This window comes from Cupressus sempervirens, chromosome 7 (assembly GCF_028749045.1).
Source record: "Cupressus sempervirens isolate cs-2001-9-10 chromosome 7, ASM2874904v1, whole genome shotgun sequence".
Lineage (NCBI taxonomy): Eukaryota > Viridiplantae > Streptophyta > Pinopsida > Cupressales > Cupressaceae > Cupressus > Cupressus sempervirens.
Window position 1 is genome coordinate 256,444,616 of NC_143124.1, and position 72,089 is coordinate 256,516,704.

Genomic DNA, 72,089 nt, shown 5'->3' on the forward strand with positions numbered 1-72,089 from the left:
ATCAAATAAAGGATAAGAAATTGATTCCTTACAAACAAATGGTCGATGACCTATAGTAGTATTTCACACACATCACCTTCTAGAAAATTCCTAGAGTAGATAATAAAGTAGCTAATGCTATGGCTACTTTGGCTTCCTTGCTATAGATGCCTAAAAATGATCTCCAAAATGAGTTATTGGTGGAAGCATTACACTACCTAGCCTAAAACACCCCTGATTCTAGGATGATCTATTCTATTGTAGGACAAGACTCATCCTACTACCATCACATCTATTCCTACCTCCATAACCAAACCATTCCAGAAGGTTTGACCCAGAATGAGAAATGTTATCTAATCTACAATGTTTCATGGTATGTCATTATTGCTAATGATCTATTTAGGAGAGGTCTTGAATGAACACTTCTTAGGTGTTTAGAACCTGAAAAGTTCAAACACGTATTAATTGACATTCACGAGAGCATTTTTGGATCCCACTCAAATGGCTTGACACTAGCTCATAAACTCATTAGAACTGGTTACTATTGGCCTAAAATGGAGCAAGAAGCTATCAAGTATGCTAAATCTTGCAAGTAGTGCCAGCTCCATGGGAAGCTGATCCAAACGCTATCCAGGGAGATAATTCCATTTAGTATAATGTGGCCATATCAGCAATGGGCCTTCAACTTGGTGGGTCGGATTCACCCAACCTCTTCTAATGGACATAAGCTCATTATCATAGCTATAGACTACTTCACAAAGTGGGTAGAGGCAATACATCTTGCAATAGAAAATGGAAAAATTGTAGCTCTTTTTATCACAAACTACATCATTTGTAGGTATGGTGTACCATCCTCAATCATTACTGACAATGGAGGATAGTTCAAAAACAAAGATGTCAAGGAACTATGCAAGAGATTCAAAATCACACAACATTGGTTTTTTATTTATTACCCCCATGGTAATGGCCAAGCTGTGGCATCCAATAAGGTGATCCTCAAGATCCTTTATCACACAGTTAGAAAATCTAGGAGAGACTGGCAGCTCTAAATTAATCCAGCCTTGTGGGCATATAGGACAAGCATTAGGACTCCAATGGGTATCACACCCTTTGCTTCAGTTTATGGAGTGGATGTTGTGCTTCCAATAGAGGTTGAGATTCCTACCTTGATAATCTCTATGAAAGGCCTCATTACTAATGAAGATTATAGGATAGCCTAGCTTCAAGAGCTAGTGCTACTAGATGAATGCCTACAAGTGGCATGTGATCATCTGTGAGTTTATCAATAGCAAATTTCAAGAAGCTACGATCGAAAAGTCAGGCCACATGACTTCCAACTGGGTGATCTCATCATGAGAGAGAACCCTAAGAATCAACAACAATGAGTCTAGAAAGGAAAGTTTGAACCAAACTGGCTTGGTCCCTACATCATTACTATAGTGTACGGATCTGGTGCTTAACAACTTTCCACAGCCAAGGGAGAAGTGCTCAAGGAACTTGTCAACACTCTCCACCTGAGGTAGTTTTATAGTTGATTTGATCTCTCCAGCTCTTTGTACATATCTAAATATCCTAAAAAAATCTATAAATTGCAAAAAGTCCTAAAAAAATCTATTATCTTTGTGAAAACCTAGCAATAGGCCCCTTGGTAATAAACTTTTTTTTGGAAAAATAAAAAAAAATAAAAAAATAAAAAAAGGAAAAATACAAAAAAATTGAAAACCAAAAAAGAACCATTGGTGAAAACCTAGAAATAGGCATCATGGTAGCAAAATAAGAAGCTCTACCAAGAAGGTGAAAACCTAGTAAACAGGCACCTCTTGTTACCAATGCTCCATCTTGCAGTGCATCTACTAGCTATCTATATAGTTTCTTTATTGCTTTTCCTACTTTCCACTCATGTATCCATGGATTGATCTTGTCACAATTCAAAGGCATTCCTTTTTAGTGTCATATAATCTCTTTTGTGATAGTCATAGTCATTCTAGCTATGTCTACCTACTATCGCCAGTGTCACTTTTTTCAAGATTCTTCTCATAGAATCTCTTTTTTGATAGTCACCAGTTGTTCTGGCTATGTCTGCCTACTTTCGCTAGTGTCACTCTTTTCAATATTTTCCTCATAAAATCTCTTTTATGACAGTCACCAGTCATTTTGGCTATGTTTTCCTGATATCTCTAATGTCACTATTTTTGAGATTCTCCTTATAAAATATCTTTCACAATAGTCACCAATTGTTCTAGTTGTGTTTGCCTACTATTGCTTGGGTCATGGTTTGAGACTCTTTTATGGAAGATCTCACTTGCATCAGTCACTAGCCATTATGGATGAGTCTGTCTACTGTTGCTCAGTCCTCTCTAGGTTCTTCACCTCTAAGATTCCTCCATGACCTTAATCACTAGTCATTTTGACTATGTTTGCCTACTGTTGTCACCCTACTAAAGAGATTTCTTTCAAACATGTTCTAAACATTGGAACTTGACATCAATCCTATAACACAAAAAATGAACTCAAAACAATGAATTTTTTTGGGATCTGTTGATCTTTTCTTTGTTTATTTTTCTTTTTCTTTATCATGTCTCTTTGAGAAACTTGATGATGTCACTTTTGACTAGACAAGTGAGGAGTGGGGGCATGATCTTTTCTTTTCTTTCTATTTGTGGTTTAGTTCCAATTATCTAAAGCATCTACATAAAAGGGGTGTCCACTATAAGAGTGTCTATCTCATATTGGGTGGCCATGTGTACCTCAACTCCTTATACACACACACACACACACACACACACACACACACACACACAAACACATATCAGTGAAGTTGGTTCTTCTCCTTGTCTATTGGAGTGAACTCTTCATTTTATAGTACATATTGATACTCATCCTACTAAATAAACGTATGGGTCACTACGAGTATATCTAGCACACTTTTGTCTCAGGTTATGAATACAAGCATCATTGTAGACAAAATAAATACTAAGTACTTAGCATAAGACAAATCTCTTGTGTGTTTGGTGTGTCTACCATGCAAGCAACATTCTAGTCATCCTGACATTTATGTTTTGATGCTTCTATTAACTTGCTACAATAAAAGGGACAAATGTTCTGGTCATTCTGGCTTCTTGTTCCTCGAATGCTTACATTTAATCCCAAAAAAATATCACATATATCATATTCATATTTCCATGACTGCAAGGTTAGTGCGAATTGTAGGACATATAGGATTTTTTTCTATGCTCAGTGATGGTAAATTGTCGAGGCTTGGTAACTAGACCTAGGGTTGCATTTAACCTAGTCTTGCATTGCATACTTCACTTGCATAAGCATGTGATTTGATTGCAACTCTATTTCCATCCTTCATGATGGGGGATTGTGGATCTCTTCAAACATATCAAGATTCTCCATAGCTACACAAGCATTTAGTTCTTTGGTTCATATTCATGTGCTCCTCGAGGGGATACCTATCACTGTCAAGAGAAAACATACACTACTTCATGAGATGTCAGTTCATTTCCATATGCATTACATCCATACACTAAGGTCATTTGCATTACATAATTGAATAATGTCACATCAAACATGCATCCATTACATCACATTTTGCATCTCATAATCATCATATAAACATCTCATGTACATCAAAGGAAAAGACAGACAACGAAAATGACATGAACACAATGCTACTTAGCTCAAAATCTCATATTTATCTTGAAGAATGTGTTAGTGCAAAAAATGAGTGCTACTCAAGTACTATCGATAAAAAATGATACAAAATATTGCTAGCACACCAATCACACAATATCATGACTAACTTTGTCTAGTGCCATCACCTCCTAGAGGAGGAGGAGGGGGCGACATGTCTGGTCTAGCCGATGGGCGTGCACCTCTGGAATCTCTCACATATTGTGAAAAGTGAGGCACCTACTAAGCCTCATCAAGCACCACTATAGAGTATGTTGCAAAGTAATAGGCCAATTGGGCCATCTATAGTCTCACCTCATCCTATAGCATCTTTGCCCTCTACTTGGTGGCTTACACTCATTCTCGTAATCTTTGGATCTCCTGATCTCACTCTGCAATCTATGCATCTTTCACTGCCACCTATATCTATAGCTCTCCCAACTATTGGGAGGCCTACCTAATTCTCTCCCTCACCCACTATAGTGCATCTTATGGCCCAGTAGTAGGCTGCTCCTATATCTCCTCATCCAACATCTCAGGTGCCTGCTCCTCCATCCCTTAGTCTTTGTCGTCGACTTTACTCCCCATCGCTACCACATGCACCTGGATCTGACCCCATTTGACATGGGGGAATTTGCACCTATCTGACCCCTAGGGTGTTTTCTATTGGGGTACTTGTTACTGAGGTGCTTACTGCTATAGTACCTATTGCAGTGCCTATGCTACCATCTCCAAAGGATCTGTGAAACATGGGACAGGGTGGCTAATGAAATATGCCTAATATGCCATCGTCACCCCTACATATGGCACCTCAAGGAGGTAATCCCACTATGCGACAACTAGGTTGCACACATCAATCATGGATCACCCAGTATCTAATCTTGTTGGCCATCTCTGTGTTAGGTCTCAGGCTACTGTCGCATAGGCACAATACTCTTATGATATATCCTACTATTGGGTGTACTGTCTCCACACCCCCATGATAGGAAACCTCTCAATAATCTATGTGGTCCTACCCACCAGTGGTGCTGAAGAGAACATCCAACTCAACTCCCTAGAAGTGTCATCCCAATCCTCAGTCTCTCTCTAGGGCCACCATATGACGGAGACTAGGTCATCAATATGGGTCCTCTAATGATCCATCTTACCCAGGCCTACCTAGGTAATCTACCCCCTATATCTACATATTTATGGTTCCATAGGCTTGTGGGCATCCTAAAAAATGGGCCTCATCATGGGTAGATGCTCCCATGGCCAAATCTATAAAACATATACTCTAGCGGCCATGCTCTTCCACTCATGATAAAAAGTCTAATGCATCTTGTAAAACATATGAGCGAGCATGCATAGGCCCCATCCAAATCACTCAAGTGCATTGAGCATCCATTGTAGGATGATCCCTCATCCACACTCTAGCTTGTGCTATCATCTACCTAGCATTAGGAAGCAACTAATGAATATGGCTAACACTAAAGCCAACCTATGCATCTGGCCATATGTATGGACTAGCTCATACCAAGTGATGGCTCGTCCTATTTCCAATTCTCTCTGAAATATGGCTCTTAGTGCCTTTGTCCCTGCTCAGGGCACTGTATCATAAACTACCCTCAGTGCATGGAAGGGTATGCACAGGATCTTGTATATGTCGTCTGGAGTGATTGCCTTCTCTCCTTGGGGCAAGTGGAATGTGTTCATATTTTAATGGAAATTATCCACCAAAGCTATCAGTAAGCTATGATTCACCAGCACTACTAGGATCCAACATAGAGAGGTGAGACCCAATTTGTTAATGTGGCCATGTTTGCATCATCGAGGCTCTGCAACAAAGCTCCATATGATAGATAATGAGACCTAAATGTGACATCATCGAAGACCTCCTACACACACAAATAATAACAATGCACAAATAGTTAGTACTCACTCAGAAAGTCAAAATAATGATGAAATGAAAGCAAATTAAAAGCTAAAATATCAAAAAATGCAAGTTTTAATTCACATGTTGTACCTACTTTTTGTGCGAGACTACATTTCCTCACATGAGAATTCATTTCTTCACATGAGATAGTGCATCTTTGCACAAGAAATCAAGTCTTCACATGAGGAAACATGATCTCACATGAGAGGCGACAATAATATGAGTGAAGTTTGCCCAATTTCTCGTGCATCTCACATGAAAAGTTGGTATCTCTTATGTGAGACAAGATTGGGTTTGCATGAGAAAGGATAGTCTCATATGAAAACCAATTGATGACCTCCTAAAACATGCTAAAACGTGCTAAAAACTACCTCAAAATGCATGAAAAATTAAATGCAAAGCTAGGTTATCGAGCACTCACTAGAGGCCCGGAGTCCTTTGGCCAGCTGTGTCATCGAGACTGCTCAAAATGATGAAATTGCATGAAGACTACCATCTTCCTCTTAGAACTCGTATTTAATAAAGATTAAAGGTACAAATGATTTAAAAAGGACACCTTGGGTCCTTATATAGGTTTTGACCAAAATTTTCAAAATGTAGACGATTTGCGTAAAAACCACCCCCTGGCTAATTTGACCATTCTAAATCCATTTTTGAGATTGAATTCAAAATTTGACACACTTAAGTGGCTCAAAAATGCATTTTTAAATTTTAGAATCGACGTGATCGAACGCTTGTGCAGTTCACATTTTTCTGATACTTTGTGATTCTTGGAATCTTTTGAACTCAAAATTCTTCATGTTTTCAAAATTTGTTTTGGAAAGGTCAACACAAGTCACCTATGCTCAATTTTGGTCAACTTTTGGTCAAACTTGGTCTTTTGGACCTCAAAATCATGCTGAATTGACTCCAAATTTTTTGTTGATTGTTCTGATCTCTTCTAAGTTATGCTAAATCTTGGATTTCTTCTGTATCACTTTATATACCACTTTACAACATATTTCTTGTGTGTCATATTTTGATTTTTCTCCTAAGGGGGCAAGATGATTACATCATTGAATTGGAATTTCAAATCAATATCAATCCTTATTGCTTGGGGCATCTTGTTCCCATCCTATGTCCTCATCACTCGGGGCATCTTATTCTCCTCTTTTTTGGCATCTTTTTCATCTATTGCATCTTATAAAGAGTCCTATGGATAGGCATCGGGACAATCTAAACCTTGACTCCTGAGGCTCAAGCCTCATTCTGGGGACAATTCTATGACTCGTAATTTGATCTTTCTATCTTTTATCGATTTAGGCATCTAGATGTTTTATTTGGATCCTTAAAGGTTAAGCTCCGTTCTAGAGACATTCTTTTAAAATGCTATCAATTTCATGTATCTAGATGTTTTATCTGGATCCTTAAAGGTTAAGCTCTATTCTAGAGACAATCTTTTAAAATCATATCAATTTCAAGTATCTAGATGTTCTATATGGATCCTTAAAGGTTAAGCTCCATTTTGGAGACAATCTTTTAAATTCTATCAATTTTAGGTATCTAGATGTTTTATTTAGATCCTTAAAGATTAAGCTCTGTTATGGAGATAGTCTTTTAAATGCTTATCAAATCTTGGGTATCTAGATGTTATGTGTAGATCCTAAAAGGTTAAACTTCATTTTCAAGAAAACCTTTAAAATTCTTATCAATTTAGATATATAGGCATTCTACTTTGATTCCTTAGGATTAAGCTCCATTTTGGAAATAATCTTTAAAAGCTTATCAATTGGTCTCTATATCATCAATTTCAGAACCAATCTCATTTCTTGATCCTCACATCATGTTTTCTGATTTTCTTTTAATCGAACATGCTACTCACACATTCATTCAAAGTGGGGAAAAATGTAATACCCCAAAATTGGCTCATTGCCATGATCACTAATTCTGATCTATTTCAATCAAACCTAAGTCCTATGTCAATAGGTAATTCTAGTTCTGATTCTCACTACTTGACCTAAGTGTCAAATGTAAAAAACCCTAAATCTACATTAATTAGATTATTTATTTAATTCCTAAAGTATTTACTCATATTAGTCACATTAAACCTATTGATCAAGGTTTAATTTAATTTGGAGTATTTATAATTAAATTAAATTAAATTCTCACCTAAGGCTAATACACTAAGGGATTAAATTTATTTAATTTAATAACTATGCTTACTTTAATTAATTGAATATAATTATTCAATTAAATAGAAATGGCATTTATGAGGTCATATCTCATTTTATTAAAGGGTCAGTGCAAGAAGTTGGGTCTCACTTTTGGCCAAAAAGTGGAAGTGTTTTTCTTGTTTTTGAAATTTTTTGTCAATTGATGTAAAAATTTGAGGTATTTAGATATTGAATATTAAAAAAAAAAATTATGACAATATCAGAAATTGTCAATTAAATGCCTTAGAAAAAAAAAAGGAGTACAAAGGCATGGCTTGGTGGGACCAAGCCTATGCCATGCCTTTCCCCAAGCCAAAACCCCATGCAAAAGTCGGGAGCCATGCCAAATTCTCGCTCATGTCTCACGAATCAGGCACCCGATTTGTAATTCAAAAATTGGGTTCCTAATTTCTTTAAACCATTATACCAACTTTTTAAAAATTGGGCACCTGATTTTTTAAAAATTGGGTACCCGATTTGTAAACGGGTACCCGAGTTTTAAAAAATTAGGTGCCCAATTTTTAAGAAATCAGGTACCCATTTTTGATGTACCTGTTGGGTCACAAAAGGTGTCCCACCAACCCAATTTCAATGATTGAAATGATTGAACAACAGTTTCGACCTGCAACATCAAATTTTGTCATGCTTATTCGATTTTCTTGTCCTCTTATACAATTTGCAGGCTACTGATTCAAATTCAAAACTGGTGCAAACATGGGATCAAAACAATGAAGAAAGAAGAAAGCAAGAGTTTTGACAGATGAGGAGATTGCAGCAAATAAAGAGAATGAAGCACAATGTCAATGAGAGAGAAGATAGAGAATTAGAGACTTGAACAATGTTTCAAAGGAGAAAGACATTGAAGATACCACGATAGATGAAGAAGTCAAAGAAGAGAACCCAATACAAAAAAATTTAGGTGCACATTCTAATTATGCGTTCAACATAGGTGTGTCTCCAAACCCTCAAATTTTCTCTCATGATGAAATTGGTGATTTTTTAGAAGTAGGTTATGATTTAAATGATTTAGATTTTCTTCATAAGAAGCAATTGTCAAACGATCATGCACAAAACACTCCAATTGAAATGCCTGCCCCAAAAGAAATGCCAAGAAAATTTGAAAATGATATTCAAATCCCAAATAACAGTGAAAATACTAAAGTGTTTGAAAATAAAAATTGCATGAATGTAGACATAGAAACACCAACTACTGAACAAACATGTCAGAATGATAGTAAAGTGTCTGAACATAATTTTCATACTCCTAATGATGTGTTAGATAATCTTGAGGGATTGGTTTCATGGAGACAAATCAGGACACATGCTAATAGATTGTATAGGCATTTTTTTTATAATAAAAAATTTGGGTTTCAATGTCAGCTAATGTTGCAACTAATTAAAATGTCTAAAATACGAAAAGTAATGAGAAGGTTGGGAATGTATGCAAAAACCAAGAATAGAAATGAGTCTTTAAAACAATTTGTATGCACTGTTGCTAGTGTCTTTGATGTTATCGGAAAGAGAAGTCGGTCTAAAGATAAGAATGCAACATGATGAGCAATAACAACAGCTTTAGTTAACAAATCAACATCTGACAAAAGATTGATTACCAACATAAGTGGATATCTTAATGTGAATCGTAAGACTTTAGAAAGAGCTGTAAAGAGAAGGGTTAACTTTGAATGTGATCCAACAAATATTTTATGGACTTCTAGTGGTAGACTCCCGAGATGTGATATGAAACTTACTAGTGAAATCAAAAGTTTGATTGAAAATTTTGGCATGATAATACAAGAGTATCACCTAATTCAAGAGATGTTCTTAAATTGAGAATTGGGTCAAAAATATGTGATCCACATCCTAAACACCTTTTGGACATGACTCAAACTGAATTGTTTAAAAAATTTGTAGATGGTAAGGTATTAAATATTACCATTAGTCAAAGATCTTTTGAAAAGTGTAAACTATGGTATGTAAGGATTAACAAGGAAAGAATCACATGTTGTTGTAAAACTCATATTCAATTTCGTTACCATTATGATGTATTTCAATCTATATGTCATACCATGCATACTAAAGAAATGTTGCAAGAATGTGGTATAAAAATACCACCTCAAACTATAAAAGATTTCATATCAAGTTTGTTTTGTAAGCCACCTAACGATCAATACTTTCTTTTCAATGCATGTCTTTCTAGTACATGTGATATGTGCGGCAATCTTTCTTTTTTAGAGGAATGTTTGCATGAAAATGCTTTGACTACTTTTGGACAAAAGTTAGTTGAGGTAAAAAGATTCAAAACTATTGAATATCCATTGAAGGATGGAAAATTTGGAAGAAGGTGTGATCTAGTTACAGATAAAGTTAGTTGTCATGCATTTATGGATGAGTTTAAGAGTGTGATCATACAAAAATATGTTAAACACTCTCAATATTCTAGATGGCTTGATGGACAATTTTGCATATGTAAGAATACATTTCCAATTGGTACTATACTTTCGGTTGTTGACTTTGCAGAGAACTACACGCTTGCACCGCAAGAAGAGGTACAACCACAATATTACAATTCAGTGCAAGTAACAATTTATGTTCATATAGTTTATAGGCATGAACTTGATAGTACAGAGGAGGATCGAAAAATATTGAGAGAGTACCATTTTTATTTAAGTGATAATAAACTCCAGTCATCTGAGTTTGTCCAATATTTTTTCAAGGTCTTTTATGATAATTTAAAAGAGAGACAAATTCAAATGACACAACATTGGATATGGTTAGATAATTGTATAGGACAATTCAAGAATGCTAGAATGTTCTATTGGTTGAGTAGGACACATAATCAAACTAGCATCCAACGTGTGTGGAGTTTTTTTGAGGCTGGACATGGTAAAGGAGAACATGATGGTGCTGGTGCATGTGTGAAGAGAGCCCTTAGTAAAGAGCAATTAAAATTTGAGGAAAGAGCTAAATTTAGAAATGCACATGAGATTGTCGAATGGTGTAACAAATATTTATACACGGGATCAAGTCAAAACTCTACAATCAAACGTTTCTTCTACCTAGTTGAAGAAAATAATATCCCTTTAAGATATGATTGTGATACAATTAGTGGTTCAGCTAATGGCATTCATTTAGGAGTTCAGATTCTAACACTTGGACTATATAGATTAGGGAGCTTGCTTGTTTTTGTCAATTTTGTCTTGCAGGTGAATGGGAAGAATGTGAGAATACAGAATGGGTTGAAGATTGGCAACAAAGATCATTAGCACCTACTGACACGCATTTTGAAGATGATATAGTAAATGAAGGCTAGAATGTTTCTTTTCCATCAGAAGACTATGATCGTATTTCATACCTCATAGAACCTAGTATGCAAAATTTGATTAGGTTTTTTTGCGATCTCATGCTTCAATTTATATAATTTGCATATGTACACGAGTGATTAAAGTGTTTCTATACTTTATCTTATGTTGTAGGACATGGTTATGCTATTATTGCACCTAGTGATAATGATGAATAGACTGAGTATTGGCTAGCTAGATGTGTGGAACCTAAGAAAAAAATGACATGTCATCAAGTAGACGATGATGGTTTTGAGTATCCAATCGGGTCTGTTGTTGTAGCTGGCACCTGGCTACGTAGATACCTAACAAGAAGAAATGGCTTGCCAGCATTTGAAGACTACCAAACTGAAAAGAAGATTTTACACTATTCTCATTTGGTTGTGGCAACAAATATCAAATTAGAAAGGTACAAAGGGAGACCCGCCAATAAGGTATTATGGACAATTTCAATGGACAAGCACGAGACTATCATAGATGCATTGCAAAAGAGAGAGGATGCAGATGGTACAATGGGATGACTACATTTAAATCAAACACATGTAAGTTTTTTCATTATTGTATTATTTTTATATATATGTACTTATATAATTTAATTACATGTATTTTTGTGTTGTCAATACCAATTTAGAGAACTTATGTACCTCTTATTCAGGTCTCAATTACAATTTATGCAAATTTAAGTGTTAAAGTGGATCGAACATCAACATCTTGTGAAATTTCACATAGTAAGTACATACAAATTACACATATATATTTACATAGTTCAGATACCTTGAATATTAATTTATGTGTTTATTAACATGTGTGTTTTTGTTTTAAATTTTTATTTTACAGGACCTCATTTGAAGAGATGTGTTCAACCAATTTTATGTTTCAAATGAGTTTAGTGAACTATAAATATATCATTGACATTGTCTTACATATATTGTGAAATATGTTGTACAAACTAATTCAAAAATGAGAGTTTACTTCTATTTGAAAGTTAAAGGTATGTGCACTTGATAAATTATTATAAATTAATTGTCAATTTAAGTAATGACCTCCTATTTTTTTCTATTACTTTTACATTCAAGCATGTTTAAATTAATGTTTGTTTGAAGTTTCAAATTACTATTGATTGTAATATTAAAAAAAAAAGTGACTTGCACATGATAATTTAAAGATCATTACTCATTGTATTCATTGTATTGATTATATCTTTCATTAACAAACAACACATTAAGATCACTTACATGATGTACATTGTTAGGTACGTTATCCATACATGTGTGTCTTAAGGGGACATGGGAGTCCTAATAAGTCATTATGTCTATTATACATTATGATAGGTATTCATATGTTCACTACCACATAATAGGTCTTATTAGGTGATAATGAGTCTTACATTACCAAACAACACATTAAGATCACTTATGATACATTGTTAGCTACGTTATCAATACATTTTTTTAATCGAGTAGGTCAATTTTATTTGCATGAATTATCTCAATGCATAAATTTGATGTGATATTTATCCAATAATGCTCTATAGATAGTTAAAATTATTGTTCATCTTGCATATATACTTACAAGATGTGTCATATGTTCATGAATAAAATATGTTAGAATAAAGAAAATGGTTTGAATATACTTAAAACATGGTGAAACATAGTAATATATGTACTACATACACAAGCATGATAAAAATTCGTAAAAAAATAGTACATGGTCTAACATACATCATAACATGATCTATGAAGTGAAAAAATACATGGTCTAACATACAGTTTTAACTATCCTAACACAAAGTGTACATACATCATAAAAACACAATCTATAGGTGCCAACAAGACCTAATCTATCTGATCAAATGTCCTCTTTGCTCCATACAAAGAGGATTTAAATGGATCATCATGTGTAATATGAGTTGTCTCATCATGTCAGACACCCTGTGAGGTAGATGTATCACCCTGTGTAACAAGAGGCACGTCTCATCATGTACTTACTTAATTGAAATGGGTCTCAAAATATAGTTTTCAAATAAATTAAATATTCACTACATAATAAAATAAATTATACCACATGAGATGGGTGTCCCTCAGTAACGGGAGGAGGCGCAGTGTCAAAACTACCAAATGTAGCAGTGGTGAGGTCCTGTAATTTACAATACATACATTTTTTTAATTAAATTTTAGAGCATAATGAACTATACATTATGTACATAAATCAAAATACTAACCTCAAATGACAATGTAGGTACCTCCATCTGGCTAAGTCCTATGCTCTCAGCAACACTCATGGTGACATACTCCTAAAATTATGGATACATAAACGTTTAGTCAAAATTAAATATACATGAATATAATTACAAAGTACATAATTTGTACACTACATTTTTTATACACTATAAATTAAACATGTATATATAATGTATATATCATACCTGAGTGGTAGCCAATGTCACAGATGTGTCTACAGGTATGCTAGCATGATAATCATAAGATGGAGTCGAAAATAAACTATACCGAGGCCTGTATGGATGAGTATGATATCCATGCTCCTGTTCGTAAAATCAAAACACATAAAATATATATACACGTGAGTCAAAATTGTTCAGATTAAAAATTAACAATAATGTACATACATAAAAATAATACAAATTATTTGTCTTCAGTCAAAAGTTCTTACCGCATGTATTTGAGGCTGTGCCTCAGTGGTAACTGGAGTAGGACTTGTACTAACATCAGTATGTGTAGATGCAAACAATCCCTACAAAATCAAATAAAAAGAACATATGAGCACATGTTATTAAATTCAAATTTGAATGTACATTTTTACAGTGTAATTCAAAGTGCATACCGTATAAGGGACACCAACATCTGTAGGTTTTAGAAAAAAACTATACTGCCTCCTAGGAGGAATAGTGTCATCCATCCTCTGTTATTTGAAAAGTACAAATTAATATAGTTAATACAATTACACATATATGTAGAAAGTAAATAATTATGTGCACTTTATATTTATATTGAAATTAAAATTTTACCTGCTGCTCTTGACTCTCTCCAGGCTCTCCCTGCTGCATGAGGTCAACAAATGATGACACGTCTATCTTGTCACTACCATCACCATAAGCAGCATATACATCATCATCAAAATTTGCACCCTCAGCATAATGGCCATCATGTTCTACACCAAGATCGCTCTGGGGGCTTGTGCATATGCCTCCACAATTAGTACAAACATGTCCAAGTGGAGGAGCATGTACCGCCTGCGTCCACTACTATACTAAATTTCCCGAAAGGGCACTCAAATGGGTAAAAGGAGATGCAATCACATGATGATGGTGAGGAGTAGGCACAAGAAGCATAGGAAGAGGTACAAGGGGCTCAGCTCACCTGTGGTTTCTCGTTCTGTCACTCAGCTTTGCCCCAGGCCTATCCTGAGGCATCCCTTTACAAACCCCCTGAAATGCTTTCATATCAAAATAGTTGGGCTTCAAACCCAACTCAAACTCAACTCATAAATTCCTAAGGATGTACATGGGCACCTCATGATTAGTGTGTGGTGGATGGTCAAATACCATCCACCACCACTCCCAAAAATGTGCTACTATGCACAGATGTGTACACCACCTAATGGAAATGCAAGGCTTCTTCTCACTAATTGGTTCACCTATCTTAGGGTTTACAAAATAATGTTGAAAAATTCCTTTACCTATATGTAGGTTATAAACCTCTTTATATGATAAACCATCAGAGTAGAAGGCACACATGCTTTGCCTCCATGATCTAAATGAATCGATGTCTAAATCAAAATGATGAATGGAGTCAACCACACCTTGCATGCTATCTAAAAGATGTAGTAGGTGAGGCAGGGGTACCTCTCACATCAGATAGTCTCTATATCATTCATGAGGTCATTGAGGTTACGCCTCATGGTCTCACGGAGCTCCTCCGCGGTGGGTGGTGGAGGTGTGGGTGGGGGTGGAGGTGGAGGTGGAGGTGGAGATGGAGATGGCAGAGGTGGGGGTATGGGAGGGGGAGGGGGTGGCGGTGGGTCCATCAAATATAATCTGCATATATATTTAAACAACATAAAACATAAAACACATCAAAAATACATCACAACATAATACATGTATGACAAAATTACTATTTAATAAAATTTAAATCTAAATTTTATCAACTAGATCTATATAAATTTCCATATCTTTATTAAAATTATATCAATTAAATTATAAATAAAGTTAAACACTTAAGTCAAATTAAACATTAAATACTAAATTTTTAAGTATGAACTCATTATGGATTATACATGTTCATGTCTCAAGATGAAACAAAGTTAAGATTATGACAAGGTTATGGTTTACAATTTTGTTATGTTAACAGTGTTCATGATGGCTAAGCTTAAGATTATTATAATGATTGTGATCCTTTAATGTTAGGGAACTTACCTAGAATTATGGTTTTAGTTACAATTATATTTACCTGTATTGGATATTTATTATGGTCCTAAGACAAGAGTTAAGGTTACAATTATCTAATGAAAGCTTAGAGATAGAATTATGAATTGATTAAAAAATATTTATGCTTGTAGTTTGAATCCTAACTATTATTCGCTTTTTAACATAAGTAGTTTTCTATCAACAATGACACATCCAACATGAGAAAACATTAAATACCAAGGACAAAGGCAAAGAAAATTATTCTATATATATAGAAAGGATAGAACAAACTTCACAATTCTTCAAAGAATCTAAAATCTATCACATGACATTATTGTTGTAAAGTAGGTCATATGAAATTCTACAAAAAGTAGTTGGCTGATCAAAAATTGTTCTTGGAAAGGTGTCAAAAATGCTCAAGTACAAATCTCAACACTTAAAATAGGCATCCCCATTAAGTAAGTCACCTAGGGATGAGGGGAATTTTGGGGCTTTTGGGAATGAGGGGACAATTCTACTATATAGAAAGGATATGAAAAGCTTCATGATTCTTCAAAGAATCAAAATCTAAAACTTAACTCATGCATTATTGTTGTAAACCTGGTCATATGAAGTTCTACAAAAAGTAGTTGGCTAATAAAAAATATTCTCTAGAAAGGTGTCGAAAACACTCATGTCATACAACACATGCTAACAATTTCTCCATTGTTGATCAGATGATAGAATTATCAGCAGAAGTTTAGATTACATTGCACACAAACAAGATGTTACAAGAAAACTGGGACAAGACAATGGCACTAATTCTAAAGGTATGTTTTGACTTCTTGTCACATTTTGGAATAATCATGTAAAATTCACCTTTGGCATTTACATTAGAAAGAGGGAAAAGATGTAAAGGTGAAAATATAAGAAGTTGAATATAATGTGTAAAGTATATTGAGTATATATGTATGGGGAAGCACCATCATATTATGTACATATACAGGTATTGAGATAAACATCTCTTACAAAAGCAATTTCAGAAGATCTAAAAAATAGAGTATGTCACCAAGTTGAAAACCTTCTTGCAAACTATAAGTGTAGATCATGTTAGGTAATGAACTAATTTACATTTGAACCCTATCCCTAACCATGTATAATAATCCTAATTCTAATCATAATCCATAATTAATTACCTTATGAAGCTTTGGAAAAGAGTTCTAGTTGTTGAGTTTTCCAAAGATTTTCTTGTTGATATAAAGACACATTTCATTTATATGTTAGGGTTTACTATAGATGGAATCCCTAGGTACCTAACCACTTAATTATGAAATCTCCATCCAATACCATATTTACTACACAAGGTAGGGGACTCAATATTTAGCCCCAATAAGATAGATGTAGAGACATAAATCTTACTACCAGATACAAAGAAAAGAGGTCCAATTTGATCATTAAATGACTTGTGTTGCACTCTTCTAGCTTAAAAAGAATACAAATATATTATCAATAGACTATGTACATTAGATACTTATTAATTATTTTGTGAGTAGATCCTCTAACTTTTAGAGACAACTAGTTATCTCTAAGGAGATAATGTAATGAGTCAATGTTCAACAATAAAAAATAAAGAGGATGCAAGAGGAAACCCTTTCATAATTGATCTAGAGAGTCCTAAAAATTATGATCTTACCCCATTAATTTCTTTACTAAAACCTTGACACCAATACTAAGAGAGGACACCATTTGACATTTAATATTGGATGGAGGTCTTGCAACATGATCATAGTGAAACTCCATTCCACCCTTTTGTAAACATTTTCATAATCAATAACTTGGGCATGCCTACACTCTATCCTAGAAATGTTTCTCAATCCGTAGTCTTCCAATAGGTTATCAAGTTCTCCAATATGCATAAATATCCTTAACAAAAAACTTTTGTGTAGGGTTAATGATCTTGGGTAGGATATCTTCTAGTCTAGAGGCTAAGACCTTGGCGATAATTATTTTGTATGATACACATTTAGGAGTGTCCTGTCTCTAATTTTTAATGAGATTCTTATCTCCCCTTGGGGATTAATTGATTACTTGACCTAGGGATTTTATGAGCCCTCTGCTAATCACTTGATCAATTTTATGAGCCTTCCATTGATTACTTGACGTAGGGATTTCTCATTACTAATTTTTTGGATGGAGGAGTTGATTTATGATAGAAATGGGTTTATCACTTGGAATAATGCATCTTCATTCTAGGAATGATGGTTCTCATTTTATCCCTATCTTCTAAATCATTTTGAACTATCATCATCTTCTAACCAAAAAAATTGATAGTAAAATTAGGAAAAAGATATTACTATATATATCACTAGGGGGTGGGTATTTCTTTTTATAGAATAAGGAAATATTTTGTTATGTGACATTCCATTCTACAAAGGTAATAAACATTTAGGCTACCCATCTAAGGGTCTAGTCCAAGCTCGTACTCGCACTGATGTGGACACCTCCACCTCTTGATGGTTAGGGAGGGTTAATTAGATGTTTGATTCGTTCAAGTCTCTTCTAATTTTTTTATGATGTATCATTTTGAGACCTTGATATCAATGTTTAATTAGTTTTAGGATTAGGGTTCAATTTGGTTTGTAATGTTTGATTAGGTTTACATGCTTAGGTTTCAATTAGGACAAGAGTTAATAAATTGAATTAAGTTTTAAACTGCTAAATTTGGTTTTAGATATAGAATTATAGTTAGAGCTTTTAGATTAAAAACAAAAATTAATTCCAAAAAGTTAGGTTTGAATTTTATTTTAAAGTGTTCAATATATTATTGAGTTCTAGTTTAGGGTGATTTGGTTTAGTCTTAAGGTCAACGTTTAACTTGGTTCAATCTTCTAGGGTAATGGTTCGATTTGGTTAATGGTTGGGGAAAGGATTTTTAAGGTTAAATTCAAGGTTTCTACTCTTAAGTTGGGATATATAATTAGGTTTATGATCATGATTTAATTCAATTTGGTTTATAAGTATAATATTAATTAGTTAAGGGCCAGGGTTACCTTTCAATCTTAGGGTTTGACATTTATAAAATTAGTACTCAAGGTAATATATAAATAATTAAATAACTTTCCTATCTTAGAGTTAAATTCAATACAAATTGACATTATAGAACTAATCCTAAATGATGCCTAGCCAAGGCATCCAAAGAACTAATCAAAAGTTTTACCAAGCAAGCAATAACATACACACAATAATTTACATTTATAAAAAAGATAAGATATTGCATTCTTTAATGAGCACATTTACATTTCATTTTTAAATAATTATAAACTACTAAAAGTAAAATAAATAACGTGTCCACTTGAAAGTTCATATTAACTACTTCTATTCAATCCATTTAAATAATTTATATACATTTGTTCCAAATGCCACTTGGCAAATTAATTCTAAATGCAGAATCATCCACTGTACATGTCACAGGGTATGAAAGGCTAAAAGAATATACATTTATAAAATAGTTTACATCATCCATTTTTTATCTATGAAACAAAGTACAATACAATTTAAGTAAAATCATTTTAAATACTATAAGTTTTTTGTTTGGATCCCTTGGCCAACTGTTATGTGATTAAGTATTTTATAATATGTTTAGGGTTTTATTTATATGGTTAGGTCAAGATTATAGTTTAAACAATAAATTTAGGTCGAGGTTATATGGTTTTAGGTCAAGGTTAAATAGTTAAAACAAGGTCGAGGTTATAGCTAAAACAAGATAAAGGTTATATGGTTTTAGGTCGAGGTTATATTTATTTGTAAAATTACATGTTTAAAAAATAAATTTACATCTAATATAATCATTCAACATTGTAATAAATACATAAATTAAATACATTTCAAAACATCTAAAACAATAATTTTTTAAATAAACATTTACGAAACTATATTTTAATTAACAAATATAAAAAATTAAACATTTAAGTTCATTAACAATGTAAATTTACAATTTTACATAGATATGAAAAGTGAAAAAACAATAAATTAACATACATATTAAATTGAAAATTAAAAAAAAAAGAGTAAAATAGTATAAAACATATTAAAATACCTGTGTATCAAAAACTAGCAATAAGGGGGTAGTTGGTAGGGCTAAGAAACGGTATCCCATATGTGTCTCTAATCAGGATCCCATTTTTGAGGTCATGAAAATGACCTCTAAAATGCCACAAAAATGCTATATAAAAGTTTTACAAATCGAGTACCCAATTTTTAAGAGATCGAGTACCCGATTCTTAAAAAGGTGGGTGCCCGATTCTTAAAAAGGCAGGTGCTCAATAGTTAAGCGGCTCGGGCACCCAATTCTTTTTAAATATCGAGTACCCAATTTTTAAAATTTGGGTCGAGTGCTCGAAGAGTAATTTTAGAAACAAGTACCCGTTTCTGAGAAGTACAATTCTGCGGATCTGACTTCTGCGGAATTGCAACCCAACTTGTTGCGGTCACCCTAAATATAATATCTTTCTCAAATTCTATTTCTCAGTTCAGAATGGAAATTCTTAGTTAACTACTCATTGAATTAGAAATGATTTAATTCACTTACTCTCACACTAAAGTGAATCTAAGCTAATTATTTCTTGCACTTAGGATTTGAGTTAGTTAACTACACCTGTATTGGGAATCTTTCACATTGATTAAATCTTGGCTCTAATCCTAACCATCGATCTAAGTTGATCTCAACCCTTGATGGATTCCAAGAATTCTATTTAAGAGGCTCCTAATTCATCATTACAGAGGTCAAATTGAATTTGTATCGAATCTCTATTGAATTGTGCACTCATTAGCTCATTATTATCATAAGCTTTTCATTATTTAGATTTAAAGATCATATAGATTTTATATGCATATATATAGTCTAGTTTATTTTATATGCTATTATATTAAGTGCATATGTCATCTAGATTACCTACATCTCATATAGACTTAATTGCATTTAAACCCTTTGTTCTAGAATGGTTTGGTTGCCTGCATCTCAACTCTGAGAGCATAAAAAGGAAAAATCATTCTAGATAGAAGGCAATGGGTCACACTATTAGACCTCTTGGATGAACTATCCCATGTTCATTCAAGGATGAATCCATAGGTAAGGACCACGTTGAAGTGTGCGTGAGGTTTAGAGGCCCACAAATTCATGCATACAACTATTGCACCACAAGACTAATTTGTCAATGCTCAATACAACCCCTCAACTTATAGTACATAGGAGGTAGTTAAGCCCTTGTCATGAATCTTGAGGGGAGAATTGAATAAATTTCTAACAATCTCCCCCTCAGTGTTACCTAAGGGTATGAGGATTCAAACCTGTGACCAAGATTTGATACAACTTGTTAGAATGGGGTTGTCATTACACCAAAAGACTGATCTATCAATGCCTAATACAACCACTCAACTTATAGTACATAGGAAATTAAGCCCTTTTCATGAATCTTGAGTGGAGCACTAAACAAATTTCTAAAAAAACCACCAGAAAAATGTCACCATTTTTTCACTCTTTTGAAGTGAGCTTTGTTATGAACCAACCATGTTAAAGGTAATTACAATACAAAGTATTAAATGTGACCTAGTTAGAGGGTTTAATATCCCTACTAGGAGTGGCCTTGTTAGAAGTTTTTGATCATTGTATTTAGAATGTCACATTGCCAAAGGATTTAAATATATTGTTAAGTCTTTTAATGACTATTAGGTCAACCTTTGGTTAAAAGTATTTCAATACAATTTTTTCACAATTATTAGAAAGAAAACAATAGGCTTTGATTTGTATGGTTGCAACTCACTTTTATAATTTTAGACAATTTTTTGGCTCATGTGTTGATTCACTAATAAGTTTCCCTTTGTCACATTTGTTCTTGATTGGCTTGGAAACCCTTCAAGCATCTAGTCTTCTATTTCAAACAAACTTAAGCCTTCTACTCAAATTTACTCATCAACTTTAGCAACATCTACAAAATAATCTTTTTTCTCTTTCATCATTTTCATACACTTTTGAATTCACCCTGTGCAACTATGTTCCTCCTTTCTCTAAAAAATTTGGCTCTTATACCTCCTTCAATAGGTAATTTTTCCTTTGACATTTTACATAATCACCATAGATATTAGGGCTTACAGTCTGGTTCATTAGGTTCATTCTATCTATTCATCTACCCTCTTTTCTAGAAACTTTTCATCCATCAAATACACTCATTAGATATTATACCTAATCCTCTCCTAAAATTAAATCATCCAACTTATCAATATTATCTTCAACACAATTTCCATATCCCAATAAATCAATTGAGTTAGCTAGAAACCATGATTCCTCAAATGCATTCAAAATAGTGTCTCTAAGAAATCACTATGTTCTGACACTCAGTCATCACTCAATTTCTCAATTATTGTATAACTCTTGGCTTGGTCGATACTAATGCTTGGTTAATACTATATTTTATTGTCTTTCACTAGAACTTAGTTAACACTAGCATCACTTACCATTCCTTAATCTTTTACTCTATTCTTGGTTAAGCTTTACATCATTGATATATCTTGATTTATACTTGTAAAGACTTGAGCATCAATGTGATATAAACAATCACTTTGTCTTATCAAAGTCTAACTAATCAAATGTCCATTGTAGCTTCCTTATAATAACACAACCTTTCCTCTTAGGTGCTATTTTTATGAGTAAATTCTCAAATCCTCATCATCAATCAAATAGATATGACATTAAGATTAGATTGAAATGTGACTGATTAGTAGATTTGACATCAATCACAAAAAAAAAATTGTTCCAATTGTACCTCAATATATCTAACAATATAGGAATACAATCTCTCTCTGAGGTTTATCTCTCTTCTTTGGTAATTCTCCCTCACTCATGTATTCTCTCTTCTTCTTCGATGATTCATTCTTCCTTAATTCTTTTCTCTTCTTCTAAAGAATATCTCTCCCTCTTTGACAACAATACCAAAACCACTTAGCATTATTGGTTTCAATTACTTGATGAATCTAGATTATGTGCATATTTGCATGTTTGGCTGAAATTATTTCATTTTTTTATGAGTGATCTATTATGCTTGATTGGATTTTCTACGTTAGGCATCGCCCAAAGTAGAACTGGCTTGCATCATTGTGTAAGATATTCTGATTAGCACATTTGATGCAACACACCTTATCTCCTTAAGTTTCCTTTCCTAGGGGAATCACCCCTAATTTACCTCTAAGATATTCATGAGAATATTTAGGTAAGGCTTTAGTTACTATGCCAACAATTTGTTCTTTGGTGTGCACATATTCTAACTTCACTTCTTCATCTTGAACTAGTTCTCTCAAATAATGATACTTGATAGAAATGTATTTTTTTTAGTGTGGATCATTGGATTCTTTCAAATGTTAATAGCATTTGTGTTATCATAATAGATAACCACTGGATCTATAATCTCTTCTTTCATTCCTTTCAACAATGGCTTGATTCACATAATGTTTGAATACTTTAATGCAACTACTACATACTCGACTTTGACTATTGATTGGGAAATAAAATTTTGTTTCTTTCTTTTCCATGACACCAATCTCTTTCCTAGAAAGAATGTACCTCCACTAGTCCTTTTTCTATCATCAATATTTCCTTCCCAATTAGTGTCAATGAATACCTTCAATTCAAATCTATCACTTCTCTTGTAATAAAATCCATATTCTTTTGTACCTTTTAGGTATCTCAATATCCTTTTCACTCCCATCATGTGATTCTTCTTAAGAATTTTTGAAAATCTAGTAACTATCCTAACTTCTAGTGCAATATCAAGTCTACTATGAACAACGTAATGTAATTTCCAATAATTGTTCTATATATTGTCTAGTTCATATTAGTAGATTCATCATTTTTAGATAACTTATTTCCTATAGATAAAGGTGTTCTCATTAGTCTTGATTCTTCCATTCCAAAATTCATTATTATTTCCTTGATGTATTTGGACTAAGTAATGAAAATACCAAAATTCATTTTACATACTTGCAATCCCATTAATAATTTAATTTCACCAAACATAGACATTTCAAAATCCTTCTTTATTTGACCAACAAATGATTTACAAAGTTCTTCAATTCCTCTAAATATAATGTCATAAACAAAAATTTTAGATACTAGTACTTCATTGTTCCTACAAGTCTTCAAATATAGGTTATTGTTATCATTTTTTCTTTCAAAACCAATCTTCACCAAATAATTATCTAGTCTTTCATACCATGATCTTGGGGCTTGTTTCAATCCATAAAAAAAAATTTCCAATTTACATACCATATTCTTCTTGTTTGGATCCACAAATCCTCCAGGTTGTTCAATGTACACTTCTTCCTCAAGTATACCATTCAAAAAGACAAATTTGACATCCATATGATAAACTTTGAATTCTTCTAAGTTGAATATGCAAGTAGAGTTTTGAGTCCTCCTATTCTTTCCATAAGAGAAAAGATTTATCTATACTTAATTCCTTCTTCTTGAGGATATCCTTTACATACTAGTCTTAACTTTTTCCTTGTTACTTCACCATTTTCATTTAGCTTATTCCTGCAAACCCATTTTGTCCCAATAACATTTTTATCATTTGGTCTTGGTACTAAGGTTCAAGTATTCTTCTTCTTAATATATTCACTTTCTCCATTCATTGCGTAAATCAAATCTTCATTCTCTTAAGTATCCTTCACTAATTTAGGCTCAAATTCATAAAGTAAGCATATATCATCTTTGAGTCTTTTTCTTGTCATAACACTTGATTCAAAATCACCAATTATTTTTTCAAGTTTTTGATGTCTTCTTACAAACTTAGCTAGCACAAGTAGTTTCCTTATCTGTTCTTCAATAGGGTCATCTTGAAAAATAATCTTACGATCATTTTCTCTTTCTATTTTACATTCTAGTCCAAGTTCAGCATGCTTGACATTTTCTATGAAATGGTCAAAATTTCTTGTCTATGACTCAATATCTTCAGTATGTTTCTCAGCACCCACTATCTACTACTCAAAAACTTGTTATTGCACTTTGTCATTTCTTGACTGCACAAAAATTACTATTGGAAATATAAAAGGAGTAAATGAGAAGGGAGGGGTAAATTAGTTACCAAAAAAATAAATCTCGGATCCCATAGATGTCAATACAAATCAAAATTAAACTTTCTTGTAACTTGGTAAACACTGAAATAACTTAGAAAATACTTAACATGAAAGCCTTAAGATATTATATGTGATTGATCTTACTTTAACTTAGTTGTAAACACATAAAATAAATAGAATGAACACAATTGACACCAAGATTTAATGTGGAAACCTAATTTGGTAAAAATCACCAATTGCAACTAGTTACTAATTTTCACTCTTCTGAAGTGAGCCCTATTAGGAGCCAACCTTATTAAAGGTTACAAAATACAATATTAGTTGTTAGAGGATTTAATCACCCTCTAAGGAGTGGCCTTATTAGAGGATTTAAAAATAGTTTTTAAGCCAACTTTTTAAAGAGATTTAGATCACTACTACAATGGTTAGAGAGTAACAATGAGATGACCTAATTTCTAATGCAACTTAGTTATTGATTACATATCTCAATTCTAGATTTTAAAATTGATCCTTCTTTATTGAATATATCTTTGCATCTCAAAAAGGATATTCTACTTATTCTTCTAATTCATTTCCTCTAAGCATCATCAAATCTTCAATTATGTTCCACTTATGCTTCTTCTATTAATCCTCAACTTGACCTTATATTTATATCTTACACATTGTCAAGTCATCTTGAATATAACTTATAATAATTAATATTCATCTCCTCGGTTGGCTAGAGTCAACAAACAATTCAATTGAACTCAATATGCCAAAACAACAAAATCCTTTGTTAGCTCACCCTGCTCAATAAACACTAACTCAGAAATGATTTTCCTATGTTAACCAAGTGAACTCAATCAATACTACATATTCACCAAAGTTCCTTTGGTAACTAAGTGAGCTCAATTAACACTAGTTCCATCCAACATTTCCTTCATTAACTAAGTGAGCTTAGTTAACACTTAACTTCTCCAAACTTTCCTTTGTCACCTAAGTGAACTTGGTAGACACTTTCTTTTGAACTAGGAAAACTCTGGAATGCTTAGAAGACACAAGAAACTATCTTCAATGCTTGAGTGAGCTCAACATACACTAACTAGAAATGATATGAAATTTTGTGTAACACCAAAGTTAATATATAATTAATTAATTGTGTCCAACAATCTCCCTCTTTGGCACTGATGGCAACATAACATGTCATAATACAATAAATTTTTTAGAGCAAGAATAACATATGGAATATATCCTTAGTTCCATTTTGATTCTCATCCATGAGGACTCCCTCTATCAATGTGAACTCCCTATGCCTTTAGTTTCTCCCTCTATCAAAAAAAACTACCTTTAGTATCTTCTTCTTATAGCAAACCATGTCTTTGATATCAGAACAAGTCTTCCTCATTTGGCATTGCCATACAAGATTTATTTTGATATGACAACCAAACTCTCCCTCTTTGAGATCTCATGCCAAAGACAATATTTAGTGAATTTCAATGTATCTCATGTATTGATTCATTTGCAATATGCCCTTGTTAATACTACATCAACTAACTGATCTTCAACATGCTCTAGTTGATGCATCACTAAACTTCATTTATGAGCTTCAAATAGGGGAATGACCCCTAACTTACCTCTTAGATATATAAATTTATCATTAGGTGATAGTTTAGTGAATATGTCTATGATTTTTTCTTTAGTATTCACATATTCCAATCTTCTTTATCTTGTATCAATTATCTTGAAAAAAATGATATTTTATAGCAATGTGTTTTGTTTTGGTATCTATCACTAGATTATTTGATATATTAATTGCAGAAGTGTTATCATAGTATATAACCACTAGATCCTTGATCTCTATCTTCATACTTCCCAACAATTTCCTAAACTAAACAATATTAGAACAATTAACTACTATTGTCACATATTCTACCTCTATTGTGGACCGAGAAATACAATTCTACTTCTTTCTTGTCCAAGACACTAGTCTTTTACAAAGAAAGAATGCTCCATCACTAGTGCTCTTTCTATCATCAACACTTCCTTCCCAATCAACATCTCTAAATGTTTTTAAATCCAACTTGCCTCCTTTTTTGTACCATAAACCATAGTCTTCATTACCTTTAAGATATCTCATGATTTTTTTGATTGCCATCATGTGATTTTGTTTAGGATTTTTTGAGAATATTGTCACCCTACCAATTGCTAATGTTATGTACTAAATGCTACAATTTTCTAATCATTTATTTTTATATGGTCTAATCTACCTCCTTAGAATCATCATTTTTGGGAAAGCTTATGTCTAGTAGACATAGGAGTTCCAAGTAGTCTTGAATCTTCCATTCCAAACTTCTTTAGTATCTCCTTGATATATTTCAATTGAGTAATGTAGATACCATGTTTGTTTTTCTAGATCTACAATCCAACAAATAAATTTATCTCTCCAAACATAGAAATCTCAAATTCTTTACTCATTTCTTCTTAAAATGCTTTGCACAATTCATCATTTATTGTGAATAAAGTGTCATCCATAAATATTTCTACTAACACAATCTTCTGGTCTAGTCCTTCTTTGATAAATGGATTGTTGTTATCATTTTCTCTTTGAAAACTAATATTTATCAAGTAGTTATGAAGTCTTTCATACCAAGCTCTAGGAGCTTAGTTGAGACCATACAATACTTTGTGTAATTTGCAAACCATATCTCTTTTGTTGGGATCTACAAAACCTTCAAGTTTCTCTATGTAGACTCCTCATCAAGAATTCCATTCAAGAATGTAAGTTTTACATCCATTTGATAAATTTTAAATCCTCTGTGAGCTACATATGCTAGTAAAGTGCTAACACCTTCTAATCTTTCAGTAGGAGAAATTTTTTCACCATAATCAATGCCTTCTTCTTGAGAATAACCTTAACATACTAACCTTGCTTTGTTTCTAGAAACTTCTCCATCTTGAGTTATTTTATTGCTAAATACCCACTTTGTGCTAATTACATTTTTATCTTTGGGTCTAGGAACAAGATTCCAAGTCTTATTCTTCTCTATTTGATTTATTTCCTCATTCATTATTTAATTCCAACTTTCACCATCCAAATAATTTTTAACATTTCTACATTCAAATTCAATAAGCAAACATATACCATTCAATTTGTTTCTTTTTATTGTTCCATCTTAGTTGTCTCCAATGATTTGATTAGGTGCATGATACTTTATGATATATCTTGCCAACATAGGTACTTTGGATTTGGAGTTTGTTCAAGTGACTTCTACATGATCTTCTATACTAAGCTCGAGTCCTACTATCTGTGACTCAAGTCCATCAGACTTGGTTTGCTCTAGCAACAACTTGGTAGCTTCTAACTGTGACTTAGGTCCTTGAGGCTATAACTCAAGTTTCACTAGATGCAACTCAATAGCTTTTGTAGATTTTAGGGACTCAAGAGGTGAGGCCTCCTAACTTCCAAATAGATTTGGCATGGTACCAAGTTCAAAGTAAACAAATGTTTTTTAATCCTTTGGTTCTTTGTTATTTTCTTCTTCACTCTTTTATGAAAATTCATATTCTCACATGTGCACTTTCTATGATTTTATGATTTGACAAATTCAAAAATTTGTATGCTTTACTTCTGTAGGAGTATCTTGGGAACATTCCTTCATCACCTTTGACATCAAATTTACCTTTTCTAGATTCTTTCAAGATATAACATTTTCTACCAAATACTTTCAAGTAACTTACATTAAGTTTGTAGCTATACCATAGCTCATAAGGAGTTTTATTTGAGTCTTTCTTAGGCTATACTCTATTCAAGGTATACATTGTAGTACTGATTGCTTCCTTCTAGTATTTTATTGCACAATTATTTTCTATCATCAATGTTCTTGCACAATCCATGATGGATTTTTTTCTTCTTTCAACTATACCATCCTACTGAAGAGTACCATGGGTTGATACCTATCTCCTAATTCCTTTTTCAATTCATAATTTATTGAACTCATTGGAAATGAATTCACCATCTCTATTTGATCTCAAACATTTGTGCTTCTTTCTAGTTTCTTTCTCTTCTCTTGCTAGATACCACATAAATTTTTGAAAAGCTTCATATTTTTATTTTAGATACATTATAGTCATCATTCAAGAATAATCAACAACAAAAAGAATGAAAAACTTATCTCCACTATAACTATCTAATCTAAAAGGTCCACATAAGTTTGTATGTACAAGCTCTAAGACTTATTTAGAATGATAGTTCTTACTTTTGAAAGTAGTTTTTCCCATCTTACCAATTTGAATTTTTTTGCATGGACCCATATCAGGTTTCCTCCAGCTAGGAATACCTCTTACTCTTTTGTGTTTTCTTATCTTGACTAGATTATCAAAGTTTACATGACATTAACTTTTGTGCCATAACCAATTTTCTTCTACTTGAGCAATAAAACATGAGCTCTCACTGAGATCTAGATAGAAGAGATTACTTCTTTTTTTTGTTAGATCCAACCAAATTTCCTTTTGCATCTACTAATTTGGCTTTTCCATTCATGAATTCTACCTTGAATCCAATGTTATTAAACTATGCCACACTTAGTAGATTATTCTTTAGTCCTTTATCTATCACATCTAAATTTATTGGTTAATGGGATACACTCCTTTTTCTTTATGGAACAAGGTTCATTGTTTCCAAATCTCACACTACCACAATCATAATGTTCTATGTGTTCAATTTTTTTTTTATCACTAGTACTATGATGTGAGTAGCCACTATCAATTTAATCCACGTATCATTTTTTCTAACATGATAGATAAGTGTTATTTTATCTCCTTCATCATCATATTCATTTTTTATAGAAATGTATACCATTTCATCTTCATTGTTATCAGAATCTTTAGCCATAAAACAAGATTTCTTACCTTTGTCCTTGTAATCCTTGTAGTTTTTGAATTCCTTCTTTCCTTTGAACTTATTTATCTTCTTTTCATCTTTGTATTCTCTATTTGGGCACCTTGCAGCAATGTGACCAACTTCTTCACAAGAAAAATAGATTAGAGGAATCTTACCTTTGTACTTTCCTCTACCTTTGGAATATTTCCTTGCAAGTAGGGCATCAACAAATTTATGATCATTGTCTAAACTTTCTTCCTCTTCTTCACTTTCTAATTGATTGGATTTTGATTTCCTTCCCTTTTTCTTTAGTGAAAACTTAGCTTCAAATGTAGACTCAATGCCTTTAGAACTAGAGACATAGTTATCGAACTCAAAAGCTATCAATCTTCTAACTAGAGCATCCAAGGTTATATTGCTATTTGTATCACATCTCATTTCTTGAATATTAGACACTCTAATTGCATAGCTAGTAATAGGGGTTATGAGTATCTTGCTTACAACTATTTTGTCATCAATGTCTCATCCAAATGCTTTGATTGCACTCACACTTGCTTTGATTTTCTTAACATATTTTACAATGTTTTCATCTTCTCTCATCTTCATGTAATCAAATTTTCCTCTGAGACTTTCAACTTTAGCTCTTATTACATTATCATCTCCTTCATGGATGGCTTTCAGTTTGATCCATATATCATAAGTTGCAGTGAAAATTTTGACTTCATCAAATTCAACATAATTTAAGAGTAGATGTAGTGTCAATCCTCATGATGTTCCAGTAGGAGTCTTGTATTCACTTTCAAAATATGTACAACCTAAATCATTGATAGTTTCCAAATGTAACCTCATAAGTCCTTACCTTATGAATCTACAAAATTGTCTCGGTTCAACTTGGGAATCTCTCTTCTATAAGACATCCTAATCTTTAGCTTTGGTCCTTGAAACCTTCTCTACAAGCACGAAAAATTTTGATACCAATTTTTGAAAATATAAGAGTAACTAAGAGGGGAGGGGTGAATTAGTTACCACAAAAATAAATCCCAAATCCCTTAGATGTCAATACATATCAAAACTAAACTCTATTGTAACTCAATAAACACACAAGAAAAAAGTTGTAACTTAGTAAACATTGAAATAACTTAGAAAATGCTTAACATGAAAGTCTTGAGATATTATCTGTGATTGATCTTATTTTAAGTTAGTTGCAAACACATAAAATAAATAGTATGAACACAATTGACACCAAAGTTTAACATGGAAACCCAATTTAGGAAAAACCACTAATTGTAACTAGTTAGTGATTTTCACTCTTTTGAAGTAAGACCTATTAGGAGCCAATCTTGTTAAGGGTTACAAAACACATTGTTAGGTGTGACCATGTTAGAGGATTTAATCACCTTGTTATGAGTGGTCTTGTTAGAGGTCTTTAGACAATTTAATAGAAATGCCACCTTATTAGAGGATTTACAAATAGTTGTTAAGACAACTTTGTGAAGAGATTTAGATCACTATTATGATGGTTAGAGAGTAACAATGAGATAACCTAATTTTGAATGCAAGTGAATTTTTGATTATAGATCTTAATTCTAGCTTGTATACTTGATCCTTCTTGGTCAAATGTATCCTTGCATCTCAACAAGGATAGTCTTCTTATCATTCTAATTTGCTTCCACTAAGCATCATCAAATCTTCAATTATGTTCCACTTATGCTTATTCTACTAATCCTAATTTTGGCCTTATATTTATATCTTACACATTTTCAAGTCATCTTGAATATAAATTACAATAGTTAATGTTCATCTCCTCAGTCAGCTAGAATCAACAAACAATTCAATTGAACTCAATATTCCAAAACAAGAAAATCCTTCATTAGCCAACCTTGCTTGGTAGACACTAACTTAGAAACAATTTTCCTATGTTAACCAAGTGAACTTATTCAACACTACATATTCAAAAATTTCCTTTGGTAACTAAGTGAGCTCTGTTAACACTGGTTCCATCCAACATTTCCTTCATTAATCGAGTGAGCTCGATTAATACTTAACTTCTGCAAACTTTCCTTTGTCACCTGAGTGAACTTAGTAGACACTATCTTCTAAACTAGGAAAACTCTAGAATGCTCGATAGACATAGGAAACTATCTTTAATGCCCAAGGGAGCTTGGCATACACTAACTAGAAATTATATGACATTTTGTGTAACATCAAAAACAATACATAATTAATCAATTATTTCCAATAACTACATCTTGGTTTTCTTGTTCAATTGGAGTGTTGGAAGCATCATCATCAACATATATTAATGTATTATAATCTTTAGGTTCTTCATTACATTCAACATCATTTCTTTCTAAAAATTCATCAACTTTCACATTTTCACTTTCCACAACTTTTTTAGTGGTAGAGTTTAAACACTTATACACTATTCTCTTAGTGGAATATCATAAGAATATACCTTTTTCACTCTTTGCACCAATTTTTCCATTCCAATTATCCTTGAATATATAGAATTTACTTCCAAAGGTCTTAAAATATTTAACATTAGGATCATATCCATACCATAGTTCAAAAGGTGTAGCATTTGTACCTTTTTTGATTTGTACTCTATTTAGGGTATATACATCAATATTGATCACTTCTCTCCAATAGTTCTTTGATAAATTCTTCTCCATCATTAAGTTTCATGCACAATCCAATATTGATATGTTTCTCCTTTTAGCTATACCATTCTAAGGAGGGGTCCTCAGTGTTGACATCTATCTTTTAATTCATCTATCATTGAAGAATGTATTTAACTCATTGGAAATTAAATCACCACCTCTATTAGATCTCAAAAACTTTAGACTCTTCCCTATTTCTCTTTCAAATATATCTAAATACCACTTGAATAGCTAAAAAGAATTAGATTTATCTTTAAGAAATATCACAATCATCATCCGAGAATAGTCATCAACAAACCAAATGAAATACTCATCTCCATCATATATTTTAACATCAACAGGTCCAAATAGGTTAGTATAAACTAGTTCCAAAATATCACTTATGGATATGTTTTTCTCTTAAAGATAAATTTAGTCACCAACTAGATATTATTTCTTACTTTAAACCATGCATAAAAAATAAATAAAGTAATGTTGAATAGCAATAGTTATAATACATAAAGATAACTCATATTCCATATTTTGTTAACAAGGGAAACCCTAGCCAAGTGAAAAGCCTAGTGGGGTCGATACCCACTAGATAATATACTGATATATAAGTTCCTTTTTAGAGGGTGGACCCTATTAGGAGTGCCAATTAGGAGGCTTTGAATCCTTGTTATGATATTCCAACTCTATTAAGAGTTTTAGTATAGAAACTACAAGATGAGCACACTACCCAAACATGCACTTCCAATTACAATAAGACCTCACTATAGAAACAAGTAATTAGATTGAATATAAGTACTATATCTTTTTCCTTGACCAATCCTCAACCTTTAGCTGGATCTTAGATCATCGAATAGCTCATATAAAACTTTACATATATTGCTTTCACAAAAGTTCACATATAATCACAATTACAAGATAGCACTTGCAATCATAATCACCTACGTTCTCATCACAAGATGTCCTTTGCATAAATACCATGCTTTTACAAAAAATTTTGCTAAGTTAGCTAAAACCACAATCCACTTTTCCAACTTAGACTAAACAGCTAGGATGTCGGCCCTAATTGGATAAGTAATTATCTTGTAAACAAACTAATCCTTTACTTTAATTCCCCTATCTTGTTTCTCTTCAAACATGGTTACCTTTGTTTTGTATAGCTTTTACTAACTTCCAAGGTTATACACATCATCACCAACATGTATACTATCTCCATCTAACTTTGTTAGTCATAATTTAATGTCAGCAATAAGTTATAAACAAATCAATACACTGATGTAAACTAAATTCTATACTTAGACAATTTTTTGGTTACCAAACACTAACTATCTTTATTTCTAAGGTTTCCTATGAACATGTACATCATGTGTTTCCATAAATGACAAAAATTAAGTGACAAACACTTAACACAACAAAAATAAATAAAACCTTACATTACATCTATTACAATTGTTCAGCTTTACATAAGCTCCCCCTTATAATATGCTTCACAATATTCTGCAACTACTCCCAATTCACTACTCCCAATTTTTTGCAACTAATCTCGCTTTGAAATCAATTAAAAGGGTAAAAAATGTTAGAAATTTTTCCAAAAATGTTTTCCTTCCTTATGCTAATATTTTCTTTATGCAATCATTAAAGTTTTCCTTTGAATTATCCATACCCTTACTCCTTGTTTCCTTCGTAGATTTAGCTGAGGTGAGAATTACGCATAAATAATATGATGCAATCTCAACTGCATTAAGATTTGAATGCAAAAAGTTAGGATATGTGTCCTTGGCCTTGACACATTTTCCCCACTATTTATCAACAAAAGACAATTTTAGAGCAATAGATTCTCTTAAATCCGATACCCTTTTCAAAATTTGTTCTCTCCAATGTTTTAGTTTCCTAATATCACTATGGATAGTGGCCACTTGTCATTCAAAATCATATACTTCACAAGATGGATGTTGGATCTAGCTAGAAAGAGCCTCTAGCTCATTCACCTTTCCTTCTATCTAACTTTTGATGTCCTTACTCAGCTTGTGTGATAAGGTACACTTGATATACAAAATTTTCCCATCCTATTGGCATTTCCAAAGTTCTTTGATACAATTTTTAAGATTAACCAAATCATTCTTAATGTTTAGACAGATGGTACTAAACAAGTTAGCATCATGGGAAATTTGTGCCTTAGCTTCTACAACATTTAACAAATTGGTAAACTCTTCATCAAATGATTTCAGCACTACTTGTGCCTTCTATTCAGGATCTGATTTAGTGTGTTGTAGTGCCAAAGTACTCTACAACCTATTAATAACTTCCATTAAAGTTTTCTATAAGCTTTTCACTATTCTATTCTTTTGTATAAGCTTGGATAGGGATGAGATCAATTTTTTTTATCATCATCATCAGTAGTTAAATTGGCAAGAGAGAGTGGAGTAGATGAGCTAGATGGTTTAGTATCATCATCCCTTTATTTCTTAGCTATCTCTTTTATTCTTCACTCTTATTCCTCTTTCTTTTCTCTTTCTTGTCTTTCCTTTTTTCTCTTCTCTCCCAATCTCTTCTTCTCATCTATCTATGTTTTCTTCCTCATCTCTTCTTCTACAATTCTCTTCATTTCCTCCTCTTCCTTTATTTTCTTTTCTTCATCAAGCAATTTCTACTTGACTTCTCGTGTTTTATTCTCTTCCTTAAGTAACCTCTTGTCCTCTTTAATCTACCTCAACTTGTCCTCAAAATTCTTGGTGTGTAGTTCATTAGGTTCAAAACCACCAAATGGATTGGTATCATCAATGTTAATGGTAACATTGGTATGATCAATTTTCATAGTTTCATTGCTTACATACACTTCCAAGGTGGTGCTAGAGGAGATGTTGCCTTTGACTCTATCAACATCTAACTGATAGCTATTGTAGTCTTACTTCTTAGTTTATCCTTTTCACCAACCTTAAATAGAAATGGTCACACTTTATTCCTTAAATATGGTGTGAGTTTATTCAACAATATTTTAATCTCTTCTTCATCATTAGTCTTACAAATACTTCTAAGCATAGACTGCCAAAGTTCTAGATCTTCTTTTCTTATAGTAGCCTTCTTTTGAATGAGTCTTTCATAGACTTTCTAGTTAATTATTCTCTCAAGATCCTTAAATTTTAGATTTTTTTCTATAATACATCTCATAGTAGAGATATCAATCTGATCCTTCACAAAATTGTTGTAAAAATCATAAAATTTGTTCATCTAAAAAAAGTTACCTTCATTAGCAATAGTTGTGTTGATCTTCTCTATCTTTGGCTTCCAAGTTTGCCAAGCTTTGCCTACTAATTGCTTTGATGGAGTTACTTTTTCTACTTTCTTGATCTTTTCTTCTTCTTCTTCGTCTTCTTCTTCACTGGACTCAACAATTGTTAATAATGTTTTCTATATTTTTCCTAGTCTAGTGGCTTTTTGTTTTATCCTATTTGTCTTATTCATCACTACTTCCACCAATCTTTTAAATTTTCTCTTATGTTCACTAGGCTAAACATGTAACTCTATTGCATATGGAATACTATGTTCCAAAAATGTCTTTGCAATAGATACTCACAAAGGTTCAATATTTAGTATTCCTTGCTTCATAGTTTGTCTTACAGCTTCAAACTCACTCTCTATCATTTCAACCTCTGATAATGCCTTCTTCATAATAGAGTCAACTTTTTGTGTGATTCCTTCTCTAAGGCTTCTTGATGAGCTGATTATGCTATCTCATCATATGTACCAAATCTATATTCTACTTTGTCCTTATCTAAATTAAACAATAAGTCAATAAAATTGGAACTGCTATATCATCATTTAATTCATAACCCAAGGGATCAAGAAATGTTTCCCAAGGATCCACTACTTGAATATAGGTATAATTTGTATCAACCAAAATAAAAATGTCTTCCTTAAATATGTCAACAATTGCAGGTCCAATTTTGAATCTCTGTTTCATTTCATTATGAAATATTCTCATTATTAGGCTACCACTATCCAATATCTTATCTGCATGGTACCTTTTTCATACAATTGTAATATTTTCCTTTGTACATCTATCACTACTCATTATGTCTATGACTAATAAGTAAGGAAATATTTCAAGTACATGAAAGAATATGTGATTGATCAACGACTAAAATTGAAACACACCATTCTTTGTCCTCTTCATCTTTTCTAGGTTTTGTAAGAGTTGCATTTTTATAATTTTACTAAGATTCACTCGTTCCTTCTCTATACATATATTGTATGTTGCATAGATGAATATTGCTAAAGTTCATCAATCTTTCAACTTTCACAAATATGATAGGCAATAATTCTACTCAAAAATCTCACATAATCTTGTTTGATGGTGCTAATCACCATGGCCTTTCCATTATACACTGATTTAATGTAACTTTCAACTTTCTTCTTGACCAATTTCTCACCTGTTGGTACACTACCTTGTTTACTAACACCAATTACATCATGAATAAGGTTAGTAGAAATGCCAATTACATTATCTTGCATCCATAATTTTCTATCATGTGCCTCACTCAATATAATATGTGTCCTCTCATCTATGTCCAATTCACAATAGAAGTGATATTTAAACAAGCCTAGTTCCTTTAAATGTTCAAATATGGGCTTCATAGTCATGTTTATTGAATTCTGATTGAAAAGATCATTAGTGAAGAAGGGAGATTGTTGCAAAGAGGGAGATTATTGATAAAGAATGTTTTCAATCATTATTTTGTCACTAATGTCAAAATTGTTGGAATGATAATTGCTTATAAGATCCAAGTACTATCACTTAGTTGATTGATGAAGAGGATTTAATAAATAAGATGGAACAAAAGCACCTAAGGGAAAGGTTGAGCTATGGTTTTGTAATGAAGTACAAGGATCAGTTAAGACAATGGTAAAATGATGTGTTGATAATACACTTGAAGATACAAATGTTGGCTACACTTGAAAACTTTAGAAGAATAAGTTGTAACAAAGCTATTTGCAAAGCTTGACTAAGTCCATTAATGGGTGCCGAGCAAGCTAGTTCATGTTAAGTAGATTATCAGTGAGTGCCAAAAAAATGTAAAATCTAGTGTGTGCCAAGTGAAATAGAAGGTGCCAAGAAAGTTAAGGTACCGAGAAAATAATAGGTGTTGAGCATCAGTAAAACTTAGTTGATGCTGAGTGAATCCACAGTAGGTGTCAAGCATCAAAACAACTTAGTTGGTGTTGAGTAACGCAATATGTGTCAAGCATCAGAAACTCAATAGTGCTAAGCTACTACATTATTTGAAAATTAAAAGGTTTTCTATATCTAAGTCAACAAGTTTGTTACCTTGAAGTTTGTGAACCAGATGGAAGATAAGGGCAATTAGTTGGTGGTACAAAATTCTACGTAAACCATTTTTGGGTGAATACAAGTAGATTCTACATAATGTTTCTAGAAGAAACAAGATAAGGGGTAGATACATTGTATTTCACCTAATCCATTCAAACCAAAATTGAGAGTGGGAAGATTAGAGCAGGAAAAGTATTCTAGGCTTGTATCAAAGGAGTTACAGGTCAAGAAGCAAGAGTTTTTGGTTGGAGATAGTGTATGGTGTTAAGGAGAAGCCATTGAGAGGAAAGAATAGAGTATAGAGACTCGACCTTGATTGGTGAGGTACAGAGGTGATTGCACTAGCACAATGAGCATGGAGATGAAGCTTGAGAGGAGGACAAGTTGTCAGAGCTGTAGAGACTGAAAGCTAGGAAAAATTGTGAGCTAAATTGAGATTTGAAATCTGCAAGTTATGTTGTGAGTTCTATAAGATCAAAAGCCCTTATTGTTACTCTCTAGCAATTGTATCAGTTAGGGTAAAATCCTATGGAATTAGGTTGGTTTAACAACAATTGTGTAAATCTTTTAACAGGGTGGCATTCCAAGTGAATGTTCTAAAGTCCTTTAACCAGGCCCACTTCTAACAAGGTGGTTGAAATCCTTTAACAAGGTCATATTTAACGGTATGTTTTGTAGCCTTTAATAGGGAAATCCTTTCATAGGGCATAACTTTAGAAGAGTGAGAAAGGAGTAACATGTTACTAGTCATTTTTTCTAAATTGGGTTTCCACGTAAATCACTGCGTTATGTGCCAATCTTTCATGTCTTATTCTTGCATGTTGATCTTCCAGTAACTTGCTAAGTTGAATGTTTAGTTTGGATGCATGGTTAGTTTAAATGGGCACATTATACTTAGTAAAATATTTATCAAGACATTTGGACCATGAATAATTGATTCACCTCCCCCCCTCTCAATTATTCTAAAGAATTTATAACAATTGGTATTAGAGCCATCTACTAATTTGGTTTAAAGGTACTAGAAGCATAAAAGATCAAGATGTCTAAGAGAGAAGTTCCCAAGCTCAATAGAGATAACTTTAGTTGCATGGATAAGTTTAATGAAGTTGCACCTTGGATCAATAGGTGATCATGCACAAACCTCGATTGAAGTAGAACATGTAGATCTAGCTAGTGTACCTATTGTAGAAGATATGAAGAAAAAGAAAAAGCATAATCAGGCAATGCTAGAAATTTCCTTTGCCCTCAAATATGTTGAATTTGATGACATCAAGGGATGTGAGTTTGCATTAAAGATGTGGAAAGCCTTGACTAATATTTATGGAGGATATCAAAATGTCCAAAGAGAAAAAAGTGAAAGCCTCAAAGGAAAGCTTAATGATAGGAGAATGGAGGAAGGTTAGAACATTACTCAATAAGTTTCTATAATAAAGGAAGTAGTAAGTGCAATAAAAATTTTGCGTGGTCATTTAGATTATGAAACTATTAATAGAAAATTCTTAAGAACCTTTCTCCCCATCTATGCTATTAGAGTATCATCCATCCAAGAGTTAAGATACATACCAGGAAACAAGCTAACTCTTGAAGGTATAGTGGGAAGACTTACTGCATTTGAGTTATCCAACTTTGATAACTATAGACCTAAGAATCTTGAATCTACTTTCAAGGCCAAGTTCTTGTTGAAAGACACTAAGGAGGTGAAACCAATGAAGAAGAAAATGATAAAATATGCATCTCGAGATAGCAACATAGATGAAGATGTGGAACAATTGGAAGCATTGTTGGCCAGAAGATTTCTTAGAGGCAAGGGTAAATTTAAAGGTAAGTTACCTATCATTTTTTAAAATTGTAATGAAGTAGGACATATTGCTGCAAGGTGCACATAGAAAAAGAACAACAAAAAAGGAAAGAAGTACAAGAACAAAAGAGAAGATGATGACATAAATTATAAAGACAAAGGCAAAAAGTGCTACATTGTTGAAGAAGAGGATTCTAATGAAAATGATGATGAGGTAGTCTACATAGCTATAAAGGATGAGTTAGATGAAGATGAGGAAACAACATTGGTAACCTATGTGAACAAGAATGATAAATGGATCATAGATAGTGGATACTCACACAACATGACAGGAGACAAAAGTAAGTTTGTTAAATTTACTTCGTATGATGGAAATAGTGTTATATTTAGAAATGATGCTTCATGCCCAATCAAAGGAAAATATTATATTAAGTTTACAAAGAAAATTTCATGTGATAATGCATATTATGTTGAAGGGTTGACCTAAAATCTATTGAGTGTGTTACAATTAGGTAATGTAGAATGCAAAGTAGAATTTGGAAACAAAACTACCAAAATCTATGACACTGATAGAAATTTGATAGGAAAAGGAGACCAAACTAGGAGTAATCTATTTTACCTAGATAAGGAAGATGCAACCTATCTCGTTGTTAGATTTGATGTGTGGTTGTGGCATAAAAGGCTATGTCATGTCAACTTTGATAATCTGATTAGCATTAGCAAAATGAAGAAAGTTAGAGGTTTACCTAAACTAAAAAAGCCTAATAACACAATGTGCAAATAATGTCAACTAAGAAAATGACTAGGTCAAGTTTCAAAAGTAAAACCTATACTTCAAAGAAGTACTAGAGTTAGTGCTTACTGATTTATGTGGCCCCAATAGAAGTGCAAAGCTACAAAGGAGATAGGTATATAATGTTATGTAGTGTCTCTCCCATTTGACTTTTGTAAGTCGTCCTGATGGATGCAACCTTGATGATCTTTTGTTGTGATGGATCATGATTGTGACCCTGAGTGGTCTACATCGTCAAGGTGTTTGGATTTATATTTTTGTATCAGTTACTTTATTTATGCTTTTGACTGATCTATGAGGTTATGATGTGATTTTTGGTTCACTAAGGTTTGTGCCAGTGGTTACCAGGATCGATGTGGTATCATGAGGTTGTTCTATGATTACCCTGAGATGTGTGTAGAGATTGCACTGTGTATTATTACCATGCTACACTGGACTAGGTTCCTGTAGCATTGGTTAGTCATGTTTATGACTGTGTTTGTTTATGTGTTTTAAGTGCCTTATTAAATGCATTAATGATTAGAAATGGATTATTCTGGTTGGATTATTTGGTTATGTTGTGGACATTTACCTTGTTATATTTCTGATTAGAGAGATATTTGTTACTCATGTTATGTTTTACATTTGAGATGACCTGAGGGTCAAATGTTACTCTTTGATTCCAGTATCATAGATATTAGACTACTATGTTGTTCAGTTAATCATATTGCATGATGATGCCATTTTGAGATGACAGTATGTTTTATGATGATATCTGGTTATCTGGTATTTGGACATACCTCTAATTTTGTTATGTGATGGATTTAATGCTATGGTTATTTACTTCATTCCTACGTTGCTATGCCTTTTTGCGAACATGAGTGATGTAAACAGATTATTTTAATATAATTAAATAAATGGTTAAATTAGGTGATTTAACGCATTATTGCTTCGGCTATGTTATTATATGCAATTGCACTTGATCGTGTTGTTTAGTGTGTAGGATTTATATCCCTGGCAGTGGCACTTGGAGTTAGTGATTCAGCCGTTCATATTTTACCAATGTCGCCTTTGTATGGTTGACGTATCCTTAATTAAATATTTAATTTAAAACTTTCGGTGATTATTAAATCCGAACTCATTTGCATTATGTGATTAGACTAGTAAGCGTGTCTGTGCATTTAGAGGTTCGCATTGTTGCGAAAGTTGTTAAGGAGATTTATGTGTTTTTGGGTTTTCAGGCTTTTAAATTATTTTATTTTAATTTCTGGCAGCTTTGCCATAGATGAATTCCTATTTATAGGAATAGCTTGTTTTCGTTTGGGTCGATTTGGGGTTTAACTAGATTGGCTGGTTAAATGCCCTAATCAATTATTCACCCGAAAAGTGAATAAGTATCCAAAGAGGAATTTAATTCCTCACTTCTCACTTTCAAATTGGAAAGTTGGAGAGTAAAATCCAAAATCCTCTTCATGAGGATTTACTGTTTTGTTCATTGTGGGAGCTATGGGCATGGGATTGTCGCGAGGTTGGGCTCATTGGATCCATCTCGGGGAAACCTTGGATTGCTGCAATTTTTAGCTACTTCTACGAGATATTTATTTTATGGTTCAGATTCTCGTTTTGCCCTTTTGGCTGTGAGGTAGGGCTTTCCTGTTTTATTGTTTCTAATCCATTTCTGCTTCTATTTTTGGTAGCCGTTTGTTTGGAGGCTGAGAACTAGTGTTCCCCTCCGTTTCTGTATGCTAGTTCTATCCGGTTGGGCGGGTATGAACATTTCCCTATTTTTGGGATGAGGGTTTGGGATTTTATGCCGTTATGCTGGCCATTTTGGCATACAGTGTTCGATTCCATTTATTTTTGGATTTTTGGAGTTTTTGAACCCAAAGACCAAATGGGTTTTAATTTTGAAGTTTTCCAAAATTTTGGGGTTTTTACCTCATTTTGCGTGTTGCCCTATTTTCTCAGGGTTTCTTGGCACAATGTGGGTCATGGACCTTGATGATCCATTTGGATATCAGTCAGACCACTTTTGTACCTTTTATGTTACATTGGGATGCGTGTTGCATTTGTACTCCCGACGTTGTGTTCGGTTGAGTGATTTCACACTTGTTATGGTTTCTTTTGGACCTTTGCTTTTGTTCGTGAATGTTAGGATTCATGTAGAATCCATACTCTTAGATTGAGGCCAGTTGAGTGAGTTCATGATTTTTAGTCTTGTTGTATCATTTGGATTCATGTAGAATCCATACTCTCAAATTGAGGCCGATTGAGTGATTTAATGATGCATGATTTTATTGGCTTTGGGATTCGTGTAGAATCCCTCCTCTTGAATTGCTTTTAGTTAGGTGTTTGTTTTGCATTGTATTCTCATTCCTGTCCTTGTGTTATGATCTTCATGATGGTGGTGCGCCACACACAAGTACGTGCGCGTACATTTGTTGGGTGACTTGCGAGGCCCGATCTTTCGTGGATTTTCTGGAAGTTATGATCATTGGGGTTGGGATGGGAGTATGCATGCCCATAGGCACTTGTCATAGGATGAGCATGGGTAGGGTAGGGTAGCATATAGAGGGGGCTTCTACCTCACAGCCTGGTGATCATTATGCCCAAAGGGTTGGCGAAGGAAGCTTTAATTAAGTGAAAATTAAATAAAATGTGTGACTGGTAATAAAACTTAAGATAATAAAAAGGTTTGGGGTGCAAGATCCTTTCCGTTGAGGGATATTGAATTTACGCAAGTCCTAGCTTGGGCTTTTTGATGCAAAGCGACTCTCCATGATGTTAGTCCCTACATAGTAGCCTATTGAGTGTCTGACCAGGACCTTTACTCCTTGCATTGTCTTAGGTTCTTGGTTCAGCCATCATACTATCTGGCATGAGTGTTAGCCTTGGATGTTGTGCTTTATGTGTGTTTGTGATTGGTTCATTATCTCCATCAACATGGTGGGTGTGGACCTATGGGTGCCACGTGGTTGGGAGGTGTAGCTACCTTCACCACTGCTAGGGATCGGTGTACAGAGATGATCTTTTGTCCTAGTGCGACCGTTGCTGGATTTATTCACTTGGTACTTCGAGTTTCAGAGTATGCTTTCTTGTGATTTATGCTTTCATTGGGATGCTTGTATATCATGTTTAGATGATGTTATTTTATTTGACGCATTCCCTTATTATGATGTTTAGCATATGATTAGATGATGTGATTTTCTTTAGTAGTATATCTGTTGCTTACTGTTGTTTAGCATGTGATAGGTGATGTTATCTACTATAGGATTATCTTATGCTTTACTACTAGCATGTTAGATTTCCTTATGCTTATATTGTTGCATGTTTTAGTAGTGACATCCCTATTACGACAGTACCGACGATCTGGTCGGTGGCTTGGGATGTTACGCGCAAGGGATGGCTAGGACCCACGATGGTCTTATGATGCTATTGATGGTTGGGAGGAACTACGTACTTAGTTTGGTTGTTTTATTCCTGAGATGTATTTTTGTACATTGCGATGTTGCTTTTGTTCTCTGCAATGCTTATTTTCAATGTGTTCTTTGCTGCTGTAGTTTAGATGGTTTGGTGTTCTTCATTCTGTATTGTTCTTGCGCTCGAGTGTTCATTCCTTGAGCCTTCGTGGATCCGGTACTCCCTGGTATGGAGATTTTTTTGTCAGTTTTTCTGAATTTTGAGTTCTGGAAGTGTTTTTACTTTCTATGGGTGACATTTGTTTAACATTGTGTGACACTGATAAAGTATCGCATGCCCATAGAAAGAATGTCGTATGATACTATAAAGTGTCGCACACATTACTGGAGAAGTTTCGTATGACACTGGAAGAGTGTCGCACGAATTTATGAGAAATGTCATGTGATAATTTTCCAGTATCACACACCTTCTTGAGAAGTGTCGCACGCAGTAAGGGAGAAGTGTCGCCCTCTCTTAGTAAAAAGTGTCGCACAATTTTTGTGAAAAACTTGCGCATGCCATCAGCGGGCACTTTTCTTCGTGATCCGATCTTTTTGAGAGTTGATTTGGTCACCCTTTTAGTTGTTCTTCAAGCTTATGTTGTTGCATTTTGAATTCAGGAGGTTTCTTTTGAATTTAGTTTTGGGTTTTGGGTTTCTTTTGAATTCAGAGATAAGTTATGGATTCTAGGAAATTTCAGGGCTTCAAAAATCCAAACTTAGCAAAATTTCAAGATTCTGCATTTTACCCCAGCTTGGTGTTTTGTTCATGAGTGGTCATTTCTTGTGCCCTCATCTTGTTCTGGTGGTTGTTGGCTTTTGTTTGGGTAGTGGCATTCGGAGATTCGTTGGTTGCTGGGATTGTGTTGAAGTCTTCCATTGTGATCTTTGTGATCCTTGTATGATGTTGTCTTATGCATTCATACTTGTAAAAAAAAAATATCTTGGCTTGATTTGAATCCTTGTTTCCAAGGATCTCCGGGCGGGGCATTACATGTTATTTTTTGATGACTACTCTAGGATGATGAATGTCATGTTCTTAAAACAAAAATTTGATGCATTTCAAATGTTTAAGTGGTATTTGGCTATGATTGAAAAGGAAATAGGGAATAGTATAAAGTTCCTAAGATCAGATAGAGGAGGAGAATCCACATCAAAATAATAAAGCACAAATCAAGAAAGATACAAATGCAACACCTTTTGAAGTATGGTATGGTCATTCACACAATGTAAAACATTTCAAAGTATTTGGTTCTAAATGCTATATTCTTAAAGATTCTAGAAATGGAAAGTTTGATGCAAAGAGTGATAAAGGAATATTCCTTGTATACTCCACTAGAAGTAAAGCATATAAGTGTTTAAATACTATAAGTGTTTAAATCCTAACAAAAAAAAAAATTGTGGAGAGTGCAAATGTAAACTTTGATGAGCATGCAAAAGTTCAAGATGATGAATCCAAGAAATCAAAAGAGTACATATCCTTTGTATACTTTTATGAAGGAATGATTACTAAAGAAGAAGCTACCAATCAAGTTAGGAATCAATAGCAATTTTTAGTATCAACCAAGTCACAGCCAGTAAATGCCAAGTTGCATTCAGAAGTTGAGTTGTAGAATGAAGATAATGGACATTTTGATTTTGAAATTAGTACACATGAAAGAGATGTGCATAGCGACTCTAAAAATGAAAGACTAGACATGAAAATAAGAAAAGAACCAAGGTTATCCAAGTATGTGAAAAGACATCACCCTATAGAAGAAATAATTAGTAACAAGGAAGCCAAACCAATGACAAGGAAAAAACTAAGAAATTAATCATGTCTATTGAGCAAGATTGAACCCAAAATAGTGAAAGATGCAATTCATGATGATAATTGGTGTAAAACTATGCAAGAGGAGATTGATCAGATAGAAAAGAACAAAACTCGGACCTTAGTCCCAAGACTAGCTGATAAGAATGTGATTGGTACTAAGTGGGTATTTAGAAACAAGCTAGATGAGAATGGTGAGATCATAATAAATAAGACGAGACTAGCCTACAAAGGTTATGTACAAGAAGAAGGGCTAGACTATGAGGAAACATTTTCCCCTGTTGTAAGGATGGAAGGAGTAAGAACTCTACTTGCAATGCTACTGAAAAAAGTTTTAAAGTCTACCAAATGGATGTAAATTCTACATTTTTGAATGATATAATTGAAGAGGAAGTCTATATAGAACAACAAGAGGGATTTTTTGAATACAACAACAAGGATATGGTTTGTAAACTACATAAAGCACTCTATGGTTTGAAACAAGCACCTAGAGCATGGTATGAGAGACTTCATAAATATCTTGTGAAGACTAAATTTGAGAGAATAGATGACAATAGCAACTTGTATATCAAGGTAGAGAAAGGTAAAGATATTTTAATATCTAAAATCTTTGTTGACTATATAATATTTGGAGGAAAAGATTCTCTATGCAAAGATTTTTCTGATCAGATGAAACATGAGTTTGAGATGTCAATGTTTGGGGAAATCAAATTCTTTATTGGATTGCAAGTACATCAACCAAAACATGGCATATTTGTGACTCAATCAAAATATATCAAGGAGATACTCAAGACATTTGGCCTAGAGGATTCAAACCTAGTTAGTACACCAATGGTAACAGAAAATAAGTTATCCAAGAATGATGTATTAGTTAAAGTAAATTAGATAATATACAGATCAATGATTGAAAAGTTATAGTATGTTTTACATAGTAGACCAGATATTGCATTATCTATTGAAATAGTGGCAAGATTTTTTGCAAACCAAAGAGAAAATCATCTTATGATAGTAAAAAGAATAATGAGGTACCTAAAAGGAACTGATGACTTTGGCTTATACTACAAGAGGAGTGAAAATTTTGAGTTAAATGCCTATACTGATGTAGATTGGGGAGGTAATATAGATGATATAAGAATCACTAGTGGAGGAACACTTTTCTTAGGTAAAAGATTAGTAATTTGGACTAGCAAAAAGAAAATTTGTACCTCACAGTCCATAGTTGAAGCTTAGTATGTTGTTGCTACTATCAACTGCACCAATATTGTATGGATCAAGAACCTATTGAAAGGTATGAAGGAAAATGTAACTGAACTTGTGATATGCTATTGTGATAATACAAGTGTCATCAACATATCAAAGAATCTTGTGATGCATGCTAAAACAAAGCACATTGCAATTAAGTATCACTATGTAAGAGAATTGGTAGAAGACAAGCAAGTGAAGATGGAATATATCAACTAAAAGAAACAAATTGCTAACATCTATACAAAACCATTACCTAAAGATGTATTTGAGTATCTTAGAGGTAAGTTAGGGGAGGTATCCCTATCCAATGTCTGTTGAATAACAACAAGGTTTTCATGCATCAAATGAGTTGATTGCTGAAATGATATAAATTGATGCAGAGGATTCCTACTTTAGGTTTTGCTTGAAGTAATTAAAGTATTGAAATTCAAAACAAGTCATAAGGAAGGTAACAGAGGGAGAAATTGGAGTTCCTACAAATGTTATACTTGCATGATAAGATGCTGACATAATATGTCATTGGAATTGTTGTCAAAGAGGGAGAAATAGAAAAAACTAATAAAATCTATAGGATCGAATGTTGAAAGGGAGAAATAGTAGAAAGGAAGAAGAAAGGAAATAGTAGCTAAGAGGGACAAATCAGCACAACAATCAATCAGTTAAGATAATATATCAGAGAGAGAATAGAACAAAAAAGATTTCCCTAATACTTTGAGAGAGGGAGTTACTTATAGAATTTGGAGGGAGTTATAAGAAATTCAATGTTGCTGATAGAATGAATAGTTTTGGATACAAAGTTTTCTTTTTGGCATTTGACTTACTATTTTAATCTAGTTAGAAAATTGGTAACTTGGTTGATCAGTTTGGTTTTCCATCAATGCCAAAGAGGGAGAATATTGAATTATGATTGAAAAGATCATTAGTGAAGAAGGGATATTGTTGCAAAGAGGGAGATTGTTGATAGAAAATGTTTTCAATCATTTTTTTGTCACTAATGTCAAACCTACTGGAATGACAATTTTTTATAAGATCCAAGTACTATCACTTAGTTGATTGATGAAGAGGATCTAATCAATAAGATAGAACAAAAGAACCTAAGGGAAAGGTTGAGTTATGGTTTTGTAATGAAGTACAAGGATCAATTAAGAAAATGGTAAAATGATGTATTAATAATACACTTGAAAATATAGAGGTTGGCTACACTTAGAAACTTTATAAGAATAAGTTGTAACAAAGCTATCTGCAAAGCTTGACTAAGTCCATTAGTGGGTGCCAAGAAAGCTAGTTCATGCCGAGAAAATTATCAGTAAGTGTCAAAAAAATTTAAAATCTAGTGTGTGCCAAGTGAAGTAGAAGCTGTCAAGCAAGTTTAGGTGTCGACCATTAGTAAAACATAGTTAATGTCAAGTGAATCCATAGTAGGTGCCAAGTATCAATAAAACTTAGTTGGAATTAAGTAACATAGTATGTGTTGAGCATCAAAAACTCATTAGTGCCAAGCTACTACATTATTTGAAAAGTCAAAGATTCACTAGATCTAAGCCAACAAGTTTGTTACCTTGAAGTTTATGAACCCGATGGAAGATAAGGATGATGAGCTAGTGGTATAGAATTCTAGGTAAACCATTTTTGGTTGAATATAGGTACACTCTACATGATGTTTCTAGAAGAAATAAGATAAGGGGTAAATACATTATATCTCACCTAATCTAGTCAAACCAAAATTAAGAGTGGGAAGATTAGAGCAAGAAAAGTATTCCATACTTCTATTTAAGGAGTTATAGGTCAAGAATCAAGAGTTGTTGGTTGTATATGTGAATGGTGTCAAGGAGAATGCATTAAGAGGAAGGAATAGAGTACAAAGACTCTAGTTCAATTGGTGATCACAGAGGTGATTGCACTAGCACAACAAGTGTGGAGACTCAAGGAGATGAATCTTGAAAGGAGGACAAGTTGTTAGAGTTACAAATATTGAAAGCCAACCAAATTTGTAAGCTGAATTAAGATCTAAAATCTACCAGTTATGTTGTGAGTTGTATCAGATCAAAAGCCCTTATTGTTACTCTCTAGCAATTGTATCAGTTAGGGTAAAATCCTATGGACTTAAGTTGGTTTAACAACAATTGTGTAAATCCTTTAATAGGGTGGCATTCCAAGTGAATGTTCTAAAGTCCTTTAACCATGCCCACTTCTAATAGGGTGGTTGAAATCCTTTAAGTAGGTCACATTTAATAGTGTATTTTGTAGCCTTTAATAGGGCGTCACTTCAAAAGAGTGAGAAAGGAGTAGCATGTTACTAGTGGTTTTTTCCAAATTGGGTTTCCATATAAATAATTGTGTTATGAGTTGATCTTTTAGTAACTTGCTAAGATGAATGTTTAGTTTGGATGCATGGTTAGTTTAAATGGGCACACTATACTTAGCAAAAGTTGTTATCAGGACATTTGGACCTTGAATAATTGATTCACTACCCATCTCAGTTATTCTAAATAATTTCTAACAATGTTTTGATTGAAAACTAATTCCATATGTTTGTTCATGAATTCACCACCAATCAACTCCAACTTACGATTTAGATAATTTCTTACATCTTCAAGATATACTACGTTGTTCAAAGTGATAGATAATGTTGAGTTAGGGTTTCCTTCAGTAGGTTTTATGGAAACAACCTTCAACTTAGGTCTATCTTCATTCTCAACCTTATGCACTACTAACATATCCATGATTCTATCAAACAACTTCTATCAAACAAATGTGTGGAAAAATGATAAAATATTTCTCTGAAAATAGGGTTTTCTTCAAAATCACCTTGACAAGTTGCTTCTATGTGCTCTTCTCTTTGGATGAATTTGCAATGAAGTGAAAATCAATTTTTTACTCCATTTATTCCATCAACTTTAACCTGCATTAATTGCATACTTTGCAAACACAAAAAAGTTGTCAATTACATTCTATAATTAAATAACTACTCAAGATCATCTATCTGATATTCAAGTGTTGCCCAAGGTTTTCCATAGCTAATTTCCATAATGAAAAAACTCTATAAGACTTTGCATCATGAAATTCTCTACAAAAAAAATACTTTTCATCTCCTGTTATAGAGTTTAAGTTTTCCTTTAATACCAGTAACTCTAAATTCCTTCATAACTTGTTTGGGTAGGCTCCAAATAACAAGTGAGCATAGGTACCATCTAAATGTATCTCAATACACCTTTTTCCAACTTCATCACCTCTAATTCAATCTCTGGATGAAGTTCTCAAACTTTGATGTTGTGAAAAAGCTTAATTTAGCTTAGTTGAATCAAACTCAACAACTAACTTCAATCTTCTTGTTTCATCATCATCTAGCTTTTCCTTTGAGCTATCTACTCCTTCCAAAAATTCCTCATTAAGTTCTTCTCAAAGTTCACTAACAATGTTTCTATGTTCCTCATTGTCTTTGTTTGTTCTAGAGTTCCTTTCATAGTTCCTTCTATCATTTTTGACATTCTTTCCATCATTCCTTATGTTCCCAAAGTTTCTTTAATTATTATTTCTATCTCTAAAGTTTCTATCCATTCTATAGTACTTTTCTATGTGTCCAAAGTTGTTGCATAATCAACATACAAGTACTCTTCTTTTAGGATTATGTTGATTGTCAGGTGCATGAAAATAATAATGTGTCCTAATGTATTACACTTATAACACATGATTTATCTTCTGCCTTCATAAGATCTTCCTTCTCTCAATTTCCTTTCATTAGATCTTCTTCTATCTATAGGGTTATAATTTCTAGACATTCTTCTATTTTTTCTACCATTCTCATACATAGGTTTCCTGCAATCAATTGCATTATGACCCATACCATGACAATAACAATAAAAACCCTTAACATGATTAAATGACTTATTAGTACAATCTCTTCTCATATGACCTATTTCATTACATAAAAATTGCTTACTTCTAAATTCATACCTGGTTTCCTTAGGAGATTCCACTTGCTTTGGTTCATCTAAAACTTCAACTTCCATGTCTTATCTAACTTCTTCAGATTTATCAAAAGATTGACTAGATTCAATCTTATCATCAAATTTATCTTTTCCTTTCAGAATTGATCTAATCTCAGGTTTCTTTGTAGACATGTTAATTAGATAACCAAGACCAATCTTATCATAAGTAGGTCTTTGTATTAATTGTAGACACCTAAATCTAATTACACCACTAGGTAATCATATTTAGTCATCTCCTAGGACATTATTGATTAAATATTTATTATTTAATTAATTAATTATCATCCCCTAGTTAATTAATTATTTAATTAATTATAGTCCAATTGATAAAATCAAATGATCACCCAAAGTCAATTTATCAATTAAATTCCTATTCCTCTATTAAATTGGATAAATCATCAAATCTATTCAATTTAATTCCATACTCCCATTTTATTGAATAAATCATTTAATAAAATATCTAAAATCCTAAAACCTTATCCTAATCCCTAATCCAACCCATTCACCCATACTAACCTCACTTAGCCTCCTAACTAACCTGTCCCATCAAAGCTAAATCACTTACCCCCTAATCTCCCTTCTAACCTAATCCTAATCCCCTTCTAATCATGTGCACTATCATAAACATGGGTTACGACTTGCTAAGCCAAGCCAAAGTCAAAAAACTCAACCACACCTCTTACATCCCCAAAATATCTCTTACACCTCTCTTAATGACTCTTACAGCCCTCTTACATACTCAACCACCCTCATCAAGCCTTTGACCAACCCTTATCATATCCTCTCACACTTATCCTCCTTGTGAAAAGTGTCACCTCCTTATTGGTGCTAAAAAAGCACAATCCTATGCTCCCTTTTGAGTGCATCCTGACCCTCCCTCACCATCTCATCATCTTGACATCTTGGTCCTCCATTCCTCCAACTGTTGGCCTATAAATTGAACCTCCTCCCTTCACAAAATCATCCACCTTCCATGTAAAGTTATAATGCTATTTTGAGAATTTAGAAACTACCAAAATATCATTATAATGCTGAAATACCTCCATGACTCCCTTGTTGAAACCCTCACCCATGCAGACACTTGGTAAAAACCCACATCCATTGGAAGCTTGAGCATACATCCCCTCTAATCAAGGACATAGCTTCATCATCATGAGAAGCATTTGAGGAGTTTACCATTCTTGGTCTACTTTCCTCCATATGATTTTCTTTGGTCCTATTTTGAGTGTTAGCTTGTTTAGTATGGTTAAAACTTTCATTTAATAATTATTTTTTTAATTTTCACTACTAAAACTAGGTGATACATTAACATTGCATCATCAAGGTTTTCTTTTCTAGAATAAAGCTTCTCAAGTTGTTGCTTGCACTGGGTTAATTCAACTTTCACAATGGTATTGTGCTTATGGAGTTTTTCATGATCTTCTTTCAATGTTTCAAACTTAGATGTTTTTTTTGCTAGACTTTCTCTCAAATCTACATTTTTAGTCTTCAAATCAGATTCAATTTTACTAGGATCATTTCTCAAAGTCAACTTCAGATTTGTAATGTTCAATTCTTGCTTCAAGATCTTTTACTCTATCTTCAACTTTTAATAATTATCATCATTAGTTTCTAATTCAATAGATTCAGACTTAGATTTGAGATGTTCAATCTCTTCCTTCAATTGACCAATGTATGCTTTGAAGTCTTCATATAAGTCCTTTAGCTTATTTCTTTCTTCAGTAAGAAGATCAGCTTGTTCAAGAGATTCTACAAGGTTCTTCATCAACTATTCCATAGCAATAGGGATTTTACTCAAGTTGTTGAGCCTTTTCAAAGTAATTATGATCTGATACTAATTGTTAGAAATAGGGATTACTGGGGGGAAGTGAATTATTAGTCTACAAACTTTAGACACCAACTAAATATTATTTCTTACTTTAAACCATACATAATAATGAAATAAAGTAACACTGAACAATAATAGTAACAATGCACAAAGATAACTCATAACTCTTGTTGGTCTGATTTTTTGAAGTATTAAATTTTCTTAGAATCATCGTAAGAAAAATTAGATGTGAGTCCTCTTGTTAGGTCCTAAGGTTTTAGGTTTTGGTTTCATATTCTTGATATCTTTTTTTAAATCTATGAAAAATCCCAAGTCTTGCCTTTTAAATTTTATCCTGGCATGAAAGTTTTAAAAAAGGGACAAGCAAATATTCTTTTCCCCCCCACTTTCAAGTCTTTGTGAGTCCTTTTGATGAGGTTTTGTCCTGACCGTTGGATCCTTTTTGAATCTATAGTTTTTGCATACTCACTATGGAAAGATGCTTGAAGATTATGCAAAGTGAGGTAGGGACTGTCAAAGAACTATGTGTGTACTAAAAAGTGAAGTTTGGTGCTGAGAAACGTGTTAATGTGAAGACTTTAGAACCATGTGTTATGTCCCAAGCTTGTTAGTTGTAAGAAGAAATGAACATGAACAAAAACTCATGAATGGTGTCACCAGAGTTCAAGTTTCTCTAGAAATTCACTAAGTCACTATCAAAAAATCCATGCGACTTGCCGGTGGTGACATAGCAAGTGCCCGAATTTTGTAAAAGGCAATGCTCTTTTAAAGGTTGATGTGATCGCAGAAATTCTCATGCAATCTTATAAATGTGCATGACTACCTACTCTGATAGCAATTTTAATTGGTGAGGTCTCAATCAATGCATTTCAATTTTCTGTCACCAGAATTGTGAACCTATCAAACGTCGTTATATCGTTAGCCGCAAAATCACCCATTTTTTGGTAGTGACATAGCAAGGGCCTAGTCATTGCAAAAGATGGCATCCTTTCAAAATAAGAAATGATTTTGAAGATCTTGAGGAAAATATTGTGCTAGCTTTTCTTTTTCTTCAGTACAAGTTGTGTCACTCATGTTTTTATTTCCCAACGTTTGTTTTTAATGGTTACCGAAAAGTCAGTGTATCGCTCGTCAGATATTGATAATTTTTCTGGTAGCAATATAGTGACCCACCTAAAAGTAACAAAATATAGCAAGGCCAAGGATGTGTGATGTCATTGGAATTTAAATAATGTGTATGTGTGCTAGCATGTTAATCCAACTCAGCGACAACAAAAACATGCAAAGAATTTTGATTGTTATATCAAAATAGAATAAATAGTCCTTGTTATCTCGCTATGGAAAGTTGCAAGTTGTTTACTCTATGTGACATAGTGAGTATGGGACCCACCATTCTTTAGAGTACTTTTTATAGTTTCTCTACCTTTGATTTGGTCTTGGATCAATGATGCTTTTTAACTTGCTATGAAAAGATGTGTGAAGATTATGTATAGCAAGTTAGCGAACGAGGGACCTGCCATTTTTCTATTTAAAGTTGTTTCAAATATCTACCGTAGGATCAAATAAAAATAAGTAGTTGTCACATACTCGCTATAGCAAGATGCTCAAAGATTATGTATAGCGAGGTAGCAAATTGATGACATGTGTCCTCAGTCATCCATGGGCCTAGTTTGAAACACTAGCATTAGAGGAAAGGTACAGATGGAGGTAGTTTATTGGTTTTACTGCCAGCATGCTAGGAGGAAAAGTGAGTCAACCTATTTTTCATTCCTAGATCATAGGATCTCTCAAGGATCAATGGCAAAAATTTAAAAGGGAGTGTGATGCCACTCTTTTTTTCTATTCTAGGCATTTATGATGAATGAAAGCTTCACGTGTGGGAAAAATAGAGTATAATACAAGAGATTTTCATTAACTCTAGTCCCACACAAATAAAGATTTCATGATTTTCGAGCATAGAAGCATGTTGATCATATTGTGTTTAGCCTGGTATGAACATCAACTAATTCTTCATCTATTTGAGAGCAATTGCAAAGGTTCAAGGAAAGATAAGTCTGACAAATCAAGTAAGTACTCTTTTATAATCTTTGTAACTTTCTAATTCTTAATATTATGACCAAGATGCCTCCAAAGAAAGCATTCTCCGGGTAGGTTAATTATATGGATATGAATGTTCATGAAAATTTGTTAGAATTACTCCTAGCATCAACCACTAAACATGCACAAGTTAAAAATTTGATTTCCTTAAACCCTAGGCTTAAAATTGTTGATGGCTTATATGACAAGGGGAACTAGGTTAGGGATGCAACAACTACTCAAACTAGTCTTGTCTTGTTTAAAAAGTGGTTTTTAGAAAGGAATTTGTTTGCCCCGCATGCTAATGTCTAGAATTTTGATTTGGGAAAGATGGTAGTTCCAAGTCTTTCCATGGATTATGATTTTCTTGAAGCCATTGCCAAGAATTATGACCAAGCCATTAGGGTGGTGAGAAGAAATGATGGCATGCCTCTGATCTCAATTAGTCCTGAAGAAATTAGAGAATTTTTTCACCTAGAACCATTGTCAGATTACCATGTGCCAATCAACCTACCAGAATTAGAGAATGAATACAAAGAAAAGAAGTATGTAATCAGGGGAGGTGCATTGAGGGCACACATTGGTACAATAGGAATTCTACCAATAATTATTGTAGCCTCTAGAGAACCTTTTAAGAAGAGTCTTTTCACTACCTAGTCTATAGAGATATATAGGACCTTGTGCCTTGTTTTTGGTGAAGATGAACATGATGTCATGCCCATTAACCTTATGTATATGATGGCTCAAATTGCTTCTTTTAGTATAGATGTTATCTTTGATTTTGCTTCCTATTTGGCTAAAGAAATTCATATTGGCTTAGTTGGAATTGCAAAAGGGAAGGTAGAGAAAATTTTTGGATACTATTCTCTATTGATGCACATGTTCTTGTTCAAAGGGGTCACTTATTTTAGTAAAGAGATGGATTTGAATAGGGAAGAAAATGGGGAAGCATTGCTAGCTAGTTGTGGAGCGCAGATATGACCTGGGATGCAAATAATGCCAGTTTTGTTAGATTTGATCGATATTTTGTTTCTAGATTCAGATGTCTCATATTAAGAGACAATCCCAGAATCCCTCAGGTATTAATGGACCTCCTCAAACCTATGGACAAACCCCATAACTTTAAAGTTTCACACAATTGGGGAGATATAATTCCTTATCCTATTTCTATAGTTTTTAGAATATATGGTTTTAAAGGGAGTCATCATGCCTTGCCTTACCAAGTACCTTTCAATTTAGGAATGGCTGAAGATTTTTGGCAATTAGGAGGAGTAGAAGAAATAATTTTTGTTGAAAAGGCAACTAGGGTCAATTTTCCCTACTTGCATAGAGGCCCATCAATTTGTGATTACAAAAGGGGTTTGGCTATTTTTGCATAAGATTTTGGATCAGTATATGATGGTTGTCTCCCATCCCAATTTTTGTGATTTTGAGGGATTTTTTAACCAAACCTTAAGGCATAGAATAAAGCTGGGATAGGTAAAACATGATTCATATTATCTAGAGGACATTATAAGAAATGAATTCTCATTGTAGGAGTAGGAAAATAAAAATAAGAATGGAAAGTCTACTCCCAGGTCTTAGAATTCATTCATTATTTTCATTAGAAATATAGTCCTTTAGATAATGATAATAAAGAGGCTAAAAAAAAAAATAATCTCATGAGTAACTTCCCTAAAATAATGGAAGCTATGAATGAGAAGAAATAATTTTTTATTGATTCTTATCCTGATAAGGCCAGAGAAGTCATGAGGAGGTTGGCTTTCACTCCTAATATAGGGGCTAGTCAAATAATTGTACAAAAGAGGCCTAGTTATACTATCATTAAAAATAAAAGGGCTCCTATAGATAAGGGCAAGAAAATAATGGGATCCACTATTATAGCCCAAGAGGAGAGACCTGATGAGCCTAGTCCCAAGAGGTAGAAGGTCATGAAAGAAGAGAGGCCTCAAGTTGAGGATAATTCACCCACTCAATCGCCTTTAAAGATTGGAGAAGAACAACTCACAGGTGAGCAAATTGAGTAGATGGGATAATAGGGAGGTATTTTTATTACTCAAGCATAATTTAATGAAGGTAACCCTCCAAAGCCTCCTCTACCAAGTTTGGACCTAACAATAGCTAACTATAGAAGTAGGGAATTGGACCTTGTGTTAGAATAGGAAAGTCATCAATTTTTGGCTGATGACATTTTTGTGAAATCTAGGGCTTTTTAGTAGTTTGCATGGAGGGAAAACATGAATACTTTTCACAAAAAATGTAAGAGGTTAAAAAAAAAGAATCCAAAAAAGGATGAAGCTTCCATCCAAAACCTAATAAAAGAAGAAATGATAAAAGAATTTTAGAATATAAGCCCTGAGGATGGAAGGCAAATGATGAAGGCATCTAAAATTTTATTGTTACCAAATTGGGATATTGTTGATGCCTTAGTTTTTAGTTCTATTTCAAATAAACTTACTTTGCAAGAGCAGAGTAAAAAAGATTTCCAAGGCACTACATTCATTGAAGATCAAGTTGCATTGGTTAGTTGGTCATTGATCATTGAGAAGAGGATCTAGAGCCCCATCATCACAACAAGATGAGTCTCAATTGATGGGAAGCATAATTGTGAGAAGAGTTACTAATACCTCACATGTGCAGGCAACACACTAGAATGTTGATTCTTCCAAGTTTCTTTTGGCCACTGCTAAGAAGGAGGAACAGGTTATGCTTGAGTTACATAATAAATATGAAACAATTCTTAAGGCCTATAATAAGGAGGTAAAAAGGAAAATTGAGCTTAAGACAAGCTAATGGGGAAGTCCACTAGGCCAAGAATAATCTACCCCCATCCTCCAGTGGAACCATTTAAATCCACCCCCATTGTAGAAATAACAAACACACCTCAAAGGCCAGAATATTACATAGCCGGGGATTTTGAAGAAGATAAAAAAAAAGCTATGGAACTTACATATAGAGTTAAATATGCAATATGAGGATCGGCTTAGAAAGGCTCTAATGTATTTAGTAGATAAAATTGAATGGCCATTATTCTATGATTAGTTGTCAAGAGTAATAAATATATGGGAGGAACTGAAAACCCATGATGAAACCCTCAACCCTATTGTTAATAAGTGGGGGAAAAGGGAGAAAGAAATCACCCCTTTATGTTATTTAGTTATAAGGTCTTCACATGACCATATTGAAAAATTATATGATGTTGCTAATGACCTATCAGATTTTAATAATAGGAGAATTGCTCTGCAACTGAAAATTGTTTCTTACTTAAATAGATACAAGAGTAAAAAATTTGATTTGTTTCCTTGTGCCTTGGATAGAAGGAATAAATTGAACAATAAGGGTGAATGGAGTAAAGAATTAGATGACCTTTTTTGCATAAGAATAAATAAAGTCATAAAAAAAAGGGGGCATGCCTAGTGGGCTACCACAACAAAGGAATTGGTTAAAGTATAGTTTTTTTTAATTCTTTGAGACAAGAGTTTGTTGGTATTGAAAATGAGGCTAACTATATATTAAAGAAGAAAGATGATATCCTGCATTTCAGCTGGCCTGATGATGCATAGTTTGACATCTAGTTAGCAAATATTCCTTTTGATGAGCAGTTAGAAGAAGGTGGTTCAGATGATGATGAGGAACAAAAGGGTGAGGTGCAAATCATTGACACATCAACACTAGATCTAAAAAAGAAGAGGGTGAAAAGGTAATATTACCTACTCAAGCTGAAAGCAGTTAAAATCCGCAAGAAAAAACTAATTTGGAAGCACTACATGATAACCCATTACTACCTAGTTTGGAAGCCATGTATTTAGAAGATCAAGAGTAGTAGGGGACAAATCAGAAGTTGATGATTTGCAATAGTAGCAGAAATGGGCCTACCCAAGGAATTTTTGATGTGCTTGGCATTTTGTTGTGCTCATTTTTGTCTCTTGTATGGTGTTTTGTTTCTTGGACACTTGTCAAATCATAATTGCCCTTTGCTTGTTGCAACTAATGCTATATAAATAAGTTTTCAAGGCATTGTGAGGGTCTGGAACTTTTATAGTTTTTGTGTTTCTCAAGAAAAGTACAAACAGTCAGCCCAATAAAATGTAGCTGATTTGAGTTTTTTTCACTTGTACTCTCTGATGACACATTGAAATGATAAAAATAGCAATCTATTCTGGGCTTTTCTATTGATTTCTATTGGTCATTGTATTAGTCATCTGAAAGGATAATACAAAGGGCTATCTAATTATATTTGTGTCATCAATTTCTGTCTCCTTTTCATGGGTTTGTCTATGTTGAAGTCATTTTAAATAAGGTTTATCTTGGCTGAATGCACTATGGATGGGTTGTATGCTGATATCACTATTGCTTTCAATTCAAGGAATTATAGAACTACTTCAATGAATAAGTAGGGTTTATGAGTTTATAAAAAGGATACTTCATAAGAATGGAAATGGGTGATTGCAATTGATTAATTCATTTACAAGTTATTTGAATTAGATCTCCTACTAATAGTCAAATTTTTTCCCAGTTGATAAGGCACTGGTCACATAAGTCAGAAGTGAACAAGGATGAATTCTTCTGTTGCATATCAAACTAATTATAAAATCAAAATCATTTTTTGTTTCATTTTGTTCAAAGTTATAAATGCTGGTCACTGCTCATTTATATCTATTCTCTGAGTCTTAAATAGCTACTATTTCAAGGAATATTTGTAGATCCTAGGAGAATTATGACCAAATCTACTAATAAGGGATGCATACAAGTTTGAGAACATTAAAAGAAATGAATTAAACTACTCATGTGTTAGTGGGTAATAGATGAGAATCAAAATGAAACTAAAAGAATCACAACATAGCAGTTTGCATTAGAATCATCCCTATCTACACCCACCTTTGTTTAACAGAGCCTAAAGAGTAGGAAACCATCCTTTGGTTTTGTTGAAGTTGGGTCAAAGTGGTTTATTCATATAATTGCTACTAGGAATTGGCTAATCCTTAGATTGTGTGAGTAAGCTCACTGTGATATTGAGTATTTTGTTGCTCAGTAGTTTCAAACACCAAAAAAATGCAACTCCGTTGGGAAATTACACTTAGTGTTGTCATAAATATTGAATTATTAGAGATCTATGTCCCCTTGGGTAGAGTTGCAGATTCTTATGCTAAAGTTTCCCATGGATTTGGAATTTGTATACTGTTTTCCTAATATTGTCATTAAAGGATTTATCATTTATTCAATTCTTTTTCCCATTCTGATAGAGTGGGTGGCAACTCAAAAGGTTTTAACCCGTGACAAGATTAAGAAAGTTGTTGTCCCAAATTATGGAGAATAAAAGAAATACATGAGCAAATGTGACAAAAAACTTGACAATCAAATTACAAACTGATCTCCCTCCTAGAGGAAGATAGAATTGGGCTATGAAGGGAAACTAGATGCAAAAAGGGAGTTATTCACAGGAGTAAGTAGTAGCGAAAGATAATGCTCACTATTCTATTGTTGAAAAAGTGTCTTTCTCCAAAGGTCTGAGATCTCATCCAGTTTTGTCTAATGATGATTTCAATAATACCCCTAAAATGATATGCCAAGAGAAGATTGTGCAACCACATGTATTTAGTCTTAAGAATAGGACTAGTAATAATCTTTTATAGTGTACTAAAAACCCTTTCTTGTCAGATTATTCCCCTAAAAATGTCAAACCTAGACACTTAGAACTTGAAAGTTTTAATGATGAGAAAATATTTGGGTCTGAGTTCACTATCCCTGATCCTAATGAGAATGAAATTTTGAAAGCATAGCTTGCTGAGCAAGAAGCTATAAATAGGAGTTTTCAAAAGGAAAGGGAAGAAGTGATTACGAAGAACTATGAAGAAAAACAAGAATTACTAAGGTGAATTGCTGCTCTAAAGAAGAAAAATGAGATAGCAGCTAAGGCATGGTAGCCTGAAATTGTGGGACAAGTTGAACAACTTAGGAGGCAAGAACAAATTTTTTTGGAAACTAATAAAATGAATCTAGAGGGACCTATAATATAGCAAGTTAAGAACTATACTACTCTAGAAGTTGATAGCAATAGAGTAAAGAATGTGGAACCTATTGTAGGGGCTAAGGACAAGGGGAAAAAAAAGGAGATTAGTGTTAAGATCAATGAACCAGTAAAGATAGTTTAGATCCATGATTCTATGTCACTCTCTGATTTTGAATTGGAAAATAGAAGGAAAGAAAGTGATGCTTTAGCCAAGAGATTGGAGATTGCAGAAAATGAGGCTGCTATAGCTGAAATGAACAATAAGATCAAATTTTGGGAAAATACCAAGAAGCAGTCTACAACTATGCCTAAAGATAATGATGGATCTAATGATGCAAATTAGAATACTACTAAGTACCTATTTCTTTCTTGTCTTCATCTTCACTAAAAGTAGATCTCAATAAACTAATTGGTGATGCTAGCACTAGTAACACTATGAATAATCATAAGAAAGATAGGGCTAGTCAACTTAAGATTGATGTACAAAGTAGACCTATATACTTAGAAGGTTATAGGAAAATATGTTTTAATGGGATCCCTAGTTTTACTAATCATATACCACAAGAAATGAGGAAAAAATTGCCTAAATTTGATAGAAATAATGCTATCTCTTATGAGGACCATTTGGGAAGTTTTCTTGATATGATCAATGATTATGAGGTTGAAGCTAAAGATGTCATTATGAAGTTGTTTGTCCAATCACTAACTAAAGATGCTAGAGAATGGTTCAAGAGACTCACTGAATTATCTATTATTGATTGGAAAGATATTGAATATTGTTTCAAAGAGAAATATGGTGACAAGAAAAATCATAGTTATATTTTGAGTGAATTCAATAATATTAAGAGGTTGCCTAATGAATCTGTCATTGAATTTAACACTAGATTCCAAAAAAGGATGTACAAGCTAATGCAAGCCATGTGAATTGATGATAAGGTATGTCTGATTACTTATCTAAATGCTTTTGATGGTAAAATGGCATACCAACTTAGGGATAAGGAGCCTAGGACTTTAAGAGATGCTTTCAAAATTGCCATTAAGATAGAAAATAACTTAAGAATTTTAGGGACGTTAGAAAGAAAAAGAGATGATCCTAGGTTATTTGGGAATAAGGGAAATAGAAAGGAAGAACATAAAGCTACTGGATGGAAAAAGAAAGAGTCTAGTGAAATGAGTCAAATTCTAAATGCTATAAAAGGTTTGAATCTTCCTTAGGTAAAGAATGATAGGAACCCCATTGAAAATAGGGTCCCTTACCAATCAAATTTTAATAAACAAAATAGATTGCAAAATTTACCTTATAACACTACTTTGAAGGATGGTCAGCTTAATGTTCCTCCCCCCAAGAACACCAATAACAAGGTGACCCATAATCCTTTATCCAAAAAATCTATAAATTTGGTAGATGATCTTGAATTCACTGGTGAACCTACATGGTGTTTTGCTTGTCAATTACCTCATGCCCTTGAGTATTGTGTTGTAGGTTTGTCAATTTTTGGGAATCAAAATATAGTGGAAAAATGTTAGGAATAGGAGGAAACCAATGATGATGTAGGATCTAACATGTTTGATTCACTTTTTTTTGACAATGAAGGTTGTGATAGAGATGTAAATGATCAAAGATGTTTTCATAACATCAATCAACAACAAGTTTTTTCTGATGAAACTGATGTTGAGGATAATGTGTGTAACATGGTAGGTTCAAAGGAAGAAGTGACCCTAAGAAAACCCTCTAGAGAAGAAATTGACCAAATTACTACTAATATGGTGGCTACAGTTCAAACTAGAAGTATGGTTCAAGGAAATGAGGGGAATAAGGTAGCTAGTATTTTCATAAAGGGGATTGACCATAAGAAAGGGGAAATTATAAAACCTAAAGAGTCCCTTGATGTGAAGGTCAAATTTGCAAATAAAAAATAGGAACCAAGGAAAGGGGGCAACCCTAAGGATATAGAGCACTCAAATAATATCTCCAAGAAGAGAGATGGGAAGATATCACAGAATGTCATTGAGCAAGATAAGAGTCATCATAATCCCTTGAACACTTTGGGTAAGCATGATGAGAAAGGGAATGTGAATAATGATAACCTTTCTAATTCTTCTATAGATATGTTTTTTGTTTTGTCTTAGATTAATATTAAGGTTCCTCTATCTGAGTTATTGAGAATCCTAGAGCACCAAGTTAAAACCATAGCTTGGTTGGGGAATACTGATGTAAAGGTAAGTCAAGAATGTAATGAAAATCATGTTCCTAAAGAAGTAAAAAGGAAAAATATGAAGGAACAGGACACTAAAGTGGTTGTGTCTTAGATTTCTCAGATGTTTTTGGATAACTCTATCAATGAATGTTTGGGAAATATTGAACCATTTTTCTTAAGCATCTTAGTGAATGGTAAGACATTAAAGAATTGTATGATTGATTCTGGTGCTTCTAGTACTATTATGCCTTTTGAGATAATGAAAGAATTAGGTCTGAAGGTAGACACTACTCAAGGAAGATGTTGTGCTATGGATAAAAGGGAGGTTACAGTCATAGGCACTATTAGTGCCCTGCCCTATAGGTTGACAACCTGTCCAAATAAAGAACTCACTATGAGTGTATTGGTTGTTGACATACCACCTCAATATGGTATGTTATTATCTAGAAAATGGAGTGCTACCATGGGAGGAATTTTACAATGTGACCTATCATTTGCTAGCTTTAATATTGATGGAAACTTTGTGAAGATCAATAGAGAGCTAAAGAGCATACATATGATAGTAGAGGAAGTTGAGGATGAGATGAGAATTTTTGTGGATAGAGATGTTAATGCATTCAGAGCTGAGGTCCTAACTCTAAAGAAAAGAAAACAAAAATCTCAAATAGAAATGGAAGTTGATACAAAGACAGATGAAGGTGACTTATGGGCCATGTTCTTTGATGGTGCTTATTGCAAAGATGGAGCAAGTGTAGGTATTTTATTAATTTCTCCTGTTGGGATAACTTACAAATTTTCTTTCACATTGAATTTCCCCTATACTAATAACATAGTAGAATATGAGGTTTTTTTGTCAAGACTTAGATTAGCTCACAAGCATGGGATAAAGTGTTTACATATAATAGGGGATTCTGAGTTAATTGCATCCCAGGTGAGAAATGTTTATGTGTCAAAGAATAAAAGGTTAAAATAGTATAAAAATGTAGTATGGGATATGATTGAGTGCTTTGATGCATTTGGGATAATTTGTAAGGATAGATCTAACAATAAGATGGCAGATTTTCTAGAAAATATAGCAATAAAACCTGATGATATTACATTTGTTGGTGTATCTAAAATTAAAACTCAGATCAGGCCTTCTATTCCTAACAATTTCCAAAATTGGTAAGTATTTGAAGATGACAAGGACATTTTGAGATTTTGGAACTGTGAAAGTATGTTGTCAGGGCAAGAAATTGATTGTGCACCATACGTAGAAAACATAGATGGAAAAGATTATTTTTTTGGACAAGAAGTTGTGTAATTGAAAACAAATAAAATACCAAAGGGCTTGGTTGTCCTAGAAACTATTTTTGATAATCATGATAGATCTCAAATAGATACTAGTGATTACAATGCCAAAGATTTAGAGGAGGTGAACTTGAGAACCTAGGAAACACCTAAAAAGGTATATATTAGTAAGAAACTATGTCCTAAAATTAAGAAAGATCTAATAGACCTGCTAAGGAAGTATAGACATGTGTTTGCATGTTCATATGATGATTTAAATTCCTATAGGGAAGATCTCTTTCAAAATGAAATCCCTTTGAAATCAGATGCTAAACCTTTTAGACAAAAAAAAAGGCTAATAAACCCAACCTTGGCTCCCAAAATGCAAGAAGAATTGATCAAGTTAAGAGATGTCAGGATCATAAAACCTAGTAGACATTCTTCTTGGGTATCCAATTTAGTTCCTATTAGGAAGAAAAATGGAGACATAAGGTTATGTGTCAACTTTAGAAAACTCAATATATCTTCCTTTAAAGATAATTATGGATTTCCAAATATGGAAGCCATGTTGCAAAGAGTCACTAATTTAGAGCTTTTGTCAATTATGGATGGATTTTTAGGTACAACCAAGCGGTTGTTAAAGAATTAGAACAATTTAAAACTTCTTTCACTATTCCATGAGGTACTTATGTTTATGTCAGAATGTCATTTGGGCTTACCCATGATGGGGCAACTTTTCAATGAGTAATGGATGTGGCTTTTGCTAATATCATTAATAAATTCTTGGCTGTATATCAAGATGATTTAACTACTTATTCTAAGGATGAAAATGATCATTCCATGCATTTAGAAAAGGTGTTTGTTAGAGCCCTCAAGTATGGTGTCTCTTTAAATCCTAGAAAGTATTAGTTTGGTGTCACTAAAGGAAAGTTGTTAGGAAATTTAGTTGGCAAGCATGGAGTAAGGATTGATCCTGAAAGGGTAGAAGCAATAGAAAAGATTCAGAAGCCTAAAAGTGTTAAAGGAATTCAATCATTTTTTGGGAAAATTAATTTTCTTAGAAGGTTTGTGACTACCTTTGTAGAGATTAGTAGGCCAATATCAAAAATGTTGAAGAAAGGATCTAAGATAAAATGGGATGGTGAACTTAGTATTGCATTTTAGAAAATTAAGCAAACTATTAAAGAAGCCCCTATTCTCAAAGCTCCATTATGATAAGCTAATGCACACATTTTCTTTTTCTTCATTTCACACTATTGTTGCAGTATTGTTACAAAAAAATGAAGAAGGTTATGAGAAATCAATTGCATTCTTTAGCAAGTCCTTGAAAATAGCAAAACTCAAGTATGACATCAATGAAAAATAGGCATATGCACTAGTGAAAGGGGTGAAATCTTTTAGATGTTATTTAATGGGATCCACTGTTATTTCTTTTGCCCCTACTATTGTTGTGAAAGATATTTTCTCACAACAAGAGGTATCTGGTAGGAGGTGTAGGTGGATCAATAGAATACAAGAATTCAATAATGACATCTAGATTACTAAATTGGTTAGAGGTCAAGGTTTGGCCAAGTTGATGACAGAAGAAAATCTAGAGGAAAACCAAATTAATCAATTGGATGATAATTGTAGAGAAGACTTATATAATATGGACACTTCTGATTGGTACAAGGATGTAATCTATTATTTGCAAACTATGAAATTTCCATTAGAGTTGACTGATAATCAAAAGAGATCCCTTAAGTTGCATGCTATAAGATATGTTATAGTCAAAGGATAGTTGTGGTGGAGAAGCATAGGAGTCCTCTTGAAGTGTGTGGATGAAATTGAGTCTAAAAGAATTTTGAAAGATATGCATGGTGTATGTGGTGGTCACTATATGGCTAAGACTGCTACTCATAAGATTTAGAGGGTTGGGTTTTGGTGGCCAACACTTTTCAAAGATGCTCATAACTTTGTAAAATTATGTGATACTTGTCAAAGATTCAGTGGAAGTTGAAGTTTTTTGGAAATTTACCCTTAAGACCTGTTGAGGTGCAAGCACCTTTCCAACAATGGGGAATTGACTTTATAGGCAAAATCACAATCAAGTCCAACGGTGGACATTCTTGGATTCTAGTGGCAACTAATTACTTCACTAAATGGATTGAAGCAATCCCTACCAAGAATGCTACAAGCAAAGTGGTGATCAATTTCATCTTAAACAATATTATAACTAGATTTGGTTTCCCATAGAAGATAATAATTGATAATGCTATGTGTTTCAGATCTGATGAATATAAGAAATTTTGTAGAAAATATGGCATTACAGAATATACATCCTCACCTTATCATCCTCAAGGGAATGGTTAGGAAAAATCAAGAAATAAGAGTATACTAAAGACTATCAAAAGAATTCTAGAGGAAAACAAAAGGGCATGGGATTCAAAATTTCCATTAGCCCTATGGGTTGATAGGGTTACTATGAAAAAGGTCATTGGTTGTGCTCCATTTGACTTGGTTTATGGTATGCAGGCTAGACTTCCCTAGAATAATCTAAGGGAGATGCATAAATTCATTCAGCTATATAAAGATGATATCATTGATGAGATGCAACTTAGAATGGATGATATCTTGCAATTAGAAGAAACAAGGAGAAAGTCTTCTATTTAGAATGCTAAAGTACAATCACAAATAAAGAACTTATATGACAAAAGGGCCACTAAGAGGAAATTTGAAATAGGTGACATGGTATTTTTGTGGAATGCTAGATTGGAAGATAAAGGAAAGCATGGTAAATTTAACCCAATCTAGTTTGTTCCATATAATATTTGTGACAGAAATGGAGAAGATTCATATTTTTTGAGGGAATTAACTGGAGGTATTCTTGAATTGCTAGTTCATGGACAATTCTTGAAGAGGTACTTTTCTTGAAGTATCTATTTTCCATGACCAGTAGTTTTAGGGTTTCTTTGTCCTTTTGTAAATTCTATATATTTTGTAAATCTTGTAAGTAGTCTCTCTGTTCAATTTGGTTTCTTGTTTCTTGTTTCTATGTTTTGCTTTATGCTCTTTGAAAAAGTTGTCATTCCTATACCAAGTATGTGGTATGCTCTCCCAAAGATTTTGAATTCTTGCATAGACTCAAGTAGTATATCATCCCCAGATAGAGCCACTATTGGTCTGATTTTTTTACGTATTAAACTTTCTTAGAATCATGGTAAGAAAAATTAGAAGTGAGTCCTCTTGTTAGGTCCTAGGATTTTAGGTTTTGGTATCATTTTCTTGATATCTTTTTAAAAAGCTATGAAAAACCCCAAGTCTTGCCTTTCAAATTTTATCCTAGTGTAAAATTTTTAAAAAAAGGGATAAGTGAATATTCTTTTGCCATTCACTTTTAGGTCTTTTTGAGTCCTTTTGATGAGGTTTTATCCTAACTATTGGGTCCTTTTTGAATCTATGGTTGTTGCATACTCACTATGGAAAGATGCTTGAAGATTATGCAAAGTGAGGTAATGACCATCAAAGAACTATATGTGTACTGAAAAATAAAATTCGATGCTAAGAAATGTGTTAACATGAAGACATTAGGCCCATGTGTTATGTCCCAAGCTTGTTAGTTTTAAGAAGAAATGCATGTGAACAAAAAATTGTGAATGTTGTCACTGAAGTTCAAGTTTCTCCTATAATTTGCTAAGTCACTATCAAAAAATATATGCAATTTTCTGTTGGAATAATGATACATTTGTCATTAGTTACAACACTTATTTGATTCTAAATGCTTACCGAGTTCATCACTCAGTTTACAGTTCATACTGAGCATTCGTTGGTTACCAAGTATGTTCAGTAGTGTTTACCGAGTTAGGAAGGTAAACGAAAGATTTAGTGTTTACTGAGTCAAGAAGGTAAACAAAGGATTTAGTGTTTACTGAGTCAGGAAGGTAAATGAAGGATTTAGTATTTATCAAGTCAGAAAGGTAAATGAAGGTTTCAGTGATTACCAAGACAGAAAGGTAAAAGAAGTATCCAGTGCTTACCAAGTGAATCGTCAGAGTTAGTTTCTACTGAGTGACACAATGTTTACCAAGTCACCAGTGGTTACCAAGTTCCAAGCTACTCAGAATGATTAGTATGGACCCTACCCCTGCTCTTATCGAGTACATGATGATGTAGTGTATTGCAGTGGATGCTGAGTGTCAGAAGGTCACTGAGTGAGTTTGAGGAACCTGAGTTTTCTACTATCTGGCCAACTCAGTAATGTTTTGTCCACTTGTGTTCAGTCAAACTTGTTGCTGTAAATATTGGAATGGTATGTATGTAATGTATTGTGCCATTTGCAATAGAGTGAAGTAAGAATGTAATTGAGAAAATTGAAAGAGAATCAGAAGCAGAGTATTTAGCAAGGTTATCAAGGAGTAGCAAAGATATATCCATCACATCAAGTGATCAGTACATAAGATCTAATCAAAAAACCAGTTGCAAGTAGATCCACTGCTTTATCTTAATAGGTGAATCAGTTTGTAAATCCTTTAACAGGGTAGACTTAAAAGTCTTTTGTAAATATCCTAACAGAGTGCATACTTCATTGTATGTTTGTAAATCCTCTAACAAGGTGGATCTAGCAGTCCTACTTGCTCCTAACAGGGCAGATCACCAGAAGTGATCATTGTAAGCCTTAACTGGCCAACTTTATATTGCAGTATCGAAGTTTTGTGGGCATCATCCCCACCCCAATTTTACTTTCAAATTGAAAGGTTTCTGGGTCACCAAATCAGTCTATTAATCTTTTCATGCATACAGTAAAGAAGATGAATGAATGGTGAATTTGTTATTATGCTGAATTGGTTTAAATTTTTTAAAGATTACTGATTCACCCCTCCCCTCTCAGTAACCTTGTTAGTCCTAAATATTTCCAACACTTGCCAGTGGCAACATAGCGAGTGCCCAGATTTTGCAAAAAGCAGTGTTCTTTTAAAGGTTGATGTGACCAAAAAAATTCCCATGTAGTCTTATAAATGTGTGTGACTACTTACTCTGACACTAGTTTTAATTAGCAAGATCTCAATCAATGTGATTTTGTTTTTCGTCACCAAAATTGTGAACCTATCAGAGGTCATTATATCGGTAGCCGCAAAATCACCCATTTTTTGATAGCGACATAGCAAGGGCCTAGTCATTGCAAAAGATGAAATCCTTTCAAAATAAGAAATGATTTTGAAGATACTAAGGAAAATATTGTGCCAACTTTGCTTTTTCTTTAGTACAAGTTGTGTCACTCATGTTTTTATTTCCTAGTGCAAGTTTTTGATGGTTACAGGAAAGTTGTTGTATCGCTAGCCGGATATTGGTAATTTTTCTAGTAGTGATATAGCAACCCACCTGAAAGTAACAAAATATGATAAGGCCAAGGATGTGTGATGTCATTAGAATTTAAATAATGTGTATGTGTACCAATATGTTAATCCAGCTTAGCGACAATAGTACCGGGACCCACTCCCCATGCATAAAACATGCAAAGAATTCTGATTGTTAGATCAAAATAGAATCAAAAGTCCTTGTTATCTCACTATGGAAAGTTGCAAGTTGTTTACTCTATGCGACATAGTCAGTATGGGACCCACCATTCTTCAGAATACTTTGTGTAGTTTGTCTGCCTTTGATTTTGTCTTGGATCAACGGTGCTCATTAACTCGCTATGGAAAGATGTGGAAAGATTATGTATAGCAAGTTAGTGGTTTCAAATATTTGCCACAGGATCGAAGAAAAATTAGTGGTTGCCGCATACTCGCTATAGAAAAATGCTCAAAGATTATGTATAACAAGGTAGCGAATTGATGACACATGTCCTTAGTCATCCATGGGCCCAATTTGAAACACTAGCATTAGAGGAAAGGTATAGATGGAGGTAGTTTATTGGATTCACTACTAGTGTGCTAAAAGGAAAACTAAGTCAACCTATTTTTCATTCTTGGATCGTAGGATTTTTCAAGGATCAATGGCACAAATTTAAAAGGGAGTGCAACGCCACTCTATTTTTCTATTCGGTGCATGTATGATGAATGAAAGCTTCACATGTGGGAAAAATAGAGTATGATACAAGAGATTTTCATTAACTCTAGTCCCATGCAAACAAAGATTTCATGATTTCTAAGCATAGGAGCCTATTGATCATATTGTGTTTAGCCTGGTACGAATGTCAACTAATTCTTCATCTATTTGAGAGAAAGTGCAAAAGTTCAGGGAAAGATAAGTTTGGCAAGTCAAGTAAGTACTCTTATATAATCTCTATAACTTTCCAGTTCCTATTATTACGACCAAGATGCCTCCAAAGAAAGAATTGTTTGAGCGGGTTAATTATATGGATAGGAATGTTCATGATGATTTGTTAGAATTACTCCCAACATCCACCACTGAACCTGCACAAGTTAAAAAATTGATTTCCTTAAACCCTAGGCTCAAAATTGTTGATGGCTTATATGACAAGGGGAACTGGATTAGGGATGCAACAACTACTCAAACTAGTCTTGTCTTGTTTAAAAAGTGGGTTTTAGAAAGGAATTTGTTTGCACCACATGCTAATGTTTGGAATTTTGATTTGGGAGAGCTAGTAGTTCCAAGTGATTTCATGGATTATGATTTGCTTGAAGCCATTAGAGAGAATTATGACCAATCCATTAGGGTGGTGAGAAGAAATGATGGTGTGCCTCTGATCTCAATTAGTCCTGAAGAAATTAGAGAGATTTTTCACCTAGAACCATTGTCAAATTACCATGTGCCAATCCACCTGCCAGAATCAGAGAATGAATACAAATCAAAGAAGGATGTAATGAGGGGAGGTGCACTGAGGTCACACATTGGTACAATAGAAACTTTGCCAATAATTATTGCAGCCTCTAGAGAACCTTTTAAGAAGAGTCTTTTCACTTCCTAGGTTGTAGAGATATATAGGACCTTGTGTCGTATTTTTGGTGAAGATGAACAAGCTTTCATGCTCATTGGCCTTATGTAAATGATGGTTCAAATTGCTTCTTTCTATTTAGATGTTATCTTTGATTTTGAATCCTATTTGACTGAAGAAATTCATACTGGCTTAGTTGGAATTGCAAAAGGGAAGGTAGAGAAAACTTTTGGACACTATTCTCTTTTGATGCACATGTTCTTGTTCAAAGGGGTGACTTATCTTTGGAAAGAGATGGATTTGAATAGGGAAGAAAATGGGGAAGCATTGCCAGTCTAGTTGTGGAGCGCAAATATGACATGGGATGCAAATAATTCTAGTTTTGTTAGATTTGATAGATATTTTGCTTCTAGATTGAGATGTCTCATATTAAGAGACAATCCTAGAATCCCTAAGGTATTAATGGACCTCCTTAAACCTATGGAAAAACCCTATAACTTGAAAGTTTCACACAATTGTGGAGATATCATTCCTTACACTATTTCTACAGTTTTTAGAAACTATGGTTTTAAAGGGAGTCCTCATATCTTGCCTTACCAAGTATCTTTGAAGGTAGGAATGGCTAAATTTTTGTGGCAATTAGGAGTAAAAGAAATATTTTTGTTGAAAAGGAAACTAGCGTCAATTTTTCCTACCTACATAGTGGCCCATTAGTTTTTGATTACAAAAGTGGGTTGGCTCTTTTTGCATAAGATTTTTGATCAGTATATGATAGTTGTCTCCCATCCCCATTTTTGTGATTCTGAGGGATTTTTTAACTAGACCTTGAGGCATAGAATTAAGCTGGGATAGGTAAACATGATTCATATTATCTAGACGACATTATAAGGAATGAATTCTCATTGTAGGAGTACAAAACTAATTTGGAAAAACGGAGAGTTTACTCTTGGGTCCTAGAATTCATTCATTGTTTTGATCAGAAATATAGTCCTTTAGATAATGCTAATACATAGGCTGACAAAATAAATATGCTCATGAGAAACTTCTCTAAAATAATGGAAGCTATGAATGAGAAGAAATAATTTTTTATTGATTCTTATCCTGATAAGGCCAAAGAAGTCATGAGGAAGTTGGCTTTCACTCCTAATATAGGAGCTGGTCAAATAATTGTACAAAAGATGCTTGGTTATACTATAATTCAGAATAAAAGGGCTCTTGTAGATAAGGGCAAGCAAATAATGGGATCCACCAATATAGCCCAAGAGGAGAGACCTGATGAGCCTAGTCCCAA